General features: G+C 44.8%; 1 protein-coding gene across 2 annotated transcripts; it reads left to right on the top strand.

Annotated features, from left to right (window-relative positions):
• The first annotated feature begins 6,472 nt into the window (after positions 1-6,472).
• Positions 6,473-53,714, top strand: FANCC (FA complementation group C). Of its 2 annotated transcripts, XM_068108234.2 has the most exons (14): positions 6,473-6,843; positions 14,278-14,362; positions 15,968-16,062; positions 18,672-18,776; positions 19,142-19,185; positions 19,475-19,621; positions 20,079-20,238; positions 35,790-35,845; positions 39,571-39,670; positions 41,664-41,739; positions 41,941-42,028; positions 43,164-43,320; positions 49,662-49,850; positions 53,322-53,714. In XM_068108234.2, exons 1-14 carry the CDS (start codon positions 6,700-6,702, stop codon positions 53,526-53,528), a joined length of 1,653 nt encoding a protein of 550 aa, XP_067964335.2. In that variant the 5' UTR covers positions 6,473-6,699; the 3' UTR covers positions 53,529-53,714. The 2 variants fall into 2 exon arrangements, with proteins under 2 accessions (XP_067964335.2, XP_067964336.2); XM_068108235.2 differs by lacking the exon at positions 14,278-14,362 and having other exon boundaries at positions 6,559-6,843.
• The last annotated feature ends 7,234 nt before the right edge of the window (positions 53,715-60,948 follow it).

Below are 60,948 nucleotides of genomic sequence, written 5' to 3' on the forward strand. Positions count from 1 at the left end.
ATCAGGTGCACCAGCTCAGGTGCAAATGATTAGAACATCGTTAGAGAGGATCTTGGAGGAACCTGTCTTATTTAAACCTCAGACATTTCGTTTGGTTTGCTCTTTGTTGTTGAAGTGTGCGTCATCACCATGCCTAGATCAAACGAGCTCTCTGGGGCCTTCAGAAAGAAGGTTATAGATGCCTATGAGTCTGGGAAGGGATTTAAAAAGATCTCCAAACAATTTGAAATCAATCATTCGACTGTCCGGAAGATCATCTACAAGTGGAGAAGATTCCAAACAACTGCGAACTTGTTCAGGCCAGGCCATCCCAGCAAGTTCAGCCCGAGAGCAGACCGCAAGATGCTGAAATAAGTCTGTAAGAACACCAGAATGTAATCACGGGACCTACAGGTAGTTCTTGCCACTGTTGATGTCAAAGTGCACGCGTCTACCATTAGAAAGAGGCTGCACAAATTTGATCTACATGGGATGTGTGCCAGAAGGAAACCTTTGCTGTCCAGAAAGATCATCAGGGCAAGACTAAAGTTTGCCAATGAACACCTAGGCAAAGACCAGCACTTCTGGAACAATGTGCTCTGGACAGATGAGTCAAAGGTAGAGCTATTTGGCCACAGTACCAGAAGACATGTTTGGCAAAAACCAAAGACAGCATTTGACCACAAGAACCTGATACCAACTGTAAAGCATGGTGGTGGAAATATTATGGTTTGGGGCATCAGGGCCTGGGCAGCTCACCATCATAGAATCCACTATGAATTCTTCATTGTAGCAGAGGGTGCTTGAGGATAATGTGAGGCCATCTGTCGGAAAGTTGAAGCTCAACCGAAGGTGGACCTTGCAACATGACAATGACCCTAAACATACCAGTAAATCCACCAAGGAATGGCTGAAAAGAAAGAAATGGAGGGTTCTGGAATGGCCAAGTCAAAGCCCGGATCTAAATCCCATCGAGATGTTGTGGGGGGATATGAAACGAGCTGTGCATGCAAGAAACCCCTCAAACATCACACAGCTGAAAGAATTTTGCATGGAGGAGTGGGCAAAAATTTCTCCCAGTCGATGTGAGAGACTGGTAGACAGTTATAAGAAACGCCTACTTGAGGTTGTTTCTGCCAAAGGGGGCAATACCACCTATTAGAGCCAAGGGTGTACTTACTTTTTCCACATGTGAAATTTGCATTTATGTTTTTTAAAATTATACAATAGACTACAAAATGTAAATGTTTCATGATATTTGTTATATTATATCACCTTTATCTCTCAATATTGTTGAAATGAAGATCAAATAGCTGTATGTTGAAATATGTTGAAAAAGTCAAAACTTTACATGGGGTGTCCTTACTTTTTCACGTGACTGTACATCAAAGCTGTCTAGCCTGGGTGCAAATCTCGGCCTAATTATAAACTGTTGTCTTGGTGTGTCACATCCAGAGAGAAGCATCGATGTGTGTGTCGTCCCTCAGATCGACGTTAAACTGGGTTTTCCATCTGCTAACATTATTAGTTGGTGGACCATAAAGATTCCACAGTGCCTTTTGTGAACAACCTGTGTGCTATCACCGACACCCTGGACAAATTCCTGCTGCTACTTAGTCAAACGTAAGGCCGGGCCACTCCGTTGGTGAAAGATTTGGCCAAAAACTTTCCCCAGCAAACCTCAGGAGTTGAGAATAATTGTGGCCTTTAAAGACATCATCATCATCGTCATTACAATTCTCTTATTGTAAAAAAGGAACGTGCACGTATTATTATATGCAGGACAAAGACATACACGCATCCGATATTGCATTCATGAGCGTTTGTTCTCCAGAAGCTTTACTTTGGGGCCTCCCTGTTCATTTGCAATGCTGTCTCTTCTTGCTATGACTTGTCCTTCTTGTTCCTGGTGCTTGAAGAGCCATCTATATATCAGGATTCCAGGCATTAAAAAAGTGCCCATCACTGATTCTCTATGCTAGTGCTGCAGGGACAACAAGGCTATAACAACTATTGGGGATGCCTCTTTGTGGTGGTTGTACCCCCCAATGCAAGTCGGGGGCCAAATCTTCCCCATTACTAACTGTTGTCCGGATTCATGGGGGGGGAGGAGTGCCAATCGGTCCCCATGGACTGGCCCTTTCCCTCTTGTCTCTCTCTTTCTCACTCTTTCTCTATCACTCTCTCTCTCGTACTCTCTCTCTAACTCTGTCGTGGCCCTGACTTTGTGAAGGTGGAGGTACACCATCCTGGATGTGGGGGTACTCTGGGTCGCTCCCGCGAGATCGATTGGCTGTCTCCATGCCACAGGCTTGTTTGAGAGAACTGTCTTGGGCTATACAACAACAACAACAACAACAACAACAACAACAACAACAACAAGGCTATACATTTCATTGTGGAAAAGTCAGTGTTTCCTTATCCCCAACTTGCAAATGTGTTTTCGCCATTTGGGCCATGATGCTATGTAGTATGTGGTGCAAAACCAGCAGCTAGCTGGGTATGGTCCAAACCTTGCAATTACTTCAAAGTTAAAGTAGGACAAGGAGTCACAGAAGCTTATGCATCCATCTGGTCCATCCCTTGCATTCTCCCCTGAGCTTCATCGTTACCTGGATCCCTAGTCTGTCCGTCCCCGTCTACCTTATCCCTCTGTCCTGCTCTTGGCGTTTTCCATCTCCTGATGTTCCCTTTGCCATTTTGTGTCCTGATCTGTTCTGTGTCCTCACTCTTCCATGAGCCTCGACCTCTGTATAAAAAAGAAGCCCAAGTTATACACGCTATACACAGCCAAGCAATGAATGGCTGGCTCTCTATATCTGCTCTCTTCCTCTGCTGTACCATTTATATTTACTATAAGAGCAAGATCAAACATCCATGAACTACCAGTATTTATGAGATGGTTGAATATAAGCAGAGACCTCGATAAATTGCTCGATAACGAGATAGTTCAATATCCAAAAGTTACCAGAAAATTCCCGAACTTTCGTGATCTTTTCACAGTTTCAAGTGCAACTACTACATCATAACTTGTTGCCTTTTTACTCCACTGGACTTTACAGATAACATCATGCCTCAACAAACACACACAGCCATATATATAACGTTTCAGAACATCATTTTGAACACACGTGATGGGGCGGAAAAATTTTTCCGCGTGCCAAGCCTCCATATGGATTATTACATTTACTTTATTTGAAGGAGCAGGGCTCATGGAAGAGCAAGGAAGATCTGACAGTGGGACAAACATTAAAGGAATACACGACCGGGATAAGAGGAAAGGGAGGAGGTTAGAAACACTGAAATTAGCAAGTAAGATGGTTGTGTTAGGAGAGGTTAATGGGGGTAATAAGGATCATGGGTCGGAATTGGGGATGACAAGAGATGGTGGTAAATAGTTTGCTTGAAGCCCTGGAGGAAAGAGTGGGACAGAACAACCTCTGAACGCTAATTCCATAGATGGGAGAAGTGAGGTATAAAATAGTTGAGGTGTGCAGTCAGCCTAGATTTTGGAAGTTTAACCAGGAGGGGGTTACTGGAAGGAAGAATGTGTGCATTCTATTTCTGGAGTATACAGGTAAACTCGAGGGACAGGGAGAGCAGAAGTGGCAATGATGGAGACAAGGTAGTAAAAAGAGACGGATTTGGACGAACATAGCAAGCAAATCCGTCCACAAAAACTTGTGGACGGATTTGGACGAAGCTTGGTGGACAGGTTGGGTGTGCGACAAGAAAGAATCGATTCAATTTTGGTGAAGATCCGAATCCGGCTACTAGAACTTTGAAGTGATTCTTCACCATTGGAGATAGGGCCAAAAACGATATATAGCAGGATATCTCAAAAGGTTGCAGGCGGATTTGGACGAAGCTTGGTGGACAGGTTGGGTATGCGACAAGGAAGAATCGATTCAATTTTGGTGAAGATCCGGATCCAGCTGGTCGATTTTTTCAGTGATTCTTCACCATTGGAGATAGGGCCAAAAACGATATATAGCAGGATATCTCAAAAGGTTGCGGACGGATTTGGACGAAGCTTGGTGGACAGATTGGGTGTGCGACAAGGAAGAATCGATTCAATTTTGGTGAAGATCCGGATCCAGCTGGTCGATTGTTTTCAGTGATTCTTCACCAATGGAGATAGGGCCAAAAACGATATATAGCAGGATATCTCAAAAGGTTGCAGACGGATTTGGACGAAGCTTGGTGGACAGGTTGGGTATGCGACATGGACTAATCGATTCAATTTTGGTGAAGATCCGGATCCAGCTGGTCGATTTTTTCAGTGATTCTTCACCATTGGAGATAGGGCCAAAAACGATATATAGCAGGATATCTCAAAAGGTTGCGGACGGATTTGGACGAAGCTTGGTGGACAGGTTGGGTATGCGACAAGGGAGAATCGATTCAATTTTGGTGAAGATCCGGATCCAGCTGGTCGATTGTTTTCAGTGATTCTTCACCAATGGAGATAGGGCCAAAAACGATATATAGCAGGGTATCTCAAAAGGTTGCAGACGGATTTGGACGAAGCTTGGTGGACAGGTTGGGTATGCGACAAGGACTAGTCGATTCAATTTTGGTGAAGATCCGGATCCAGCTGGTCGATTTTTTTCAGTGATTCTTCACCATTGGAGATAGGGCCAAAAACGATATATAGCAGGGTATCTCAAAAGGTTGCAGACGGATTTGGACGAAGCTTGGTGGACAGGTTGGGTATGCGACAAGGAAGAATCGATTCAATTTTGGTGAAGATCCGGATCCAGCTGGTCGATTTTTTTCAGTGATTCTTCACCATTGGAGATAGGGCCAAAAACGATATATAGCAGGATATCTCAAAAGGTTGCGGACGGATTTGGACGAAGCTTGGTGGACAGGTTGGGTGTGCGACAAGGACTAGTCGATTCAATTTTGGTGAAGATCCGGATCCAGCTGTCGATTTTTTTCAGTGATTCTTCACCATTGGAGATAGGGCCAAAAACGATATATAGCAGGATATCTCAAAAGGTTGCGGACGGATTTGGACGAAGCTTGGTGGACAGGTTGGGTGTGCGACAAGGACTAGTCGATTCAATTTTGGTGAAGATCCGGATCCAGCTGTCGATTTTTTTCAGTGATTCTTCACCATTGGAGACAGGGCCAAAAACGATATATAGCAGGATATCTCAAAAGGTTGCGGACGGATTTGGACGAAGCTTGGTGGACAGGTAGGGTGTGCGACAAGGAAGAATCGATTCAATTTTGGTGAAGATCCGGATCCGGCTAGTCGATTTTTTTCAGTGATTCTTCACCATTGGAGACAGGGCCAAAAACGATATATAGCAGGATATCTCAAAAGGTTGCGGACGGATTTGGACGAAGCTTGGTGGACAGGTAGGGTGTGCGACAAGGAAGAATCGATTCAATTTTGGTGAAGATCCGGATCCGGCTAGTCGATTTTTTTCAGTGATTCTTCACCATTGGAGACAGGGCCAAAAACGATATATAGCAGGATATCTCAAAAGGTTGCGGACGGATTTGGACGAAGCTTGGTGGACAGGTTGGGTGTGCGACAAGGACTAGTCGATTCAATTTTGGTGAAGATCCGGATCCGGCTAGTCGATTTTTTTCAGTGATTCTTCACCATTGGAGACAGGGCCAAAAACGATATATAGCAGGATATCTCAAAAGGTTGCGGACGGATTTGGACGAAGCTTGGTGGACAGGTAGGGTGTGCGACAAGGAAGAATCGATTCAATTTTGGTGAAGATCCGGATCCGGCTAGTCGATTTTTTTCAGTGATTCTTCACCATTGGAGACAGGGCCAAAAACGATATATAGCAGGATATCTCAAAAGGTTGCGGACGGATTTGGACGAAGCTTGGTGGACAGGTAGGGTGTGCGACAAGGAAGAATCGATTCAATTTTGGTGAAGATCCAGATCCGGCTAGTCGATTTTTTTACGAGGTATGCTCTCTACTGAGTGCCGTGAGTACTTTTATAATTCCACAATAACATCTGTCGGCCTCCGGAGTGCTATCCGATTCCCAATGAAGTCGTCATTCAGCGCTCATTTTTTGTGGACCCTCATTCCCTATAAGGAAACCTTTCTCGCCCAATCGCATACAATTTCACCTCATAACGATGTTTATCATCTTTACTAAGACTTTCCAGATAATTGAACCGCATTTTCTCGGACTACGCAACAAAAACTACGAGCAGTATCATCGCCAGCAACGGCGTTCAAGTCGTTGCTAGGGAGTTGTTTTCACCGCGCAAAAAAAAAATGGCGACGGCCGTCGCTACCCGGAAGGAACCCAAAGCATAACATGACCTGCGGAATGCGGATGAGGCAGCTGGATTCACATCACTATCCGGACGACAACGAGTTCCCAGGAAGTGACCTCGATTAAAATAAAAATTCCAAACATGAAAGTGTGGAGAGAAAAATATATAGGGATTCCAAAATGCCACCCGTGTCGCGAATCTGCTTATTGGAATCGGCGAATGGGCGGTCCGAGTGCACGCGCGTGTTCATTGGCGCCGGAATACGAACTTGACGAGGCGTTCGCTGAACGAACACGAAGCATTTTCACGTGAAAATCTTCCAAATAAAAACAACCCGGTTTGCGGGACAAGAGAGGCCATAAGAAGAGACCGAAGATAAGGACCGGTTCAATGATTCACGCACAGCTGGTGCGTCCGTGAGCACCGAGGCCTACCGACTCCGTGGAGGCATGAAGTATGTCGAAGACCTTGAATCTGGGAGAGGGTGTGCTGTCTCATTGGCTCGAGAAGATCACTGCTTGGCAAGCCGAGTCCTGGCACTCCGATTTACCTGCCCTGCGGACGTTGCTCCACCAACTGGAACGTGCCACAGCCGGGCAGGTGAGGGCAGCGTAATAATATTAAACCCTGACATTTGTCATCAAATAGTAATGGTTGTTGTGTTTGCGGATGAAGCTGATTATGTGTAGCCCCGATGATTTGTTTGTTTACCTCCAAGGATGCACTTACTCTTACTGTCAAAGGAAGTAAAAAAGCCAAAACAGCAAAACTAGAACGGTACTTGGTAGAGCACACACCTCCACCTGGCTAAACGGTTTATGTTTTCTATCCACTGATAGACCGGATCTGGAGCCGGACCTGAAACAAAATCGAATCGGCTTCTCCTTGTCACCGAACCAACTCATCCACCAAGTTTTGTTATAGCTCGTCCACAAATTTTAAAATATCATGTATATAGTTTATGGCCCAATAACTCAATGGTGAAGAATCTATCTCAATGGTGAAGAATCAATCTCAATGGTGAAGAATCTATCTCTCGATGGTGAAGAATCAATCTCTCGATGGTGAAGAATCAATCTCTCGATGGTGAAGAATCAATCTCTCGATGGTGAAGAATCAATCTCTCGATGGTGAAGAATCAATCTCTCGATGGTGAAGAATCAATCTCTCGATGGTGAAGAATCAATCTCTCGATGGTGAAGAATCAATCTCTCGATGGTGAAGAATCAATCTCTCGATGGTGAAGAATCAATCTCTCGATGGTGAAGAATCAATCTCTCGATGGTGAAGAATCAATCTCTCGATGGTGAAGAATCAATCTCTCGATGGTGAAGAATCTATCTCTCGATGGTGAAGAATCTATCTCTCGATGGTGAAGAATCAATCTCTCGATGGTGAAGAATCAATCTCTCGATGGTGAAGAATCAATCTCTCGATGGTGAAGAATCAATCTCTCGATGGTGAAGAATCGACCTCAATGGTGAAGAATCGACCTCAATGGTGAAGAATCGACCTCAATGGTGAAGAATCGACCTCAATGGTGAAGAATCGACCTCAATGGTGAAGAATCGACCTCAATGGTGAAGAATCATTCTGTCAATGGTGAAGAATCATTCTGTCAATGGTGAAGAATCAATCTCTCAATGGTGAAGAATCGACCTCAATGGTGAAGAATCAATCTCTCAATGGTGAAGAATCAATCTCTCGCTGGTGAAGAATCAATCTCTCAATGGTGAAGAATCGGTCTCTCAATGGTGAAGAATCGGTCTCTCAATGGTGAAGAATCGGTCTCTCAATGGTGAAGAATCGGTCTCTCAATGGTGAAGAATCGGTCTCTCAATGGTGAAGAATCGGTCTCTCAATGGTGAAGAATCGGTCTCTCAATGGTGAAAAATCTATCTCTCGATGGTGAAGAAGAATCAATCTCTCAATGGTGAAGAATCATTCTGTCAATGGTGAAGAATCAATCTCAATGGTGAAGAATCGACCTCAATGGTGAAGAATCGACCTCAATGGTGAAGAATCATTCTGTCAATGGTGAAAAATCATTCTGTCAATGGTGAAGAATCATTCTGTCAATGGTGAAGAATCATTCTGTCAATGGTGAAGAATCATTCTGTCAATGGTGAAGAATCATTCTGTCAATGGTGAAGAATCAATCTCTCAATGGTGAAGAATCAATCTCAATGGTGAAGAATCAATCTCTCGATGGTGAAGAATAAATCTCTCGATGGTGAAGAATCAATCTCTCAATGGTGAAGAATCAATCTCTCGATGGTGAAGAAGAATCAATCTCTCAATGGTGAAGAATCAATCTCTCGATGGTGAACAATCAATCTCTCGATGGTGAAGAAGAATCAATCTCTCAATGGTGAAGAATCGACGTCTATGGTGAAGAATCGACATCAATGGTGAAGAATCGACCTCAATGGTGAAGAATCGGTCTCAATGGTGAAGAATCAATCTCTCGATGGTGAAGAATCGGTCTCAATGGTGAAGAATCAATCTCTCGATGGTGAAGAAGAACCAATCTCTCAATGGTGAAGAATCGATCTCTCGATGGTGAAGAAGAATCAATCTCAATGGTGAAGAATCGATCTCTCGATGGTGAAGAAGAATCAATCTCTCAATGGTGAAGAATTGATGTCTCGATGGTGAAGAAGAATCAATCTCTCAATGGTGAAGAATCGATCTCTCGATGGTGAAGAAGAATCGATCTCTCGATGGTGAAGAAGAATCAATCTCTCGATGGTGAAGAATCGATCTCTCGATGGTGAAGAAGAATCGATCTCTCGATGGTGAAGAATAATCGATCTCTCGATGGTGAAGAAGAATCGATCTCTCGATGGTGAAGAATCGATCTCTCAATGGTGAAGAATCGATCTCTCAATGGTGAAGAATCGATCTCTCGATGGTGAAGAATCAATCTCTCAATGGTGAAGAATCGATCTCAATCGTGAAGAAGAATCAATCTCTCAATCGTGAATAATCGACCTCAATGGTGAAGAATCGATCTCTCAATGGTGAAGAATCGATCTCTCAATGGTGAAGAAGCAATCTCTCGATGGTGAAGAAGAATCAATCTCAATGGTGAAGAATCGATCTCTCGATGGTGAAGAAGAATCGATCTCTCGATGGTGAAGAAGAATCAATCTCTCGATGGTGAAGAAGAATCAATCTCTCAATGGTGAAGAAGAATCAATCTCTCAATGGTGAAGAATCAATCTCTCGATGGTGAAGAATCAATCTCTCAATGGTGAAGAATCAATCTCTCAATCGTGAAGAAGAATCAATCTCTCAATGGTGAAGATTCAGTCTCTCAGTGGTGAAGAATCAATCTCTCAATGGTGAAGAATCGATCTCTCAATGGTGAAGAATCGATCTCTCGATGGTGAAGAATTGACATCTCGATGGTGAAGAATCGATCTCAATGGTGAAGAATCAATCTCTCGATGGTGAAGAATCGATCTCTCAATGGTGAAGAATCGATCTCTCAATGGTGAAGAATCGATCTCTCAATGGTGAAGAATCGATCTCTCGATGGTGAAGAATCAATCTCTCAATGGTGAAGAATCGATCTCAATCGTGAAGAAGAATCAATCTCTCAATGGTGAATAATCGACCTCAATGGTGAAGAATCGATCTCTCAATGGTGAAGAATCGATCTCTCAATGGTGAAGAAGCAATCTCTCGATGGTGAAGAAGAATCAATCTCTCAATGGTGAAGAATCGATCTCTCGATGGTGAAGAAGAATCAATCTCAATGGTGAAGAATCGATCTCTTGATGGTGAAGAAGAATCGATCTCTCGATGGTGAAGAAGAATCAATCTCTCGATGGTGAAGAAGAATCAATCTCTCAATGGTGAAGAATCAATCTCTCGATGGTGAAGAAGAATCGATCTCTCGATGGTGAAGAATCAATCTCTCAATGGTGAAGAAGAATCAATCTCTCAATGGTGAAGAATCAATCTCTCGATGGTGAAGAATCAATCTCTCAATGGTGAAGAATCAATCTCTCAATCGTGAAGAAGAATCAATCTCTCAATGGTGAAGATTCAGTCTCTCAGTGGTGAAGAATCAATCTCTCAATGGTGAAGAATCGATCTCTCAATGGTGAAGAATCGATCTCTCGATGGTGAAGAATTGACCTCTCGATGGTGAAGAATCGATCTCAATGGTGAAGAATCAATCTCTCGATGGTGAAGAATCGATCTCTCAATGGTGAAGAATCGATCTCTCAATGGTGAAGAATCGATCTCTCAATGGTGAAGAATCGATCTCTCAATGGTGAAGAATTGCCCTCTCGATGGTGAAGAATCGATCTCTCGATGGTGAAGAATCAATCTCTCAATGGTGAAGAATCAATCTCAATGGTGAAGAATCAATCTCTCAATGGTGAAGAATCGACCTCTCAATGGTGAAGAATCTATCTCTCAATGGTGAAGAATCAATCTCTCGATGGTGAAGAATTGACCTCTCGATGGTGAAGAATCAATCTCTCGATGGTGAAGAATCAATCTCTGGATGGTGAAGAATCAGTCTCTCAATGGTGAAGAATCAATCTCTCAATGGTGAAGAATTGACCTCAATGGTGAAGAATCGATCTCTCGATGGTGAAGAATCGATCTCTCGATGGTGAAGAATCGATCTCTCGATGGTGAAGAATTGACCTCTCAATGGTGAAGAATTGACCTCTCGATGGTGAAGAATCAATCTCTCGATGGTGAAGAATCAATCTCTCAATGGTGAAGAATCAATCTCTCAATCGTGAAGAAGAATCAATCTCTCAATGGTGAAGATTCAGTCTCTCAGTGGTGAAGAATCAATCTCTCAATGGTGAAGAATCGATCTCTCAATGGTGAAGAATCGATCTCTCGATGGTGAAGAATTGACCTCTCGATGGTGAAGAATCGATCTCAATGGTGAAGAATCAATCTCTCGATGGTGAAGAATCGATCTCTCAATGGTGAAGAATCGATCTCTCAATGGTGAAGAATCGATCTCTCAATGGTGAAGAATCGATCTCTCGATGGTGAAGAATTGACCTCTCGATGGTGAAGAATCAATCTCTCAATGGTGAAGAATCAATCTCAATGGTGAAGAATCAATCTCTCAATGGTGAAGAATCGACCTCTCAATGGTGAAGAATCGATCTCTCAATAGTGAAGAATCAATCTCTCGATGGTGAAGAATTGACCTCTCGATGGTGAAGAATCAATCTCTCGATGGTGAAGAATCAATCTCTCGATGGTGAAGAATCAGTCTCTCAATGGTGAAGAATCAATCTCTCAATGGTGAAGAATTGACCTCAATGGTGAAGAATCGATCTCGATGGTGAAGAATCGATCTCTCGATGGTGAAGAATCGATCTCTCGATGGTGAAGAATTGACCTCTCAATGGTGAAGAATCAATCTCAATGGAGAAGAATCAATCTCTCAATGGTGAAGAATCAATCTCTCAATGGTGAAGAATCGATCTCTCGATGGTGAAGAATCAATCTCTCAATGGTTAAGAATCGACCTCTCAATGGTGAAGAATCGATCTCGATGGTGAAGAATCAATCTCTCGATGGTGAAGAATCGATCTCTCGATGGTGAAGAATTGACCTCTCGATGGTGAAGAATCGATCTCTCAATGGTGAAGAATCGATCTCTAAATGGTGAAGAATCAATCTCTCAATGGTGAAGAATCGATCTCTCAATGGTGAAGAAGAATCAATCTCTCAATGGTGAAGAATCGATCTCTAAATGGTGAAGAATCAATCTCAATGGTGAATAATCGATCTCTCAATCGTGAAGAAGAATCAATCTCTCAATGGTGAAGAATCGGTCTCAATGGTGAAGAATCAATCTCTCAATGGTGAAGAATCAATCTCTCAATGGTGAAGAATCAATGTCTCGATGGTGAAGAATCAATCTCAATGGTGAAGAATCAATCTCAATGGTGAAGAATCAATGTTTCGATGGTGAAGAATCAATGTCTCGATGGTGAAGAATCAATCTCTCAATGGTGAAGAACCAATCTCTCAATGGTGAAGAATCAATCTCTCAATGGTGAAGAATCAATCTCTCAATGGTGAAGAATCAATCTTTCAATCGTGAAGAAGAATCAATCTCTCAATGGTGAAGAATCGATCTCTCGATGGTGAAGAATCAATCTCTCAATGGTGAAGAATCAATCTCTCAATGGTGAAGAATCAATCTCTCAATGGTGAAGAATCGATCTCTCAATGGTGAAGAATCGATCTCTCAATGGTGAAGAATCAATCTCTCAATGGTGAAGAAGAATGGATCTCAATCGTGAAGAATTGCTTAAATGATCGGATCCTGATCCGGATTTATATCTTCACCCAAATTGAATCAAATCTTCCATGTCACTCACCCAACCTGTCCACCAAGGTTTGTCCAAATCTGAGCGCAACCTTTCCAGATTTGCTATACATCGATTTTGGCCCCGATCTCTCAATGGTGAAGAATCACTTTTTAAAATCTCTGATCTGGATCTTCACCAAAACGTCGTCATTTAGTCCTTGTTACATATTCAACCTCCACATTTCCTCTGAATCAGTCCACAACCTTTATAAATGTCCTGTTCACAGATAGACAAACAGACAGACACATGGGTGAAAACATAACGTCCGCCCACCTTTGGTGGCGTAACTAGAACGGTACTCGGTAGAGCGCACACCTCCGCCAGGATGAACAGTTTACGTTTTGTATCCACTGATGGGCCGGATCTGGATTCGGACCTGAAACGAAATCTAATCGGCTTGTTCTCGTCACCGAGTCAACTCGTCCACCGAGTTTTCTCATAACTCGTCCATAACTTTTTGACATATTGTGATATACAGTATATCGTTTTTGGCCGCATCTCTCAATGGTGAAGAATCACTTAAAAAATTATTGGATCTGGATCTTCACCGAAATCCAATCAATTTGTCCTTGTCACACACTCAACCTGTCCGCCACATTTCCTCTGAATCTGTCCACAATGTTTTGCGATATCCTGCTCCTGGGATTTTTCCCAAGAACATCAGTGGCCTACAAAATGTAAACTTTGCCGTTCTACAGGGTGTCCACAAATTCGCGCATCATCGGGAATTATTTAATTTATCTAGTGTATTAATTTTTTTTGGATGTATAGTATATATACATATATATTTATTTATTCATCAATTAGCCCGGATATGTTGAACATTCAGAGAAACCTGCTTTTCCGTTTACAGACATGTTTTGAGATTGGTGGGACACATTTTGAACAACTGATGTAGCAAACCTTACAAATAAATGTTTTGCTATGATGCGTGACTTTGTGGACACCCTTTAGTATCTTTGTTTTTATTCCCTTGTGCCACCCATGTACACGACCAGTTTTGTGCCGGAATTACCAATTTCTAAAGACATAAAAAGGACGTTTGACACATCATGCTTCTTTGTTGTATCCTCATTACAGTTACGTTTGACGTATCCTTTAACTTTTGTCTGGACCTGGTGTCAATCATTAATTGTTATGGAAATTCAGGTGATAATTTTGCTTTAGAACAGGGATCTGGTGTTGGTGTCGTACAGGCATGATGGGCGGAATGGGCTCCTGCACCAAAGTTCCTTGTAAATCCTTGTAAATGTTAATTGCACTTGTCCACGTCTCACCTATGTTGCTCCATAACACTCTTGGGTGCATCCTGTCGGCCACGAGCTGTCCTGAATGTATCCTAGCTGAAAATCTAGCCTGGAGAGGTCGTTTCACCATCACAGCTTGCTGTCGGAGCTCCTCAACCAGAAGAGGAATTTAGTATTTTGTCAGGTTTTTGACATGGCCTATGCTTTTTGACGAGTACCGTTTAACATCCACCAGTGAGTCCTAGCAGATGCGACACTCGGCTTCATTTGACGACTGTAAAATAGGAAAAAAAGGTGTTACTCATTTACTCATTTAAAAGGTATTATTTTCATTTTATTGTATGTAAGTTGGTGTAAGTTGTATTTTGATCTGATGGAATGGTGTGTGCGTGTTTGCTTGCGTTCTCCCGTAGCCAGTGGAGAAGTCTCTACGACAGTTTCCTTTGCTTGGGCACCTTTTGGGAAGGCTGTGCTGTAATCCCACCGTTACTGCAGATGGTACATAAGCGACTCCCTTTATAACATCACATTTCCATTGTCATGCTTCGCACACACACGCACACACATACACACCAGTGCGAGTGAAGCAAATTTCGATGGTCAAAATACGCATTAATAACAAAAATGTAACTTTAGCCAAAGCAATTTTGTCAACCAAACTTTCATCATTGCCACTAACTAGTGCGTGCCCGTACGTGCGGAGAGGTAAGTACGTGGACATACGTACCAAAAATAAGGCCTCACTGTCCAGAAGTTCGCATATCGCAGTTACGATTAATCGCAAATTAGTTTTAATGGCCAATTCTTCAATTAGCGCCAACATATTTTGCCATTTTGCAATTTCATCGCAAGGTAAAGCACAAAGAGAGGAGAACAACAAACACACACGCGGTTCCTTCGCTGTAGCTTGACCGTACGTGCAAAAAAAAATTAAAACTTTCATTGTTCCTTCGATCTTCGCTCTCGTCCTTCGCCATTCCTTCGCTCTTGTCCTTCGCTGTTCCTTCGTTCACGTACAAAACGTATGTGTTTGCTAAATAAATGGCCATAACTTGGTAACCACTTGTCCGATTAATAGCAAACCTTGAAAAGGCACATCCACAGGTCCCCAGCAATATACCTGGCAAGTTTCACTTAGATCGGACCAGTGGTTGTCGAGAAACAGCGGTCACAGACATACACACAGACATACACACAGACATACACACAGACACACAGAGATTGCTTGCATTATAGAGAGACTAGGGCATGCCCGTACTATATATATATCTAAAATTATATCCCCCCCCTCTATTTACATGAAATGGTTTGGTCCATTCGCAAAGCCAAAGCGAACGGCTTGCGAGTACGGTGACAATCCCCCCCCCTCTATTTACATGAAATGGTTTGGTCCATTCGCAAAGCCAAAGCGAACGGCTTGCGAGTACGGTGACAACCCCCCCCCCCCCCCCCTCTATTTACATGAAATGGTTTGGTCCATTCGCAAAGCCAAAGCGAACGGCTTGCGAGTACGGTGACAATCCCCCCCCCCCTCTATTTACATGAAATGGTTTGGTCCAAAGCGAACGGCTTGCGGAGTTTGGTAAAGAAATCGCCATAGCTCGGTAACTACTTCTCCGATTAATATGAAACCTTGAAAAGGCACATCCTCGGGTCCCCAGCAATATACCTGGCAAGTTTCAAGTATATCGGACCCGTGGTTGTCGAGAAACAGCGGTCACAGACACACACACATACACACACACACATACACACAGAGATTACTGGAATTATAGATAGATGATGAATAACTCCTAATCAAGTCCAATTTTTGATTTAATGATATTTACTTGAGGTAGTAGTGCAGATAATTCATTATTTAATTCAGTTTTGTACCTTGCCAGCAAGCAAACGAATCAAATATTCACAGGAGCACAATGGCTACGGATAGCAAGCAATGGACCATGCAGGCTTTCATCCTGTGGTGTAGAAGACTGGAATAGACGAGTCAACTCGTTTCTATAATCCAAAGCTGATGTGAATTTAAGGTATTGTATAAAACTGTTGTATAATACAAGTAAATAGCTCATGTATGCATCACCTCTTCCATGGCGTGTTCTGCAGAGGAGTGTGTGCGGGTGCTTCTGCGATGCTGTTTTATATTGCACACCCCTGCACCCCTTACTGCGCTGCACAATACAGCCAACCACTGGTTGCAGGTACTGTGGTGTTTGTTCCCAATACTGGGAATACTGGGAATACTGGGAATACTGGGTTACATACTGATGAAAAACTATTTTTGTGATTCAAGCTTTGGCAAATCAATCAATTGTCATATACAGAAAACCCTTAAATATCGCGGGGGTTACATTCCTAGAAAATGCTGCGACATTCGAAACCGCGATAGTTCAAAAACCAATTCCTTATGGGAATAAGAGGGTTGGATTCCTGGGCTTTGACAAATGATGGAGTAAATTGGGCGGCAGCCAAAAATACACACCTGAGAATCACTTTGCAATAGATGTCCCCTACCGATGTGGTATTTCCTAAGTCCAGAAAGGGCATAAAACTGTGACAAATTGATGAAATGCCCTGAAACTTGTACTTATTCTGCAACTTGTCTTCATAAATACATGTTCCCAAGTTTCAGTTGAATATGTTAAATGGCATGGGGAAAGTCTAAAAAAACCACAGGTGGGACAGACAGAGAGGGAACCTGTAGTCCCTTCCCATGAAATAAGCGTGTACAAGAAATACAAATCGACTTAGTGATGAAGTCTCCTGCTGCAATGAAGCAGATTAAATGTTCAAAATCAGATGAAACACAGCCCTTCCCTTCTGTAATTTATCCACCTCTTTTTCCCTCTCTGGTGTACCATACTCTTCACAGAGCTTCGGTGCCGCCAAAGCAGCTGCCTGAGCAAGAGTTATACAAGGTGTTTTGTCGTTACCTTCCCAGCAGCAGTTAGGGCAGGAATATGGAGTTTGTTCACGGTGCCAGCGATAGCTCGCCTACTCTTCACGAAGGACACTGTGTAATCTTTAATGTCCAACAACTAATACCTGCGGGCAAGACGCCCAGCTTAACACTCCTTACAAATGGAAGAGGAGGAGGAAAGCAACAAAGTAATCTGTCGAATGTACTGTAGGAAAGAGTTTGGTCCACCGTGACTCCTGGTTTTATAACCATAGAAGCAGTGGTCAGATTGCGATCCCCAAATATCACGATTTGGAGTTGGATCTTTTATGAACGGACGGAGTACCAAAGAACAGCATGTCAGTTTTATCAGCATTGAGTTTGAGAAAGTTCATGGATATCCATCGTTGAGTTTTGGAGAGACGTGAATTCTGAATCGCGGAAGATAATTAAATTGTCTTCCCGGTAATTCCTGCAGTACAATCCTCCAGAGAAGTAGGGGATTGCAGCTCTGCTAAGCTCATCTATAATAATAAGAGAGTGTATGTCAGTCAGTCTGTCTGTGTCTTCTCCATAACTCCAAAACCATGAAACCTAGCTGACCGAAACTTTGCATGCATACTAAGGGAACTCGAAAGGAGTGCATAAATGAAAAGTGGGTGTTTGGGTAAATGAAAACACCCATTTTTAAGATAATTAACCGGATTATTAAATTATAAGAAAAGCTGGCTTTATCCTTGGTCATCCCACTATCCCTCGCAGGGGTCTTCAATTTCGGCCTGCTCAAAAACTCCTTGCTTTGGACCACACTGCAATGGTTTCTGCTCGATTACACACTCCAAATTTATTTTTTCCTCTTTCCTCACTCAAAACATCGAATGTCTGATCTTCGTACCTATAAATCGCTGTACACATCGCTTTTATAGGTGCTGTAGTTTTCAAATTAGGAGCCAAGAGCGATTTTATGCATTATATCATGATTTTCCACGATGGCCTGTCATGGATTAAAGTATATAACCCAAGTTCTGAGACTTTTTTTCAAGATAACGGAAATCCATATATTATTATGGATTGCATAAAGGCCCCTTCATTCGCTCCCACCACCCACCTCGCACCCCTCCCTCCCAGAGTGTATAATATAGTGACGTGTTGTGAGGCGTGATTCTCTCACCCTTCCCTGCTCGGCCCCTTCCACTCTCTCTCTCTCTCTCTTTCCCTCTCCCTCCCTCTTTCTTTCTCTGTCTCCCAGTCTTCCCTCCTCCCTCCTGTCTCCCCTCCAGACCCCAACTGAATCCTCCACTCTCCTCTCTCTCTCTCTCTCTCTCTCTCTCTCTCTCTCTCTGTCCCCCCCCCCCCTCCTCCCTCCTGTCTGCCCTCCAGACCCAAACTGAATCCACCACTCTCTCTCTCTCTCTCTCTCTGTCCCCCCCCCCCCCCTCCTCCCTCCTGTCTGCCCCTCCAGACCCCAACTGAATCCTCCACTCTCTCTCTCTCTCTCTCTGCCCCCCCCCCCCCCCCACCCCTCCCAGAGGAAGGGATAGAGGTTGGAAGAAGGAGTGGAGTGGGAGTAGGCAGGGCCTGGTGATGTGGGAGGGGAAGGGGTGGAAGGAGGAGGAAAGGGTGGAAGGAAGGAGCCTGCGTTGCCCAGCAGCACCGGGTGACTTTGGTCGTGCCTAATAATAGGTGGAGCCTATGGAACTGTTGAGCCAGAAGAGCCTTTTTTAAATGTATACCGTATATAATTAGCTTTAATGTGGGCATTGAACATGTTTGCCATTACATGTTTTTTCTGAGCTGAAAAAGCAATTACTGTACTGTATATTTCTTGTCATCCTCGTTCAACTTTCACTCTGTTGTACCTTTCACCATTACTCCATCTAAGTGTACTTGAATTGTTTTTGTGCTTCACAGCAAGTGCTTTGCTATTTCCTGCTTGGGCCTGACATCACGGATGCGTTTATAGGGTGCCTGCTCGACTTCTCTCACATGCTTTTTCGTCAGCAGCACCTGGAACAGGTGATTGTGGATTGAGGGTGAAAATGAAAGGAAAAACATGAACTGTAATCTGTTCAATAATCTGACTTTTATCCTATGATTTATTCAGTTTGAGAAAGTTAGGTAAATAGTGGGGAAATTGTAGGCTGTGGGGAGTATGGGGCTGCAGGGGAAAAGATGAACAATGAACCAATGTATTTTAAAAGTTTATCGGTGTGCGGATATGGCACAGGCATGATGGGCCAAATGGCATCCTCTGACCAAGGTTATTTGTATGTGGCAAAGTATTCAGAATGAGATTTTACTATCATGTAAAGACCTTAATAGGATACCTTGGTAATCGATTTAACCACGTGGTTCTTCTATAATTATTTTTCCCACTGCAGCTCGTGATCGTGCTTGCTAACGAGCTTACCTCCACGACACAACGGTACGGCTCTTGGACTGGGTGTTTAGGTACAGGGTATGTTGATTTAATGGAAGTAAATTGGACTACTGAATTGCTTTGAGGTCTGGTGGGTCTACTTCCTCAAGGCCTCGTTTGCATTGTCAACTGATATGGACTTGGTGAGACTGATGTGTAATAGCCTGTCCAAAGGTGCAATGTTCCATTAACCTTTAAACTGATGTATGAGTAATGTCCTTTTTTTTCCATTTGCTTTTCCTCTGCTTTGTTTTTTTTTCAACTTTTTGTACTTTTTTTTTTTCTCCTGGTGCAGAATCTCTACCCAACACCTCTCCCTCATCTCCCTGCCTATCCTGTCCCTTCCTGCTGCTGTCCCTCTTGTTGAGGCTCTCCTCCTCAATGGCCGGGCTGATGGACTGAACACTGCCTTCCTGGAGGCAACAACTTGTGCTATCAGCAAGTGAGTTATTATTTTATGCCTAGATACTTAGGACCACAGGGGTTAAAATGTGGAAAAATATTTTTAACTAAAAAATTGATATTGGGTCAATCCTGGTGGAACCTTTTGCCATCTTTCAACTTTGCTTTAGGTGAGAAGCATGGGGATTTCCCATATGGCGCACCATCGACTTCGCTGTAGTTTTTAATTTGTAATTACATCCATTTGTTCACATCATTAACACATTTTTATTTTTAAAAGTTCCTATGAAAATGGTTAAGCCTCATCCATTTTGTGTAAATCCAAACCATGGTGCAAATATGAGCTCATTTTTATGCACGCACTTGTGATGACTTTTGTCACTGAGCGTCCACTATGTATAAGGTCTTCAGTAGTCCTCCATCAAAAGTGTTATGGAGATTCCAAACACTAACATTGTTAATTGGAAGAAACTGTTGTTGTGTGCACTTGTGTGTAGGGGACAGCTGGCCGTACGTCCTCCTGCGCTCCATTCTCTCTGGCTGTCACATCTTCCGGCATTGGAAGGAACTCTTCTATGTTGCTTGGAGGGAACGTTGATCGGCCCAAACGGTCCACAGCTATCAACGATGCAACAGAAGATTTGCGAAACTGGTCTGGTAGGGCTGAGATTAAAATGTATTTTTCTCAAAATGACTCGAGATGTTTCCCCAATCTATGTATGCACCTTTGCATCATTTTAAGTAAAAGTGCTTTCAACCTGTGTGCAGTTACAAATTACTGTGGATTCTTCTTGAAGCAAAGTCTTTGAGATTAATTTGAATGAAATGATGGCAATAGTTCAACATTATTATTTATTCTTTGTTTATTACCCCCGCCACTGAAGGTGGATGGAGGTTATGTTTTCACTCCTGTCTGTCTGTTTGTGAGCAAGATATCTCAAAAAGTTGTGGACGAATTTGGATGAAACCTGGTGGACAGGTTGGGTGTGTGACGAGGACAAATCGATTCAATTTTGGTGAAGATTCGATCCGGATACGGGACTTTTCTTTAATATTATCAAGTGATATTTCACCACAGAGAAAGGGCTAAAAAAAAGATGTATATCATGATAATTCAAAAAGTTGTGGACGGATTATGACAAAACTAGGTGTATGAGTTGGGTAGGTGATGATAACAAGCCGATTACATTTTGGTTCAGGTTCGGATCCAGATCTGGCCTATCAGTGGGATACAAACCGTAAACTGTTCAGCCTAGTGGAGGTATTATCTCTACCGAGTGCCATTCTAGTTGCTCTTGTTTTATCAAAATTCTTTAAAATTTCAATTCGTCTAATGCCAAATGTATAATGTATACATGGCAAGTTTGAGGTGATGAAAAACTGGTTGGTGGGAATTGAAAGCGATTTATTCATTTATTAGACTCCCGTATTTTCTTGTGTATTAACCGCGCTTTTTTATCACCAAAAAGTTAAAAGTTGGGGGTGTGATTGATACACAGATATAGAAAAAAAAATTAGTCTTAAAAACAATCATTGCTGAATTTCAATTATATTCCAATTGCCTTAGATATACCAGTAGATCTATATTCTACACATCGGTGAACATTTAGAGCTTTCCTAATTATATAAAACTATAAGTACAAACGATCTCGGTTCCACGTTTTTGCCCATTGAGTCATGCACGGTAACCCCGACATGTCATCATGTTCCCAACATTTACCGCTTTACACAAAAAAGGTGCAAAAACAGATCCTTGCAACTACAGACCAATCAGCCTGCTCCCAATTATCAGCAAAGTCATGGAATCCATCATTGCTTCGGATATCAAATCCTTCCTCTTCTCCAATATCTTGATCTCTCATCATCAATTTGGATTCAGACCAGGTCACTCTACTCTGGACATGCTGCTTCTGCTGTCTCAACAATGGATGGAGGTCCTCAATGTCAAACAGGAAATCAGAGCTGTTTACCTTGACATGTTACGTGCCTTCGATACGGTCTGGCACCCAGCTCTGCTCACCAAACTCTCCTCCGATGGTATCCATGGAAATCTCCACACATGGCTTGCGGACTTCCTCTCTGGTAGTAGTCAACGTGTGGCCCTGAATGGATTTCTCTCATCTCCCCTTCCTGTTCAGGCTGGAGTTCCCCAAGGCAGTGTTCTGGGCCCTGTGCTTTTTCTGGTCTTCATCAATGATCTCTTAATCTTTTCTAACCCCGTTAATTCACCCCAGATCTACTTTTCTGAAATACCGATTTCTTTCCTGGAAGTCCTAGCTGTCTGTGTCCATATGTTTTTTTTTTTTACCTCTCCCACTTGGCTCAATAGCGCAGTGGGCGGTCACCGTGAAAGTGATGGAGGCCCTTGGTTCGAGTCCCGTGTTGAGTCAAAGTTTTTCACACTTAGCCCCATGCAGGAATTGAATTCATGTTTATAAAATATATATATACGAGCAGAAGTACCCGGCATTGCCGGGAGGGGGGAGGGGAGGGGAACGGGGGGGAGGGGAGAAGAGGGGAACGGGGGGGAGGGGAGAAGAGGGGGAGGGGAGAAGAGGGGGAGGAGGGGAGGGGGAGAGGAGAGGGGGAGAGGGGAGAAGAGGGGGAGGGGGAGAGGGGAGAAGAGGGGGAGGGGGAGAGGGGAGAAGAGGGGTGGATGGGGAGGGTGAGGGGAAGGGGGGGAGGGGTAAGAGGGGGAGGGGGAGAGGAAGGGGGAGGGGGAGAGGAAGGGGGAGGGGAGGGGGTGGAGGGATGGGAGGGGGAGGGGAGAGGGTGAGGGATGGGAGGGGAAGGGGGAGGGATAGGGGGGGGAGGGGGGGAGTGGGAGGGTTAGAGGGTGAGGGATGGGAGGCGGTGGGGTAGTAGGGGAGGCGGTGGGGTAGTAGGGGAGGCGGTGGGGTAGTAGGGGTGGGGAGGAGGAGGGGGGAGGAGGAGGGGGGAGGGGGGAGGGGGGAGGTTACATTACACCGATTTACATTGAAAACTGCTGAAATATGTACGCAACTTCAACTTAGCACAGTTTAGTAAATACTCGAGATAAATCCATGCGGTAAAAGATTGGTGAGAGTTGCTAAGACCTACGACTTAGAAATTCCACCTGGACACACTTCAGGGGGCACTTTCAAAGGGGAGATGTGCTTATTCTTTCTAAAAAATATTTTAGGTGTGGTATAGACACGATATTTGCATGCATCGGTTTCAAAAATCGAGCAAATATGGTAAATATTACTCACGTGAAACCAGGATCCGTCTCGGTGGTAGCCATGTGTGTAGATGTCACATGATCAGTCATGAAGAGTGGTTAAGTCCAAAATATGACATACCATGGCATAAAAACGATTTGCCTGCAAAGCATTGCACCGCAACGGTGGTCACAGAGTGCCATGCACAGCATGACGTAAGTAGTGCGCGCAGCGCCCCTGGCGGAATTACCGGTCCCTATCAGACATTTAATTCATATCGCACAAAATCGACACAAAACGCAATCGCTTTTCGCTCTGAATTACGTGCAAACGTGTGACGGAAATCACCATCGCCCAGCATCGAATGCCAACCAAGATGGCGCCCGGTAACTGCATCTCCACCTATGTGGAGTGAATGGCAATGGTCACATCACGTGATCGCTCTGAGCGAATCAGTCTAGCGGCGGGGATGGAACATCACGTGATCGCTCTGAGCGAATCAGCGAGCTGCTCGGACTGGCTGAGATTCGCGGGTACTTCGCTGAAATGCGCTGAGGTAAATATGAATAAAAAATATGGATCGTCAAATATTTTGAGTTCGGCCATGTTCGTCCCAGGCTCAATGGGCATGTCTATGCCAAATATCAAGCACGTAAGCCTCTCCGTTTCGGAGTCTATCGGTAACATTACACACACACACACACACACACACACACACACACACACACACACACACACACACACACACACACACACACAGTGTTTTATATTATATATATATATATATATATATATATATATATGTATATATATATATATATATATATATATACATATATATATATATATATATATACATATATATATATACATATATATATATACATATATATATATATATATATACATATATATATATACATATATATATATACATATATATATATATATATATATACATATATATATATATATATACATATATATATATATATATACATATATATATATTGTTACGGATACGGAGGACGGCTCTCCCGTTAGCAAGGGGTGATTAGCCCCTTGTCCTGTTAAGCTGGCCGTCTCCCCGGTCCTGGTACTTGTAACGCTATCCCGCGGGATGGAACGGATCAGGGTTATGGGCCCAGGGTTTATCCCGAATACCTTTATCCGTCCCTCTGCAGACTAGGGAGACAAGTACCGCTCGAACCCCGGTTTGGATGGTCTAGTTAGTTGCCGAGCGGTTTTTAGCAACCCAAAGTTCGAGTCATTAGCCTTCACTAAACCCGATCCTGAACGTTGGCCGAATCGCGCCACGTACACTCAATATGGAAACCTCTAAAGCGACCGAAAGAGCATGAAGAAGTAAAGACAAAGTAGGGAATAACAAGATTTATTACTATTTATACACACTAAGCAGAAAGGAAAAGAAAGATGATTTATAAGGCAATTGAAGGAGCAGGAGACATAGTGCAATGATTAGCTTATATATATGGCAGTCTTAATTAATACCCCAAGACAACATGAAAGACGGACAAACGGGCACACTTACACGGGGGAAATGATGGCAGGAATCACTGGAGAGAGGAGAAGGTCCAAGCCGATGGCAGGGCAGGAAGGTCCGGGCAATTCCACACCGTCAAGGTCCACGTTTCGTGCTCGAAGCGAACAGCAGCTGGCAGCTCCGCGTCTCCACAGCCGGCAATAGGGCCTAGAGGGTCTCGGCGTATTGCTCAGTATCAGCACCCCCTCACGGCTCGTTCTCTCTTGGCTGCTTTAGCTGGATCGCGCATCTGCCGCACCTCTCTCTCAATCTTCTTCGGACCTCAATCTTCTCCAAAAAGCTCATCTCCGTGGGGAGCGTCGCGCTGCGGGTTATATAGGCCCCGACCTTCAACCTTTGCGAACCTCCCCCAAGTGTTCTCTCTCCGCCCTCTCAAGCCAAACCCCTCGTTCTGGGTTGGATGAGCGGGGCCGACTTACTCCTCCCCTCTATGACGAGGTGGAGACCCGCCTTTCTTCTTCGTCATTACCTCGTGCGTAATGGAGTCAAATGCAGCAAAGTGGACGGGAGATGAAAATGCAGCAAAGTGGCTAAAGAGTCAATTGTAGCAAACCTGGCAAACCTGGCACTTGGAAGCTGCCATGGGGCGTCGGAGGGGCCTACTCTTATTTAATTCGGTGCAATGAAGAGTCAAACTATTGGGAAACACATCCTTAACCTACAGAGAATAAGGGACTAACTATTTAAAAGGATATATGGTGTCCTGTGTGTAGGTTTATGGAATTAACTAAGAGGATGAGCTTCGACCTTTCTTTACATTACGGAGGGTGACAGTTACACACAACAAAACCATACTTCTCACATTCGTTACACTTTCTCAAATTCGTTACACTTCTCAAATTCGTTACTATATATATATATTGTAACGATTTTGAGAAGTGTGTAACGATTTTGAGAAGTGTGTAACGAATTTGAGAAGTGTAACGGTTTTTGAGAAGTGTAACAATTTTGGAGGAAGTGTAACGAATGTGAAAACGTTACAATGTGAACGTTACAAACGTACGGTACCACCCTGTAATGTAAATAATGGTCGCAGTCAGCGTCCTAGTTAAATTGCATGAAAAGTACACGCAGGTCACGATATATCTTTTAAATAGTGTATTTCCGTATTCCATGTAGGCTAAGTATGTGTTTTCCCACTAGATTGACTTTGCATTGTATCAAACAAAATAAGCGTAGGCCCTTCCAATTTCCCCAAAACCTCCCTTCCAATTGCCTTCCGCATTTTGGCCGGTTTTCTTCAAACCACCATTGGCCACGAGGTAAGGTTGGGGAAGAAAGGCGTGTCTCCACCTCGTCATAAGAGGGAAGGAGTGAACCAGCCCTAACAGCCAATCAACACCGCGGTGAGTGACCCGGTAGGCGTGCCCTCGGAGTCGGCGGCTTGATTTCGCTCGAGGTGATAAAAGCGACTGCAAGGGACTGCTTTGAGAGATGAGCTGGAGATGACCCTGGGAGAGGAGCAAAGAGGCTGCACCAAAGAGAGGCGGTGAGATGCGAAACGCTCCAAGCCAAAGAGGAGAGGTACTCGGCAAGGAGACCAGCTTTGGAGAGACGCGCTGAAAGGAGGGAGACGGCCCCACCCCAGAAGAGGAGCAGGTGTGCCGAACCAGCGCGTGCCGTCGACCACAGCGGATACACGACGAGGGTTTCCCGCCAAAACCGCGAGGAATTGCGAACGGCGGCCTCCCGACCTTGCCTCCATCTCAAGCCTTACCTGCCTGCATTATCCCCTGTGTAAGTGTGAACGTCCTGTCCTGCTCGTTTGTCTTGGGGCTAAGTAAAAATGAATAGTGTAAGTTAAGGATTCGCTGTGTTACTGCTTCTTCCATCCATTGCTTGTGTGTGTATAATAAAACCTGTTCTTCCTCCGTATTCTTCTTCTTCTTCTTTTTCATTCTCTTTCGGTCGCTTTAGAGATTTCCCGATTGAATATCTGTGGGGCGATCTGGTCAATGTCGGGTGGAATCGGGTTTTAATCGGGGAGGAACTGTTCGGACGCGGTTAAATACACCACCGCTCGGTCAATATAACATCTAAAAGCCGCGTCTGTAACATTTGGTTGTCAGGAGTTGGATTCGGACCTGGGCCTAAATTTGTTAGGCCCAAATTTTGGAACACCAATTGTGTTATAGCAGTAACATTTGGTGTCGAGGAGGGATATCGGACCCGAAGCACGCTTAACGCGCTCAAAATTACAAGCTGCCGAAATTTATTTTGTTTTATAAAGCAAAACCCGAATTTTGAGATCGCGCCATGGACAATCAAGGCGATCGGATGTCGGTGGGAGAAATAGACAGGGTGGAATCGACCCAGGACCTCGGGGAAATGTATATGGAGGATAGGGAGGAGGAGAAAAATAGCAATGTGGTTGCGGAAGTATCAGACGCGCAAAGTGGCGTCCTCACGCACGTGGGTGAAGCGGCACCAAATTTTGCCGCGACCGTAGTAGCGCCGCTGGTAGATTTGGACCTTTTTTTCATACAAATGAAGGCCCTTATGGCCCAGAATAGCGAGGAAATGAGGGAGGAAATGAGGGCTCAGAGTGAGCAAATGAGGGCTCAGAGTGAGCAAATGAGGGCTCAGAGAGAGCGAATGGGGAACCGGATGGATGCTCAGAGTGAGCGATTGGAGGGCCAATTGGGGGTAATGGGAAACCAGATGGGGGTAATGGGAAACCAGATGGGGGTAATGAGGGACGAAGCGAGGGGTACCGGTGAGAAGGTAGACAAAAATTTTGAGGGGTTAGACAACGGGATAAAAGAGGTAAAGAATGGGTTAACGGGGGTGGAAAACAGAATGGCTGCCCAGGAGAATCAGTTAGAGGGGGTGAAAAATGGGTTAATGGGGTTAGAAAATAGAATGGAGGACAAATTGCGGGAAATAGGGGAACAATCTGCCAGGGAAATCAAACAAATGGGAGAGCAGATAGAGGAGGTGAAAATCGGGGTAGAAACCAAACTGGATGCTCAGAGGGATGAATTGGGACAGATGAGGGTGGCATCTACAAAAGAGATGGAGGAAATACGACGAGGGGTAAGTGAGGAGGTTTCGGGGCTGCGCGAGGAGGTAAAGCGAGGGGAGAAGCGTATGGAGAAAGAGGTGAGAAATAATACGGCTAAGTTACAAGGGGGCATAGAGGGTCTGACGGAGGAGGTGGAACAGCTGACAGAGGGACAAACGAAGTTAGTGGAGCAGGTTCAAAAGAACACTGCGGTACTAGGAGGGTTAAAGGCGACACAAAAAGAAATTAAAAACGAATTAATAGCGACGCAGAGGCAATGTCAGATGGTACGGGAGGAACTGACAATGAGGGTGGAGGAGGTGACAGAGATAATGGAGACAAAGGACCGGCAGGTGAGGATGCACATAGAGACGGTCACGGTAGCCCTAGGGGACGCACCGAGAAATAAAAGAGGTTAAACAAAAACTAGAGGAAGTGGAAGAAGAGGTGAGTGAAATTAAGAAGAGACGGACAGAAACTAAGAGAGAAATCCAGGAGGAGGTAATGGAATATGTACAAGGTCTGTGTTCAAATCATGATGTGATGCTCACTAACCAAATAAAGAGTTTGCAGGTGGCAAAGGAGGTGCGGAGACGAAGTACGGAGGTGAGTGGCAATGTATATGATGTGAGGAAAGCTTCAGTCGGCTTGGGGATTGGTTTGGATCCGGGTGTTCGTGAAAGGCCGTTGGTGAAGTGTGTGACAGGTCAGGTGTGCGAAAAAAGGTGTGCGAGAATGTCCGACCATGGGGTGTGTGAGGAAAAAGTGCACGCCGAGGAGTGAGTGTGCCGTCAAGAGTGAGTTGGTCGAAGCGCGTGTGCGAGGGGGTACATGGAAGCGCGGTGTGGTGAGTGTTACGGAGGAAGTAACGAGAGAGTGTACACCTGTGGTGAGTGTTACAGAGGATGTAACGAGGAAGTGTACGGCTGTGGTGAGTGTTACAGAGGATGTAACGGGAGGGTGTGCGCGAGAAAAGTGTGTAACGGACGGGTGCATGAGGAAAGAGTGTGCCGTCGAGAGTAAGGGTGAGTGCGCTGTCAAGAGTGGAGGTGAGAGTAGTGAGAGTGAAACGGAGCGTGAGTTGGTTGTGACAGGGGAGCGAGGATGTACACCTGGAATGGAAGGATGCACACCTGGAATGGTAGAGCGTGTGTGGGAAGGCACATTTGAGTTGGTAGTGAGGCACGTGGTTGGGTGTGCGAATGAGAGCACACCTGTGATTGTCACAGAGGAAGTGACCGAGGAGGGGGCGCGAAGAGGTGTGTTGGTGAGGTGTGCGACCAACGAATGTGTGCCAAAGTGTTCGGTGGTCAGGTGTGTGACCAAGTCGGCGAACGGAATGAGTGTACCGAGGTGTGTAAGGAAAGGTACGAGGAGAATGGGAACAGCTGCATGTATGAGCAAGAAAGGGGTAGCGTATGCATGTCAGCGTCCAGGTGAAGCGTCGACGGTAACCGGTTTCGCGGTTAGGGCGACTTATAGCCGAATCGGGCCCTCGGTGCGTGCCGGGCTTCGCGTGCCGCGAGAACCAGCGGGGATCCGAGCCACGGCGGGTTCGAAAGGACCGCCGTGCGCGATCCACGCTGGGCCTCGCGTGGAACGGCCGCGGCCGGGCTCCACTAGGCGGAGCGGGCGGCTGGATAGGAAGGGTCGCTATGGCGACCACGTTTTGTTGAGACGTGCCGGCAGGTCGAGATCGGGACATTGGATGGCTCCACGCCGAGGTGATGCGTGGGATCTCGGCCCGGGTAAGCCCCCGCCCCTGCCCCGAATGCGGGACGCATCCAGCCGCCAGCACAAAAGAATCCGCGTTCATGGCTCGGCTGTACGAAGCCGGGCTGTAGAGGTGAATTGGCGCACCGAGAGGATGTAATAAGTAGACGGATGATGATGGTAGTGATTTGAAACGAAATTTAGAAAAGTGAATAGAATTGGCAGTAAATGGAAAATTTTTGAATTGGTTGGAAATCTGGACGAACAAAATTGATAGTGAGAGACCCCCGATGTGGTGGGATGGCAAATCCACCATCCCTCACAGGTGGGGCAAAGGAGCAATAGCTTATGGGGTGTATGGCAGTGAAAACTAGCCCGGGTGGGTTAGGTTATATTGATAGGGCCCTAGCGAAGATGACATTAGGTAACGTTAAGTTTAGTTAGTGACTGATACCTGTAGTGGGGACGCAGGTAGATTAGTGTGGATTATAATGACGTGGGAGCGCAATAGTTTAAAGGGACGACTGGGAAGCGCAAGTTTCAGAGGGGAGTAGTTAGCTGAGATGATGCCGTGTGTGTGAGGATTGAACAGGTGAGAATGGAACAGGTGTGATTGCACAGGTGTGCAACTGAACAGGTGTGTGGAGCAGTGTATGAGGGAGTAGTGGTGATTACGTGTTGTGTTGACCAAATGGTCCAGGAAGAAAGGAGGGTGCAGGTGGCACCAGGTATGATTGCACAGGTGTGCAACGACAGGTGAATGAAGAACAGGTGTATGTGGCTGTGTGGAATAAATGGTAGTGTGGAATATCTGGAGTATTGGACTGGATGGTCGTGGAGTGAGAATGGTGGAAATTGTGGAGTGGAGTGGATGGTGCGAAGGTGTGAATGGGGGAAGAGTGGACCCCCATCACGGATACCCGGGGCGGGTAGTGTAAGTGTTAGGTAGAGGGTACAGGTAAATTGTGGTTGGATATTGGCATCTGTGGTGCGGGTGACAGAATGGTATGTGAATGGGTGCATTGGTGTTGTGGAAATGGCTGGGCGTGTAGCCTGTTAGTGTGTGTAGTTGGTTTGGGCACTCCACCACTGTAAGGATGTCGGCCAGGTGAGGCCGCAGGTGGGCTCTGGGAGCCGGTAGTAGTTGTTGTGGATGGTGGATGGAGCCCGAGGATCCGGAGGACGGACCCGGGTAGCCCAGTGCCAGAGGGCACCATGGGGTGACAGAGCCAGGAGAGGGGCTGTCCCCAGGTAGTTAGGTTAGGGTGAGGAGCTAGGTAAGCTCGGGTGGCAACTACAGTGGTGGAGGTGTGCAGGTGGGTAGACCTGTTGGGAGAGGTACACGTCGCAGCCCAGAAATTGTGCTAGAGCACCGGGAGATGAATCGGGGGAGTGAGACCCCAAATTGAGAAGCACCACAGTTTGGGCAATGGGAATTGGTTATTAGAACCCATAGTGTAAGTTGGCCAATGGATTGGCAGGGAAAGACCCCGGGTAGTGTAAAGTGTGTTAAAGTCATTTAGAGGATAGTTAGGATGAAGGATCTCCTCGCACCATCTGCATCCACTCACCTGAGGTGACAGGTACTCCACACCATGCCATGTTTTGATTATTTTTTATGATGCAAATGTTTGGATTGTGAGACGCATCATGACGTGGGTGTGACATTGTACGTAATTCCATCTCTCCCTCCTTATGAGGATTGATGATGAATTGGTGATGGCAAATTTTGAAGTAAAGGGATTGTGGAGACGAATTTGGTATAGGGGAAATATGGGGAAGACGTGACAGTAGTGACGAATTTGTAAATGTGTAGATTTTTGTACATATGGGGTGAGAACAAGGGTAGGGTAGGTGACAGGGGGGTGACGTACGGTAGGGACGAGCTTTCTCACTTCGGCCTCCGTACGCATTTCACCTTGCATTGCCTTATTGACGTGTACCCTTGTGACCTTACCCCTCGCTCAATTGTCTTTCTTTTGTCTCCCACATGACCTGTGCGCCATTGGGTGCCGATGGGAGCGTGCGTGAGGTGGCCATTGTGCGCCCGAGATTCCCAGAACCAGCATGCATTGCGTTGATGTACCACTTTATGGACCGCTGTTCTGCGGCCAAGTACCACTTGATGGACCCCAGGTTCTGGGGCAGGGCACCTCTGTTGGAAACCGGCCATAGTGGCCAGGGAATCTTGCTTGCGGACCTCGGTAAGGTATCACCTATGCCAAACAGGTGGACCACCCTTAGTTGGCCCCTGAGGCCCTAAATAAAAATGGACACAAGTTGTGCTTTTTATTATGTCCAAATAGGCCGCATGAAGCCAGAAGACGTCGGGAAGAACATCGGCCCAGCAGAGAAAGAGAAGACCACCACCAGTTGTTTTGTTGTGTTTATTATGAGCCATGGTGACTGCGCACTGGATGGTGCTTTTGGGTGCTTTGTGGTGTTTGGTGCTTTTGGGTGCTTTGATGGTATTGGTACTGGTGCATCGATGCAATGCGTGCTGTCTCCTCCCTCCCAACAGGAATTTCTTTCTCTTGTTCCCTAAAAAGAAAAAAAAAAAAAAAAAACACAGGTCCTGGGTTGCGTTGTAAATAAGAAATCACGTCATTGTAAATAATGCTCCCCACCGTAAATGTATAGTTTGAGAATAATTCCGTAATTCGGTTAGCTGTGGGCTTGAGTCTGTTAGACAGGATGCAATGCAATAGGGGGACATACTTATTTGTGTTTTAAAATTGTCACACTCAGGGTCAGGTTAATTGTAGAGGGAATTACACCTACGTGTCACACTAAGTTAAAGTTTAATAGGCCCGAGAACGGACCTGAAGAAAGGGGGGTGCAGTGTAACGATTTTGAGAAGTGTGTAACGATTTTGAGAAGTGTGTAACGAATTTGAGAAGTGTAACGGTTTTTGAGAAGTGTAACAATTTTGGAGGAAGTGTAACGAATGTGAAAACGTTACAATGTGAACGTTACAAACGTACGGTACCACCCTGTAATGTAAATAATGGTCGCAGTCAGCGTCCTAGTTAAATTGCATGAAAAGTACACGCAGGTCACGATATATCTTTTAAATAGTGTATTTCCGTATTCCATGTAGGCTAAGTATGTGTTTTCCCACTAGATTGACTTTGCATTGTATCAAACAAAATAAGCGTAGGCCCTTCCAATTTCCCCAAAACCTCCCTTCCAATTGCCTTCCGCATTTTGGCCGGTTTTCTTCAAACCACCATTGGCCACGAGGTAGGGTTGGGGAAGAAAGGCGTGTCTCCACCTCGTCATAAGAGGGAAGGAGTGAACCAGCCCTAACAGCCAATCAACACCGCGGTGAGTGACCCGGTAGGCGTGCCCTCGGAGTCGGCGGCTTGATTTCGCTCGAGGTGATAAAAGCGACTGCAAGGGACTGCTTTGAGAGATGCGCTGGAGATGACCCTGGGAGAGGAGCAAAGAGGCTGCACCAAAGAGAGGCGGTGAGATGCGAAACGCTCCAAGCCAAAGAGGAGAGGTACTCGGCAAGGAGACCAGCTTTGGAGAGACGCGCTGAAAGGAGGGAGACGGCCCCACCCCAGAAGAGGAGCAGGTGTGCCGAACCAGCGCGTGCCGTCGACCACAGCGGATACACGACGAGGGTTTCCCGCCAAAACCGCGAGGAATTGCGAACGGCGGCCTCCCGACCTTGCCTCCATCTCAAGCCTTACCTGCCTGCATTATCCCCTGTGTAAGTGTGAACGTCCTGTCCTGCTCGTTTGTCTTGGGGCTAAGTAAAAATGAATAGTGTAAGTTAAGGATTCGCTGTGTTACTGCTTCTTCCATCCATTGCTTGTGTGTGTATAATAAAACCTGTTCTTCCTCCGTATTCTTCTTCTTCTTCTTTTTCATTCTCTTTCGGTCGCTTTAGAGATTTCCCGATTGAATATCTGTGGGGCGATCTGGTCAACGTCGGGTGGAATCGGGTTTTAATCGGGGAGGAACTGTTCGGACGCGGTTAAATACACCACCGCTCGGTCAATATAACATCTAAAAGCCGCGTCTGTAACATATATATATATATATATATATATATATATATATATATATATATATATATATATATACGTATATTGTTATGTCTGGCGGGGTAGAGCAATATGTAGAGCAGCTAGATCTGAATAGGTAACATGCTTCGTGTGTTGCGGTAAGGAAAACTACCTGTAATAAGTTCTTCATGTGTAGGCGTTTGTCGGGTTAAGATGTATACTTGTGAATCTACCAGGAGGTTCGTGTGTTAAGTAGAGTTAGGGATTAAAGAGTAGAGCCCCTGTGTGTCCACACCTGGTTAGCCAAACCTTTGTCCCTTTTGGCACTGCAGACCAACATAGACATTCCGACAAGTCCTTAGCGCAACACTAAATAACGCCCTTCCCTGACATGACTGTGAAAGAGAACCGGCGAAAGGAAACCAGCCAGGACACCGCCGCATGGGCGCCGCCATTTGCACCCCCGACGGGCCTAACCAGATTGAGTGCCACGTGCTATGACGACACCACAGGCCTGTGATTCGGTGGAGGCCACTGATTGGGTGGCGCGCCAAAGCTGACGTCACAGCCGCGGAGTGATACGAGGGGCGGCGGAACTTTCGTGGAGTGAGTTGGTTGAGAGGAGTGGCGCGTTGTTGATTCGAGTGGGAGAGCACGAGAGTTGGTTGAGTTGGGAAAAAGAGATCAGCGAGCGCCGAACGCCAGTCTGAGTTGGTTCAGAGCAGTTGCGCGGTAGTTGGTTGAGTGAGTTGCGCGGGAGTTGGTCGAGTTGGGTAAAAGAGATCAGCGAGCGCCGAACGCCAGTCTGAGTTGGTCGCCGGGTCGAGGCCCGCAAGCTGGCCGAGCGGTTTTTGGAAGCTTGAACCTTTGGCCAAAACGGCTTAAACGGCCAACCTGGCAGCTCAGGGGAGCTTGCAACCCGATCCGAAAAACATCAATCAAACAAAATGAAATACAATCAATTTACTTCAAATAATGCCAAACTATACAATAATCAAATCATATAAGGATAAGTATGACAGACTTAATGTATTAATAATGACATGAAACAATTAACACAGTTCCTATACAACCGATATGAAAGGCCGACACAACATCGCACACACAACATCGCACACACAACACGCTATCTAACCCAGGGTAAGGAAAGGGAGGCAAATTAATAACATAATATTTGCGGGGAATTGAAATAAAACGGGATATGAGTATGGGAATGGAATGGGGTTCAGTCCTGTTTGAAGAGCAGCTTCATCAACGTTTGTCAGAGCGGGGCTTGGCGGGAACCAAGGTTCATCAACGTTCTGCAATCCCTTTATCCCTTTATCCTTTGATCCCTTTCCTTTCATCAACCTCCTTCATACAACACAGAAAATCCCTCAGGAAGTTCATCGAGGTCGACTCCTTGATATAGCACATGCCGAGCCCATTCACAGCATGAAGCATGGATCGCTTTTTCACCACCCCAAACAAGCACCTTTTTCCACACAATAAGCTCTTTTCCTTTTTGTCCACATCCTTCATGCACAATGAATCCTTCAGAAAGTTTCATAGAGGTCGAGTCTCTCACACCAACAAGCTCACCGAAGCCGTTCACACCACGAGCAAGGTTCGCTTTTTCACCACCCCGCCAAGAGCCGTTTCTTCTCTCTTGTTTATTCTCTTCTTCTCTCTCGTTTTACCCTTTTCCCACACTTTCTTGCTTGAAAAAAAAGGGTTGAATAGTTTCCAAAGCTGTTTTGTGCACCAGCACTAACAGTTAAAATCACGTGGTGTAAAGGGAGTGGATATGGGGTAAACTTTAAGAAAATGGAAAAATAAATACGAAAAGGTCCTATTTGGGGATCCACAGCAGAATTGGCACTTCTATACAATACACCCTAAACAACACTACTCCTAAATGATTGACATTCCCACAAACATAACAATATATATATATTTGAGGGTGAAGAACAGGCGTGTGGCTATTACACAGTCTCGGTTAATACAACGGAAAATACGGTAATTGGAAGTGAGACTGCACGCAAATCCTGGAGGGTGGTGACGTGACCTTAGGTGAGAGATATCTCATGACTTCACACAGCCAATTGACTCGAGGGATGCATTGCATATTGGCTGCAGGTTACTCCAGGTGTGTATGTGTTCCATTACCAATCAGCTTGGAGGGCACTTGCCAAGTGGCTTAAGCACTCGAGCAAGCACTCCAACAAAATGGTTGATAAGGAACGGCTGGCTTAGCAAGCGATAGCAAGCTGATTGGTAATGGAACACGCCCCCGGCCACACATCAGTCTGTGTGTCAATCCTTGCGAGTAGAATATAAGGGAAACATTGCCTTATTAAAATTGATCATAGTTTCCTTCAGCTCTTCCACGAGCCTCGATTCAGTTTACAAAAAAATATATATATATGGATTTTGACGATATTAAAATGGGTCTGAGTTTTCAGAAACAAAATGGACAAACCCATGAAAGATGCGTCATTTGGCATCTATGCCAATGCTGTATGCATTTCAGGCAGATGAGAGATGAATAAAATCATGAGTGGTTGCCCATAATGCATTTTGTGAGGAATCTTGTAACTTGAACCACTGAAGGAATGTCTCGACCATTATTTAATCCCTCTTGAATTTTTTGTTTTTGCTCTTTTGATCAGTCGTTTTCTTGTTAGTTCTTTCTCCTGTGATGGCCATACCATCCATTGCTGATAATTTTGTTTTGTTTCAAATCACAGGCTGAAGCTTGTGCCCTTCACTCAGAAATTTTTGAAGCAGTCATGTTATTCCTGAGGTAAGTGCCCCAAGAAAAGTCCCCTTTAAGAAGTATAATTTATTACTGATTTTGCAGTGGAATTTTAAAGTAAATAGTTTGTTCATCCTTCATTGCTGATGCTGTTCTAAGTGCATAATGCCTTAAATCAGATGTATAAAGAATTTTTTTTTATTTTTATTTTTTCCAGAAGCAAGCTGATTCTTGATCGATATGTCTAGAGTGTGAGCAAAGCTGAATATTATGGAAAATCTATCTTCTTTAATGTGCACAATTTCTACCATGTTCTTGTGGGGTTGGCTGGGGGAATTGTTTGGCCCAAGTCATTTACGAGGTTCGACTAGGTATTTGGTGTTAGTCAGGGCCCTTAGGGATATTTTGGGGCCGTTTGGTTGAAATTCTTCCAAAAGCACCAGATGTTGCCCATGCCATACTCTTTTGATTTTTTACGGGTGCCAAGACGGGCGCCCCCCCCCCCCCCCGGGGGCCCCATATTGGCGAAATACTAAATGGCCGCCACCCGGATTAGAGGGAAATCAGTTAAATAACCAAAAGGGTTGGAATCATGTATGATACCACCTATCAGGGGTTTTCGAGGTCGAGGAATCCAATTATGATGTTATTTTGATGATTCGAGTTCAAGGTCAACCCTCAAGGTCATCTTAAAGGTCATTTTTGAGTCAAACATGTCGGTTTTTGAGTTTTTTGTCAAGATTTACGCGAGGTTCACCATTTTATGTTTCTGAGTTGGGTAATCGAACTCTGACCTTATTTTTGACAATTAGAGGAAATATTTACATGTCTATTTCCTAATTTTCAGGCATATGCAGTTCATCCGTCTAATTACAAAGGTACGGATTTTGATGTTTTATGAACTGTATGCCATATCCTTGTGTTTAATTTTTGTGCGATCATGATCCGGGTTCATGTATACATGATTGTATACATGTCATAAATATGACGTCATAGGTCATGTGACTTGGCGGCCATATTGGATTTTATGAAAACCTTAAAAATGGATCCCTGCCTTCATTTTTCGATCGATTCATTTTGAACTTTGACCACTTATAGTACGCCATGTGATTGGATGCATATCCTAATTATGACGTCATAGGTCAGGTGACATGGCGGGATGGACCGGTATGGTCCCTGGATCATACCGCCCTTGGCGCCCTTCAAAAATCGAAAGAGTATGGCATGGGCAACATCTGCACCAAATTTGATGCTTTTCGAAGAATTTGAACCAAAATATCCCTGAGGGCCCTGACTATGTAGGAATTTGGAATTTGTTAATGGTGCCGGCGATAGCTCACCCACTCTTCGCAAACGACTCCATGGGAGGACGAGTTAACATCCACCATCTAATACCGGCAGACGGGACTCCAGTTTGACCTCCATCCGAGGGGACGGCACGCAGATCGAGAAATCACCCCGCCTGTGAAACGCTGGGATTTCCAACTCCAGTCGGGCATAGTCAAAATCGATTTTATTTCCAAGATAGGATACGAGCGATACATGAACACACTGACATACAATGCACAAAGCGAAGCAAATGCTGACTGGCTTTTCCTTCCCACACCTTCCACTCTCCCCTGCTCCCCTGAGCTCTGCGCTTGCCACCTACATACACAGCTCACAAACATTCCCGCCCCTCTATAAAACGCTCATAAATACGAGACCGTTCAATAACCGGACGAAGGCAGAAACTGCTCATTACTGCGTAATCGTACTATATCCTGAAGCAGCCATAACTTTTCCCCAAATACTCACAATCTTTCCACAAGCTGTATATAATCTAACTACGACATCGACACGTCACCTTTTTACTCCACTTTACATTTGCAATTAACATTCAGCCTCGATTTTTTTTATTTTTTTTGTATACAAGATCGAGGCTCGTGAAAGAGCTAACATTAATCACACAAAAAGTCAAACCGACACACAAAACACAAAAAACAAGGGGAGCGGCATGACAGGATGGGGAGAGAGGGGGAAGGACACAAACACAACATTTGAGAGCAGGGACATCGGGAGGACTTGGGGGGAGGTGGGAGAGGAATAAAACATATGAACACTGCAAGGACTCTGGGGTGAATTAGCGGGGGTAGAAAACATCAAGGTTTTGGATGGGGGAAGATAAGAGATGGTGGTGAACAGCTGTTTTAAAGAAATGAAGGGAGGAGTGGGATTGAAGGGAGTGGGGGAGTTTGTTCCAGAGGCGGGAGAAAAGGGGAATGAAAGAGTGAAGGTGAGCAGAGAGTCTTGATTTTGGCAGTTTAACCATAAGAGGTTTGCAGGCAGATCTTGTGCGACCTGTAGGAGTATTGGGGGGGACAGAGCACAGAGAGAGCTGGGGGAGCAAGGCCGGAGACGTTATATGTTTCATATTGAATATGTTTCATAATGAATATGTTTCATATTAAATCCTAGGTAACCAAGTGTAAGCCATGCACTGAACGCAATGCACTGCCTACCAGACACTCATAAAGGGTTTGTGACAATTGTACTTCATATGGAAGTGTTTGAATAGCAAGAGTGCGTGAGTCTTGGAGAAGTGTTTAAATTGCAAGCAGGTATACCCATAAAAAACACCTGGTCTGCAGTGAGTGTGGACTCGCAATCATTGACCCCTTCATGTCTGAACCCCCTTTGTCCACCCGGGCAAACCCTTCGTCCACCTGCTGAAAATCCTTTGTCCACCCTCCCCATGCCTGAACCCTCCCACATCCTCAATTCCTATTCCTCTCCCCTCCGAGCCCTCTGGATTAGCTCTGGTTGTCTTTATCAATCCGAAACCACTTAATGTTTGTCTATGTCGTCTAGTGTCCATCCAATGATGATGATGCTAATTTTTGTAAATGGGGATGAACTCGTAACCATCCATCCAAACTTTCTTTCTCATGTGTGCCAATTTAAAGTGTCATCACCAGCCATAATATTGCAGCTATGGCCTTTTGTGTCTCTGTGGATCTCACCCAATCTGTACATTTTTCAACCCGGACTTCTGCAACTGTTACGTCCTCTCTCTTGGATCTGGTAATTACTAACTTTCCATACAATCTCTCCTGATCCTCCTCTGCCCTTCTGATCATTTTCTTGACAAAGCTCACATCTCTGCTGTTGTTGGAGGGCAGCCTCAATGTTGCCTCCGGTTTAAATCTCTCTCTCTCTCTCTCTCTCTCTCTCTCTCTCTCTCTCTCTCTGTCTCTCTGTCTCTCTGTCTCTCTGTCTCTCTGTCTCTCTCCCCTTCAAACCTGCCCAGTTCCTCCAGGATGCATGCGTTCTTCCAGTAAACCCATCCTTGTTAAACTCCAAAGTCTAGGATTTGTGCCCACCCAAATTCTTTTGTTCCTTTTTTTTCTCCAATTTGTGGAAATGTCTTCTGGAGACTGTTCAATTGCTCTCTCCCCTCTATGTGTCTCGGGCTTCGAGCAAGTGGTACGCTACCATCTCATGTCCTTCGCTATTGCTCCCTGAGATATTTTTCTATCCCCATTAATCCTACCTTATCCAACCCTCTTACCTGTAAGTTAGTGCATTTCATCCTCAATGTTCTCTATATCTGTTCGTTATTCCCCTTACTTATTGTGTCCAACTGTGCCCCACTTTTAGTACATTGCCATTTTACCCTCTTTTTTCCTCGCTCTTTCATTAGCCTTTACAAACAATTAGAAACTCAACGATTTCATAATCCCTGCTCCCCAACCCCTCCCTCTCTGCCCCCCCCCCCACCCCATTTCCTTTAGGTCTCTGATGGGGGATTCTCTAAACAGTCCGCTGGTTTCTTATTTCATACGAATTTTCACCAGGGACTTTGTAAAGGCTGCAGGGAGACTTGAAGTTTCGGTAGGCAACCCCTGCAGTTACTTTACTTTTATACTGGAAAGTATGGTGTCCAATTCTATTGTTTTGTCTTGCTAAAGGCAGACAAATAAATTACACATTGGAGGCTGTTTGTCTGGTCACTCCTGTATATTTGTAACGTTTTTACTTTATCAATTTGAATGCTTACACAAACGTTGTTACACCTACCAAAACGATCCCATACAGTGTATGTGTATATACAGTGTGTGTATGTATATGTATATATATAAATAATTATCTTTTTTTTCTTTTGTTTTTTTCCCCTTCACTCATCAGTCGTGGTACTGTCCAATTAGGTGTGACCGTTCTTCCAGCACCATTATTCACTCGATTAGTTTTTCCCAGCATTATTTGTGTATATGGTTATCGAGTCTTAGCCTGGCGTTGGCTTAGCGGTTAGGGTGCCAGCTTGGGATCCTAGGATCCTGGGTTCGAATCCCGGTCGATCGCTGAATTAACGCCAGGGGGGTTGACTCAGCCTGTCATCCTTCCGAGGTCGGCAAATTGAGTACCAGCTTGCTGGGATGAATGATCCCGGTGTGTACCCCGGTTTAGAATAGGTACACCGTATCCCTGCGCATCGTAAGAGCGTGACCAAGGGTTGGCGTCAGGAAGGGCATCCGGCCATAAAAACATTGCCTCAAACAGGGAACCATGATTGTCATGGGGCCCACAAGGCTAACCCCCGCTCTAGCGGGGAAAATGGCCTTAAAACGATCATTCATTCATTCATGGTTATCGAGTCTATCTGCGTCAGCAAACAACAGTCCATCTAAGTCGTGTGGCAAATCACATGCTTTCCTCACCTCTCACAGTGGTGATTACTATATTGATCGCGGTGCTATCCTTGACAGTTTTACATTTCTTTAACTCCCCAGACGTTAGGCAGGCCAACACGGTTACTTGCGGCCGGAGGGCAGGGTTGCCTGCTCGTAAAATAAATTAGGAAATTGAAAATTTGTATTTTTGCATGACGTATATTGGCATGTGTTAGGAATGAATATCCACTTACTACAAAAGATATGCACAATATAAAAATATATATTATACAGGAAACAGTTCCACCTGTAAGACATCTGTACATTATGATGCCAAAATGTTGCAAGGTATGCTTTCGCAAAACCAGTATCGGGGAGCAGTTTTTCAACCTGAAATTCAAATTCCCTAGTTCCATTTTTTTGGTTTTGTTTTATAATACTAGAAACACTCCCTTTGGGAGCATTGATAGGTCGTCATCCACCTGCAAGGGAGAGGATTTTATTTTTTATGTTTTTGCACCCATGACCTACCCTGGGCACTACCAACACATACACAAAATTTGGTGGAGATCGGGGTAGCCCTGTTTTTTTCTTTTTTCTTTGATTTTTCAGATGTATATGCATCTATCTATATGAATGAATGAATGGATGATCGTTTTAAGGCCATTTTCCCCGCTAGAGCAGGGGTTAGCCTTGCGGGCCCCATGACAATCATGGTTGCCTGTTTGAGGCAATGTTTTTATGGCCGGATGCCCTTCCTGACGCCAACCCTTAGTCACGCTCTTACGATGCGCAGGGATACGGTGTACCTATTCTAAATCGGGGTACACACCGGGATCATTCATCCCAGCAAGCTGGTACTCAATTTGCCGACCTCGGAGGGATGACAGGCTGAGTCAACCCCCCTGGTGTTAATTCAGCGATCGACCAGGATTCGAACCCAGGACCCTAGGATCCCAAGCCGGCACCCTAACCGCTAAGCCAACACCACATCTATACATACATAGAATTGCTTTATTTAATATAGTACGATAGCCTGTGCTATATGAAATTACAGAAAAAAATTCCGTAAACCCCGCTCAATGAAGGGTGATCGAAATATCTCTGAAGGGTGCACGACCCAACAGCAAAATATGTTGTTTTTGTTTGTGGAAGTACACTTGCACCATATGTTGTGTCGAATTAAAATGTATTCCTCTGTCTACATCCTTTTCAAGGCGACTTCTCCTTGGCGGTCTTTGCTTCCTACGTGTCTGCATCCTCTGCTTCCTCTCTGTCTCACACGTATTGAAGGTAAAACCTACCCAAACTTTCAATTGCTAGTACAAGCTGTGTAAAGCCTTTACCACTCGACTGAATAAGGTTTATCAAATTCGAGTAAGGCTGGCAGGAGTGCTCCTGGAGATGCAATTAATGTTTGGAAGTGATGGACCGTTTTTCAGTGGTGTGTCAGTGTGCAGTGATATTTCCATGTTGTCATCGTGTCTTTCCCAGATGTTCAAGCCGGTTCCTGGAGCCACCACTGTGTGGCACTTGCTGCTATTTTTCAGCAGGCTTCTGAAAGTGTTGCCAACTCACCGCAGTGCGTCCTTTCACTTGCATCATTGGACAGTGTTCTTTGAATTTAACTTGCATGTCATCGTCATTTGTATGCAGCACCCGGTTGCAGGTTAGCAGCTGTTCTTGCAGTGGTGTGGTAGTGCCACAGATGCAGTGCTCACTGTTGGTTAGAGCAGGAGTTTGTTATTTGTTCAGGGTTCAGGGTGACGATGGCTTGCCTACTCTTTGAGAAGGACACCATGAGATCTTTAACGTCCTCTAACTAATGCTACCAGATAGTACGCCCAGTCTAACGTTCACCTGAGATGGCACACACGTTGATACCTTGCCCTGCCTGTAAACACAGGGTGACAGTTTATAGCTGGGCTGAGGTTCAAACCCAGGCTAGACAGCTGAGGCGACTGTACATACCCAGGGCCACAGAGCCAGAATGGTCCCTGGGTCAATACTATGTCTCGGGCCTCCTTCATCCAGGCCCCTTTCGAAAAAATTTTTTGCCAACCTATAACTACGGAGGTTTCCGCATTTTTGTCACAACAAACACATGCCATGTTTAAGGGAAAATGGGGTGTTATTAATTTATTCCTGTACTAGCAGGAGTACCCGGCGTTGCCTAGTGATGTTCTACCTGTTGGCATTTTGATGAAATCAATGTTTTTTTTCTATTTTATTTTGTATGTGCCTAAAACACTCCCCTACTTGCACCCAATAAGCAAAATTTATATTTAATATGATATCACACACACACACACACACACACACACACACAGACACAGACACACAGACACACAGAGACACACACACAGATACACACACAGATACACACACAGACACACACACAGACACACACACACACAGACACACACACACTCACACACAGTAACCTGCAAGTAAGAGGGTTGGTTTATGAAAGGTCAATGGAGGTAGAAAAGATCGCATATGGGGAATGAGGGAGGGGATGCACTGCCTGCTTGATTTAATCCCTGGGAGGAAGAATGGGATAGCACAACCCCTCGAAGGCGTTTTCATTGGGGGAGAGGTGTGGAATAAAAGAGTTAAGGTGTGCATTGAGCCGAATTTGTTACTTGGTTTAATACTTTATGCTTTTACTTGCGTTTTATTGATGATGGGTAGTATTGGCTTGCTATTTATTTCAGAGTGCACAGCAACCTCCCCTTGATGATGGCAGCTATAGGTGATTGGCTCGACATGTCCCTTTGGCTCTGTGTGCTCCCACCTGCTTCTTCACTCCCAAGCACATTTGCTGATCTTGCCTCCCTCTCGAGCTCCACAGCAGATAAGATCATGGTCAAGGTGAGTGGGTTAGGGTTATTGAGCGATTGTGCAATGTTGAAAAAGAAAATGTTAAAGTTCATATCTTTTTGTGGATTATGTAATAAGTAGACTTTGAGAGATTGAGATCATGCTAGTAATCCTCCTGGTGCTGTTACAATCCACACAGTTATTGTACTTTCAAATAAATCTTTCATTTTTAGTCACAGGTCTACAAGAACTTAGTGTTGCTGCTGTTTTTGTTTTTGTTGTTGGGGTCGATTTTTGAAATGTGCACCCATTGGTCAGACAGCTGCCGGATCACCATACCCACATCTGTTGCTAGACTCCACTCACCATAGCACTGAGATGAAATGATATGGCTGCCATATTGGTTTCCTGGAAGGCCTCTGCTGATTATAAACTGCCTGGGTTTGTTGCATCAGATTTCAATTGGCCTTGTTTGGGTCTAGCGTTATTGACGCTGAGGGACCCCAAAAAAGCTAATCAGATGTCGAATAAGAGTTAGGTTTAATCAAGCCCGTCAGAACACACAGTAATCAAGCGTTGCGTTATGAAGTGTTATGTTACGCAAGTTACTAAAAAAATAAATAAAGTGTTACATGATTTTTGAACGCCTCTATATTGGTGTTGAGCAATCTGTGGCAGTGTGGCGAATCAGCTTGCTCTGATATAACCGTGGTGGAGGCTGACATGGATGAGGGGTGTCACGTTAATCTTTGCATATGCCCTGCTCATTAAATGAATTAAATGAAATGTTTCCACGAACAGCTCATTAAATGCGTTTCCCAGTCAGCCCGTTACCGGATTTTCTTGCAGGTTGTGACTACAGTGCGGTCATTCTTGGTATACTGTATCTCCTTTCAATCCTTCCACCCTCATTTGATGTTATCCCTTCTTCGTGTTCTTTAACTTCTTTAACTGGCCTACAGCATTACAATTTGTGATTTCGTTTCTGTTCTTGTTTGCCTATGATAAATTATTTGCTTTTAATAAAGGTGATGGACTCCTTTGCTTCCATGGTGTAAATATAATCTAATTGTGGGACTCCAAACGAAGATGAGTTTGTGTAACGGATATGATCGGAGGTACAGGCCCCCTCCCTCTTAAAGATATGAAGCTCATGTAAGAGCTTGTACATGTATCACATGCAGGGTAAAAACCTTAAGACATTGGTATTGTAAAAAGTCAAATCCACAACATTGTCCTCAAGGTAGGTTTCATTCAAATTCGATCTCTGGCAACACCTGGAAGATATAATCAAGCCATATATCAGGATTACATAATCATGGAGGAGTCCAGCAATTATCAATCAATGCAAGCAAGCCTGGAACATCTAGACATACGCACCATTCGAGTATACTTGTCACACAGAATATATGTCACAGGAATGAATCGGAGCGGTGGTCGTCCGAGTTCTTATAGACGCCTCTCAGTGGTTGGAGAGAGCATAACACCTGGGTTCAACTTAGATACAATTTCATTACATTCTCCCCGCCGTTAAAACTACACTTCCGCTAAGGCAGGTGTCAAGCTAGCAGCAGATAGCAGCAGAATAATAGCAGTGAGCAGCAGTTGTCCGTCCATGTCAGTCGGTCCAACCATAGTGGTCGGGGCGGCGAACTCCCTACCGGCACGGGTCCGGAAACTACCGGGTACTACATCCCCAAGACCGGAATCCCCTGCGTCGGAGTAGCCGCCTAAGTCACGTGATGGAGGTGGCACCACAGGGCCTACAGATTGGGGAGCATTTAGCGGTGAGGAGACCGGCAGATACTCCAAGGGTGGATCAACGGGAGAGTCCATGGACTTCTAAACTGGTTCGTCAATTTCCCCGCAAGGGGCCAGGTGGCGTACGGAAACTGTTGACTCGCGTCCATCAGACATCAACACACGAGCATGCTCGGGATTAGCTTGGAGTACTTGCACCTTATCGACTACTGGGTGATACTTACTCATGCGAACTGCATGTTTGAGGAAAGCCAGTCCCGGCTCAGCAAGCCAACTAGGTAAAGATCGGGTACTACCCGAACTCCTCGGGTGATGAAACATCCGTTCGTGGGGAGTTTGATTGGTAGCCGTACACAATCAAGTCCTGATCGAGTTCAGTGCCACGGGTAGCGACCAAGCCCATTTGTCTAGGCCTTGGCCGAGGGACTTAAGACTCAGCGTAACGGCTCTCCATATAATACCATTGAAGCGTTCGACCTGTCCATTCGCCTGCGGTCTATACGGAGTGGTATAGCTAGAAGCAACATTATGCTGGAGTAAGAAGTTCCTCACTTCCTGGGACAGGAACACCGTGCCTCGATCGTATGCACATAGGCCGGATTCCCAAACATAGAAAACAAGTTCTGCAGGCACCGGAAAACCGTCGCAGCTGTCATATCTACGCACGGGAAAGCAAAAGGGAATCTCGAGAACTCATCAACGATTGTGAGTAGATAACGAGAGTTACTCGAAGCCGGTGACGCCGGCAGTGGTCCTTTGAAATCCATCGCCAATCTCTCCCACGGCCTAGTGGCTCGGACCAGCGTTCCCATAGGAGGGTTGTAGAAACGCGGTTTGAGTTCAGCACATACAGAGCAAGTGCGACAGATCTGATGAATATCCTCAACTGAGTAGGGCAAGTTACGACTGCCCACAAAATGAGCGAAACGCGTCACCCCGGATGGCACAAGGTATCGTGCAAAATGCGCAGGTCCTCAAAAGATGTGAGGCTCGCACACGTCGCCGGCCGCGATAAAGCGTCTGCAACCAGGTTATCCCTCCCAGGGCGATATTTGATTGTGTAGCAGAAATCGGCGAGCTCAATCCGCCAGCGAGTGATTTTCTCATTCTTAATGCATTGAACATGCTGGGTGTCGTACATAAAAGCAACGCTCTGTTGGTCCGTGATAATTTGGAAGCATCGTCCGAGAAAATAGGGACGCCAACGCCTGATCGACTCGACGATGGCATACGCCTCCTTTTCAACAGACGAATGTCTCCGCTCAGCGGAGGAGAGAGTCCGTGAAAAGAAGGCCACAGGGTGCCCCCCTTGAGAGAGAGTTGCAGCTATCGCATGATCCGACGCATCACTTTCCAAAACAAAGGATTTATTTTCGCCAATCGTCGCCACAGCAGCGCCAGCGATGTCGGACTTAAGGCTATGAAAAGTGGCCTTGGCAGCAAGGCTCATGGGGAACGCTTCGCAGTCCACAAGTGGGCGGAGCTTCACGGAGAAATTTTGTACCCACTTGGAATAATGAGCGAACAGCCCGAGAGCATGCTTAAACGAAGCACGATCGCAGGGTGGGGCCATATCGAGCAGGGGTCGCAGACGCTTCTTATCCGGAGTGACAGAGCCGTGGGTCACGGTGTACCCCAGGAGATCTATCGTGCGAGCAGATTAGCGACATTTAGCCTCATTCATAGTCAAGCGATACCTCTGCGTGACCTCGAGGAAGCGCTTCAGATTTGCATCATGATGTTCCTGGTCATACCCGCAAACCATGAGATTATCAAGATAAATGAAGACTGGTCAAGTTCTCCTTAGCGATGAGGTCGTCCATAGCCCTCTGAAAACATGACCCCGTTCGTGACCCCGAAAGGTAGCCGGGTGACCTGGTATAACCTCTGACCTGATTCAAACGCAGTATAGATGCGATCTGCCTCGGAGATGGGGATCTGATGATACGCACTACGTAGATCGAGAGTTCTGTCGACCGAATACTGTGCCACCTGTCGAACCAGGGGGTCCATTCCTGGGAGTGGGTAGGCGTCCAGCTGGGTAAACCGATTAATCGTCTGCGAATAGTCGATTACCATGCGTTTGCGATGCGATTCGCTTCGTACTACCAGAACTTGGGCCCGCCAGGGCGACCGACTAGGTTCTATGATACCTTCCTTTAGTAGCTGAGCCGTTTCCTCCGCAATGAATTGCGCGTCAGCTCGTGAGTAGCGTCGCGATTTAACCGCGACAGGTGTACAGTCCGTGGTCATATTGGGGAACGGCGACAATGGCTCAATTTCCATCCCTGCAAGAGCACACACAGCAAGAGTATCAGTACCACCAAATTCCATTTCCAAACGTCCATGTCGCTTGAGAAAATCATGTCCTAGCAAAACTTCTGCACATAATGCTGGTAAGACCATTAAATGCACATCTGGAAACATTCGACCCTTAATCACAAGCTTCAGTCGACTTTCCCCTTTTGTGCTAAGCCATAGCCCCTGAGAGGCCATAAAGATTCGGCGTCTTGTCCCAAGAATCGACCATCCATGTTTCTGCACTAGTCGAAAATCAACATAACTATCAGTGGATCCCGTGTCGATTAAAGCATTAGCAAAAATTCCCTCAATCATGAGTGGGATTATAGCACGAGCCAGGCCAGGTGGACCTGCAGTTATCGAGTCGTCGAGGGGAGGCGCTCAGGCCTCGCGTGTGGATCCAACGCCCGCTAAAGTCTTTCGTGCCGTTGAAGTCGTTTGTAGGCCAGTCGTGCCGCCTCCAGAGGGCGCTCGAGCCACGCATGAAGTTCCCAGCTTTCGTGCCATTAAAGTAGCTTGTAGATCGTTCGTGCCTCCTCCGGAGGGCACTCATGCCACGCGCGGAGTTTCGAAGCCAGCATTCACCGATCGGGTGGCCGATCCCGGAAGTTGGCAGGGTGTCGGAAGAATGCCCGTCAAGGACGGTCGCGCCGCGTACTGAAGTGTTTGCGCCACTTGTTTAGTCGGCGCGGCGAGTCTTATCAAGGTCGAGCTCTCAGCTCGGGGCCCACGGAGAAGGGCGATCCCCATCAAAGTCGGGCGAGGCGCGCCGTGCGCCGTTCGTACCGCGGGCTCGGAGATAAGCACATTCATCGTCGAGCGAGCTCGCTTGCCTCGCGACGCTCGGCAAACTTTTGCAAAATGTCCCGTCTTTGTGCACAAATGACACTTCGCATCTTTAGCAGGGCAAACAGACCTGGGATGATTCCGATTCCCACAGAAATAGCATGTAGCGTTACTTCCTGACTTGCGTCCTGCTGCAGCAGCCACCGTCGAGCCCGGATAGGGATCCTCGGGAGTATCCGTGGTCTCCGATTCCAGTGGAGGTGCCGAGGCGGCATCCACGACCTCGGCGGTAGCTCTCTCCGGCCGGGTCTGTCGAGATGTCTCCGCTGTGACGTATGGGCGTTCATACGCGTCGGATTGTTCCCGTGCTTCGGTATACACGTGAGATAACTGAAGGGCTTCTTCTAGTGTCAAATCGGATTCTTCAAGTAGTCTTTGTCTAACGACTGGTGACCTAAGACCTGAGACGAAAGAATCGCGGACAAGGTAATCGCAGACTTCTTCATGGGTGCGTACCACAGGGGTACTTTCCTTCAGTAGGCGTCGGAGGTCTTGAGCAAATTGATCTAAGGTCTCCGTGGGCTGTTGTCGAGTCGCAAGCAAATGTCGTGAATAGACCATGCTTCGTTTTTTTATGTAGATGCGCTTCAGCTCAGCCACAGCAGCATCGAACGTCTCACATTGTTCAATGGCCATGTACACGGCATGGTGCACTTTAGATTGCAGCATAGCGAGTTTTGTTTCATTGGTGACGGCCTCCTGAGCATTGAACTGATTATTCAAGATTTTCAGCCAATGTGTCAGCTGGGCGGCCACGTCCATCGCCTGAGGGTCTGCTCCAAAGACAGGCACTTGGATCATCTTATGAGCCATGTCGTACTCGTTCGTGTCTCGTACTCGTTCAAGACGAAGAGACGAATTTGAATTAAGTGTTGTAAAAAGTCAAATCCACAACATTGTCCTCAAGGTAGGTTTAATTCAAATTCGATCTCTGGCAACACCTGTAAGATATAATTAAGCCATCTATCAGGATTACATAATCATGGAGGAGTCCAGCAATTATCAATCAATGCAAGCAAGCCTGGAACATCTAGATATACGCACCATTCAAGTATACGCTGTCACACAGAATATATGTCACAGGAATGAATCGGAGCGGTGGTCGTCCGAATTCTTATAGGCGCCTCTCAGTGGTTGGAGAGAGCATAACACCTGGGTTCAACTTAGATACAATTTCATTACAGGTATACTTTTACTTGAATCACAAAGACATTGAACAATTGTAGACAAATCAACACAGTAAGTATGTGGCATTTGAACCTGAGTCATAGCTTCATGAACACGATTTGTAAAATGACTTTTTAATTCTGTAAGATGATGAAATGGTGGTGGAAAACATCATGTTCGATGCTAGGAATTATTTGGCGGAATGATTGTTGATATTTAAAATGTTATATTTGAACCTTTTCAATATTGCCTGATATTTCAATATTGCCTGAACTGATTGGAATACTTCTTGAAGCTCCCACCCTTAATCTTTCCAGACTATGCTCGTACAAGCAAGTCAGAAACTCAGGGGTTTTCTCTACACAGACCAGGCTGCATCCATGAAGCTTATCGAAGCATTGTGCCCATTGAGGGTTTTCTGTCCCGACTTGGCTGCGAGACTCGTAACCCTCAGCCTTCTCTCCACATCGGGAGGACTTGACTTTGCCACATCACTCTGGAAAGGGGTAAGTTCAAATCCAGGTTGAGCCTGTGTTTATCTCAAAAAACTTTCAAAAGTTTATAAAACTGCAGTTGGCTGTTATAAAAACATTTTGTTATGCAGTATTTGCATTTGTCATCTTTATTACCTCTGCCACCAAAGGTGGATGGAGGTTATGTTTTCACCCCTTTCTGTCTGTTTGTCTGTCTCCGTTTGTGAACAAAATATATCAAAAAGTTGTGGACGTATTCGGACGAAATTTGGCAGAGATGTAGCATATGTCACAAGGACGAAATTATTATATTTTGGTGAAGATCAGGATTCGGATCCGGCTACTAGAATTTTTAAAGTGAATCTTCACCATTGGGAGATACGGCCAAAAAGGATACATAGCAGGATATCTCAAAAGGTTGTGGACGGATTTGGACGAAACATGGTGGACCGGTTGGGTGCCTGACAAGAACTATTTGATTCGATTTTGGTGAAGATCTGAATATGGATTCGGATATGAGAATTATTTAATTTTTCTTAAGTGCTTCTTCACCATTGAGATTGGGCCAAAAACGATACATAGCGGGATATCTCAAAAGGTTATGGATGGACTTGGACAAAACTTGTTGGACAGGTTGTGTGTGTGACGAGGAAGGATCGATTCAATTTTGGTGAAGATCCGAGAGCTAGTAGAATTTTTAAAATGATTCTTCACCATTGAGTGATATGGCCAACCAGGCGGAGGTGTGCTCTCTACTGAATGCCATTCTAGTTTGCGTCGTTTTTCTTTTGGTAACCTCACAAATCGTACATGTCGAAACATTTTCACCTTCTTGTTTGACTGTTCCTGAGTTTTTGTTTTTGACATTTCGTATCGCAAGTGGAATTTTGTAAGTTTGGTTGTGCAAAAAAAATTAAACTTGGGTCCGAAAAAATGTAGTAATTATTTAGCGATTTTATTTATAATTAATATTATTTATATCTAAGTTAAAGTCCTCGATCGCATTGAAGGTTATACTGGCCCAGCCCTGTTTCCATCTCTACCACACATGCCTTTACTGGATGTTGAGAGGGCAAAAGATTACAGTTACCTTGGAAACAGTATTATAGCAGTGACCTCTTCATCCTCACACATTGACCATGCTCCCCCTATCATTGTGTGTTGTCATGGCTGGCATAGTTGCATTTCTTTCTTCAGTTCAGTTGGAAAATGGATAGGTTTTTCATTTGTGCTCCAAGGAAAGCAAAGTTCAGGTTAATAAAGGGAAGAAAACGTTGGTGATGGGCCATCAAAAGCCAAAACATCCCGATGGAATTTCATCGAGTCTAACCGAGGAAAAGTGGATTGTGAAACCTAGTTGGGAGCATGCGTTTCCTGTTATTGTAAGATATGGAATGCCATTTTGCCTCCTGTGCAGGACAATGTTCTTTTGCAAGTTGAATGTTGTGAAGAATCACTACGAATCGGTACAAAGGTCAGTCAGAGTGGAAAGCCCAACTTTCGACAGAAAGTTCCTCCTGGATCTGAATTGCGGAAATTGGAAATTGCCCGACTGAAAATGTGTCTTCAAAAGGGGAGTTCAGGACTGAAGCCATATGGGCCAGCAATACAATCTGCTAGCTTCTGGCTGGAAATGAAATCTTTTTCTGAAGGAAAATTAACATTGCTTTGATGCTTTGAAATGATTAGCATTGCTTTGTTGTTGGAATTGACTCTCCCCCAGAATTGCTCCTCTATGGGCCAAGATTTTGTATAATAACGAAAAAACCCATCATTGCTTCGGATATCAAATCTTTCCTCCTCTCCAATGGCTTGATCTCTGATCATCAATTTGGTTTCAGACCAGGTCACTCGACTCTGGACATGCTGCTTCTGCTGTCTCAACGATGGATGGAGGTCCTCAATGTCAAACAGGAAATTAGAGCCGTCTCCCTTGACATATTATGTCCCTTCGATACGGTCTGGCACCCCGTTCTGCTCACCAAACTCTCCTCCACTGGTATCCATGGAAATCTCCATGCATGGCTTGCGGACTTCCTCTCTGGTCGTAGTCAATGTGTGGCCCTGAATGGGTTTCTCTCATCTCCCCTTCCTGTTAAGGCTGGAGTTCCCCAAGGCAGTGTTCTGGGCCCTGTGCTTTTTCTGGTCTTCATCAATGATCTCTCCGACTCTCTGGAAAATCCTCTCTATCTCTCTGCTGATGACTCCACTCTCTGCCGCTCCATTCCTCATCCCTCAGATCGGCAGTCTGCAGCCTCCTCACTCTCTGCAGACCTGGACAAAATCACAGACTGGTCAAACAAGTAGAACATGTCTTTCAATCCTGACAAATCTCAATCTTACTATGTCTCTCAGAAAAGGCCGACTGGACAACCCTCCCATCTACTTTCTGAACAATCCTCTCCAAGAATTTCTGTCACTCAAGCTTTTGGGTCTCACTATCTGCCATGATCTTTCCTGGGAAAACCACATTTCCAAGCTGGCCTCCAAAGCCAGTTGCCGACTGGGCATCCTCCGTCGTGGGAAGTCCTTCCTTGGCACACCTGAACTCCTCGCCACATACAAGGCGTTCATCCGCAGCTCAATGGAATACTGTTCTCCCGTCTGGGCTGGTGCTCCTGCCTCACACCTAGCTCGTCTTCACGCTGTTGAAACCAAAGCTTTCAGAATCTTTGGAATCTCCCGCGATGAAGCTAACTCCGAGGGCCTTTCACTCACTCACCGCAGGCAGGTTGGTGGTCTTTCTGTCTTCTACCGACTCCTATCTGGCCTAGCTCCCCCAGCTCTATCTGTGTTCTGTCCCCCAAATATTCCTACAGATCACACAAGATCTGCCAGCAACTCTCTTCTGGTGAAATTGCCAAATCAAGACTCTCTGCTCACCTTCACTCCTTCATTCCCCTTTTCTCCCGCCTCTGGAACAAACTCCCTCACACTCTTCAATCCCACTCCTCCCTCCAGGTCTTTAAAACAGCTGTTCACCACCATCTCTTATCTTTCCCCATCCAAAACCTTGATCTTTTCTACCCCCGTTAATTCACCCCAGGTACACTTTTTTTGAAATACCGACTTCTTTCCTGGAAGTCCACCCCCCCTCCCCCCCATTCACATGCCTCCTCCCCCCAAGCCCTCTCCCTCCCACAGATCTCCCGATGTCCCTGTTCTCTGCTTTTGTACTTGTGGTCTGTATTTGTTTGGTTTTTTAGTTCAGGTCTGAATCCAGATCCAGCCTATCAGTGGGATACAAAACATAAACTGGTGACCCTGCAGGAGGTATGCTCTCTACCGAGTGCTGTTCTAGTTCCTCTGTAATATACTTTGATTATGACCTCATCACTTTTAAAGATTATGACATTATTTTGCGTATGCGGAAGAAAAACATTTTTTGGTTCTAAGCTATAATTTTATGGCGAGTTAAAGTTGAAAAAATAAATAAATAATTCTTTCATGTAACAAAAGTTTTGCTTTTTTCACTCCTTTTAATCATTCCAATTTCTCCACCAGCTTGAGCCCTCTCCTGCGATGGCGGACCATGCAGCCAGCATTCTGGATTTTGCTGAGCGTGTGCTCTCTACGTCATTCTGCAATGATATTTACCCATCTTGGTTACCCACCCAGAGTTCAACTTCGAAAGACTCTTCCGTTATTATTCCAAAACATCTCTACCACATCCTGGGCTTTTCAAGTGATTCATCATCCTTGTCATGCTGACTGTATGCATTTTCTCCGTCTGCCGAACACTTCCATTTTTGTTGCACATAATGTATTTACAATTATAAACGTTGATACATCTTGTACAGCATATCATTTGCTATTGAGCATGTACTGCATCGACTGTAACATGAAAAGTCCTCATCATTGAACTGGTTCATTAACATAAAAGAGCATATACTATCATAGCAGAAGTCATGGGACATCTTTGTTTTTCCAGTTGAGAATGTTTTTGTTTTTTTTATACAAGGTTACGGCTTGTGGAAGTGAGAAAACTGAATGGATTTATTTTTGGTGAAGAAGGGGAAAAAGGGGAGAAACACCAACAGCAGGATTGAAGGATAACACACACAGAGACTTGGACAAATAAGGGAAATGGGGAGGAAAGTGGGGTAAGGGAGGATGCATGGAGTGGACAAGAAGGATACAGAAGCAAACCCTCAGGAAGGAAAAACTGGAAATTTGGAAGGAGATAGGTTTGTGGGTGTGCAAGTTATCGGGGGTTTAAAATATCATGGTTTCGGATGGGAGATTATCTGAGATGGTGGTGAACAGCTGTCTCGAAGACATGAAGGAAAGAATGAGATTGAAGAGGATTTGCAAATTAGTTCTGCAGGTGGGGGGAAGGGGAAAGAGGAATCAAATGAGTGGGTGGTGAGCAGTGATTCTGTATTTTTGTAGTTTCACCAGAAGGGGCTTGATGGTGTTTCCTGTGCTCCCAGCAGAAACATGGGGGCGGATAAAGCATCGAAAGAGCAGAGGGTGCAAGACTAGAAAGGATGTGGAAGAAGACAGAGCCCAACGACCTGTATGTGATGGGAAAGTGATGGGCCCATCGACTTGGTTTCAATGTGGGTGATTCCAATGATGTTTAAGGCCTTGGTTTCCATGGTTTCAAGCCGAGCAAGGTGGGAGGCAGGGGAGCCAGCCCAGAGGAGAGAGAGATAGTACTCCAAGTTGCAGATGCAGGCCTTGTAGTGAGGTACTTTAGTGAAAATATCGTTACACGGTGGACAAAAGTACCATTTTTTTCACCAAAGCATCTCCATGGCATACCTTTAAAAAAAAAGTAAGCTTCAAAAAATTGGATAATGGGAAGGGTAATATATGACGTCATTATGATGTCATCAGATAATTATCACACAATTATATATTTTTAAAATCGTTTAATTAGTTAGGAGTAAGCCGTGGAGCGTATTTTGACCTTAAAATATATGTTTCTGAGGTGAAGGAATTCAATGCAGTTGCCAATATTGTTCTTAGACTATCTTTAAAAGATTTATGATGTCATTATGACATCATCAACTAAAAATAAGCTCATATTAAACACACAAATTGGATTGGTTAGTCAACACCGACATATGGAGAGTCTTTAGTTCATAAGGCTATGCTTGTTGGGTCACAGAATTGAATGCAGCCGCACTTTTTTATTTCGACTGAGCTATTACGTTTTATGATGTCATCATTATGTCATCTGCTCGTTGAATAAAGGATAGATGGTTCAAAATGAAACATATTGAATTAAATATGTATATACATCATAGTCGCGCTCCTCTCCCCTGTTGTGATCAATGATTCCATTAAGATGTAAAAAAAAAAAAACGATGTCTTCTGTCATTATTACATCACAAAAACACAGCGACAGCCTTTTCCCTCCCCTTCTGATTTATGGGAGCGAGACATGGGTCATGAATGTAGAGCAGCAACGAAGGCTGGAAAGGGTGGAAATGCGAATGGTTCGGTGGATGTGCTGAGTATCGTTGAGAGAGAGGAAGACAAATGATGAATTGCGAAAGATGATTGGAATAGAGCCTGTGATTTATGCTGTGAAGAGGAACAGGTTGAGATGGTTCGGTCATGTGTTGAGGAAGGATGAAAGTGACTGGTTGAGAAGAGTGATGGAAATGAATGTAGAAGGAAGTAGAGGACAGGGAAGACCGAGAAAGACTTGGCTAAAGATGGTGGAAGAAGAAATGCGGGCAAGGGGGTTAACAAGGAGAGATGCAGAAAATAGGGCAAAATGGAGAAGATTGTCATGGGGACCGCAAGGCTAACCCCTGCTCTAGCAGGGAAAATGGCCTTAAAATGCCTGTTGTTGTTCTTGTATTCAACACCCTAATTATACTCAAGGCAAGTAATTAATTGTTCCAAGTTGACATGACAGATGTGGAATAAGATGGACAGCATAGTATCAGTCGTGAGCTGTAGCTGCAAGCAAATTATTTCTGACAGTTGCAACTGCAAAGTTCTGTGCAGGGTAGACCTCTTCCATGAAAAGATCCCTTGGTTGTAGTGGACGAGGGATTATGGTCAATATTATCCACTGCACCGACAGTGAAGAGTCCATTCCTGAGAATAGATGGGCACACAATTTGATCAGCAGTGAACTGGTCACACATTGCAGATGCCAATTTATTCTCCAGTTGCAGGACCCGGCAGTAGGAGATGCTCAACCCCAGTTGAGCGAGTTGGTCAACAAGTGTTCTGTTCCTCGTCAGTGTGTGAATATTCAATCCAATGTAGACAGGAAGTGGAGGCTCTCGCTCTGGAGACTTTTTTGGGAGTAGCCCCTTTCTTGCATCTTTTCTTCGAATTGTGGAGGTATAACTGAGCCATTGTTTGACTGGCCTGAGTGTCATCAACATCTCGGCATATTTTTGCTACTTTTGCAAAAAGGAGAGCTTCTGACTCATAGTTGTGTTTGAGCAAAGCATCTCTGAGAATTTGTTGCATTCCCTCTGGCAACACAAAAATGATGTTCTTGCCATCTGCTCTTGCACACCTGTCAGCAAAGTATTCAAGAAGTCTCCTTTTCAAACGACTCTTGTTGATTGAGACATCCTGCCCAATATTTTGAAGACGATGTTCATACAGATCCTGAAGGCCAGATAACTTGAAGAGGTATGTCCCATCCCCAATGGCAAACAACGTAAGACACTAACTCCACAAATGCTCTGGCGTCTGCTCCTTCTCTTTCCGTGTTTGAGGAAACACCTTTACGGCGATGAGCCTGATGTCTGTTTCTATATTCGTCAAATAGTTAAGGTGGTTCTAGGGGTAAACCGTTAAGGTGGTTCTAGGGGTAAACAGTTAAGGTGGTTCTAGGGGTAAACCATTAAGGTGGTTCTAGGGGTAAACAGTTAAGGTGGTTCTAGGGGTAAACAGTTAAGGTGGTTCTAGGGGTAAACAGTTAAGGTGGTTCTAGGGGTAAGCAGTTAAGGTGGTTCTAGGGGTAAACAGTTAAGGTGGTTCTAGGGGTAAACCATTAAGGTGGTTCTAGGGGTAAACAGTTAAGGTGGTTCTATTGGTAAACAGTTAAGGTGGTTCTAGGGGTAAACAGTTAAGGTGGTTCTAGGGGTAAACAGTTAAGGTGGTTCTAGGGGTAAACAGTTAAGGTGGTTCTAGGGGTAAACAGTTAAGGTGGTTCTCGGGGTAAACAGTTTCGGGTGGTATTTGGCTTCTAGGGCAATGAAATCACCCCCTGCTATTTTGGATAAGAGTTGGTCATCCTGCATATCAGTTGCCATCTTTCTGAAGGACTGATCAGCGCCAAATGTTTCGAAGTTGTGTAATTTTTGGGCACTCATTGTTTCACAGAAGATGCACACACACATTTAGCGTCAAACACCAACTGCCTCTTTGACCGTCGCATCTCGGGAGCCTCAGCTTCATGTTTTGTTTTTTTTTCTTCATTTCTTGCCTTTTGAGTTGCGAGTTGTTGAACTTTTGATGACGAGAATGAAGTCACGAGGATTATTTTCCACAAAAGTTTCTACTGTGTCTTCAGCTCCATATTCTACATCAACTGGCAATGCATTTCTTTTCCTGAACTCTTCAACATTTGCCAGGAATGCAGCATATACTTCTCTGGCGTTACACTTACATCCTTTCTGTGGACAACATAGTCTTTCTGGTGTAGTTTTCATGCAGATAATGCAAGCTGTCCAATCCATGATGACCTGAAATTAGATTGTAACAGTCCACATAAGCATGAAAAAGTAGAATATTCAAACCAATTACATGTTCCAATGTTGTAAATTAATACGTTTTCTAGAATTTTGTAAACTTGAAAAGGTATATTTTACGTGAGATGAAGAAAAAAAAAAAAAAACCTTTAGAGGCCATTTTTCCCCGCAAAGCAGGGGTTGGCCTTTTTCGGGAACCGTGGTTGTTGTTGTTTTTCGGTCCCCTTTTTGAAGCAATGTTTTACGGCCGGATGCCCTTCCTGACGCCAACCCTTTTTGCCGCCTTTAACGACAAACAGGGAATTACCAGTGAACTGGTACTCAATTAGCCGACCTCTGAAGGATGAACAGGCTGAGTCAACCCCCCTGGCGTTAATTCAGCGATCGACCGGGATTACGAACCCAGGTATCCATTGGATCCTAAGCCGGCACCCTAGCCGCTAGCCCAACACCATGTAGAATGATATTTAAAAATTTCTAAGAGGAATTCTGTTCATTTTACTGAAACCTCTGATAATTAATTAATGAGCAAGTCTATAGATGAAGCTTTTTACAGATTATTTACTTAGAAACGTCCCTTCTGCTTAAGATACCCAATTTCCTTTATTTTCAGAGTATTAAATTCACACATTTAATGTGCTGGTAATGGGTAATGAACGTAGAGCAACAACGAAGGCTGGAAAGGGTGGAAATGCGAATGGTTCGGTGGATGTGCGGAGTATTGTTGACAGAGAGGAAGACGAATGATGAATTGCGAAAGATGATGGGAATAGAGCCTGTGATTGATGCTGTGAAGAGGAACAGGTTGAGATGGTTTGGTCATGTGTTGAGGAAGGATGAAAGTGACTGGTTGAGAAGAGTGATGGAAATGAATGTAGAAGGAAGGGAAAAACCGAGAAAGACTTGGCTAAAGATGGTGGAAGAAGAAATGCGGGCAAGGGGGTTGACAAGGAGATGTGCAGAAAATAGGGCAAAATGGAGAAGATTGCCATGGGGACCACAAGGCTAACTTTATAGTTATAACACTTGTAACTAACTTTATAGTTATAGCTAACTTTATAGTCCCTGCTCTTGCAGGGAAAATGGCCTTAAAATGCATGTTGTTGTTGTTGTGTTAAATTCACACATTGCAGTATGCCGAAAAGGATTCAAAATTATCATCCTCTGTGCAGTGACCGTTCAAGAAATGATGGGATAGTCAATGAAATAGTCTGTGTTATAACTATATAGTTAGTTTCATACACATACAATATTAGAAGAAAAAAAATTTTGCACACACACAACTGTATATTTTCCCTGTGTTAAAATTATGTGTAAACATGAACTCAACAAAGAAAGACATGTAGGCCTAAATTTGATCGGTTGCAAGAGTTTAAAGATCACAATCTAGTTATATGGAAAAGAACAAGAAGTCATGTCGACAAATACTTTAATTGTAGCACTTATGTCAATAATCGAAGATTATTTGTTTTTGTCAACAAAATTAGAATATAGTGACGTCACTGCAACAGCAAATCAGCTTATGGTTGCTTAAATGTCATTGCTTACATCACTTTTTAATTCCCTGATCCTCAAAATGTCAAATTAATGACTTGGAATCTCATCACAATGCTTCACAACCTTATTTTCTACATTTACTTGCTCTACGAGCTCGGTAGTAGATTGTGACGTCATTATGATGTCATAAAATACAGTTCCTGTCATCCTATTTTTTGCAGCTTACCCTCTTTTTGATTGTAACACATGGGCAAAGCTTTGGTTGAAAAATGGTGCTTTTGTCCACCGTGTAACAATCCTTGGCATTTTTGTTACTAAGGTACCTCACAATTGTATTGTAGGTGGATAGGAGTTCAGGTGCGCTAAGGAAGGACTTTGTATGACAGAGGATGCCCCATCAGCAATCGCTTTGGAGGCAAACTTTAAAATGTGGTTTGCCCATGTTTGTGCATGGCTGATGGTGAGACCCAGGAGTTTGAGTAACTGAACTTCCTCAAGAGGATTGTTAAGTAGATGGGATGGTTTGCCAGACTGTCCTTTTGGAGAGTGTGAGATTTGTCAATTGAAATCATCACATATGAGACGTTAAAAGTTGGTCCATGTGTGAGAGAGAGAGAGAGAGATATATATATATATAGACAGTCGTTACTGTTTGGAGGGTGGTGCATCACAAAGACAAACATGAGGTGTGAGTGGAGGGGAAGTGGCAGCTAAAAGTATTCCTGGGGGTTGGGAGGTGTAAGATCAGTACAAGGGCAGTGAGAAATTCAATTCTTGATTTAAAATGCAACTCCACTGCCAGGGTGGAGTTCAGTCCGATCAAGTCGGAGGAGACAATAGCCAGGAAAGAAACTAAGGTGCCAGGGATGTCCTGTGAGAGGAAGGATTCTTTTAGATCATGGCTGGATCATGTCCGCAGCAGCCGAGATTGAGAATATGTTAGGTTGGAGCGGCGGCCTTGGATGTTTGAGGTCCACACAGCGGAGGAGGCATTGTGAGTGTGCAGGACAAGGGGGAAGCTGAGAGGGTTGGAACGGGGGGAAGGTGAAGCTGAGAGGGGGCATTATTGGGAGGGGGGTGGAGGGGAGGTGAAGCCGAGAGGGGGCAGGACCAATTTGCCATAATTTTCCAGTGGATGTCATCGTCCGAGTGTGTAAATGATTAGGGAACAGTCTCATTGCTCAGTGTCAGACGATCATGTTCCAAAGAAAGTAGTTCGAGTTCCTTTTGAGAAATAGTCGTAGGTTAGCAGAAGGTATGCATCTCCATTAGAAGCCTATCGGCGGAGACTATTAGTGGAACATCAACCCTGACCGTCAATTAAAAAGTCATCCACACAGGGAAGATTAACCCTTCAAGAGATTGTTATATGGAACATACTTTTGTCACATTCAACCTTCATGCTGTGATAAAAGGATTTGTGATGTCGGGCAGCACCATGACGCACATCATTACATTTGATGGAATACTAAAAAAGTGCGGCTGCACAAACTTTTCATGAATGTGTGGTGAAACAGGGGTGGAGCAGGGAGAAGGGGACGCCATCAATATGGAAACGGGTTTTGTTGAGTAATGAGTCAAGGTTGACATTATTGAAACCTGGTCTATGAAATGTATTGGAACAACAATGGTTTGTTGACTCTATTTCAATTTATTGTCCACTTTTAAAAACAAACAATGGAAAATTTAATGTCAAAAAAGAAAAGGCTCCATAGAATTGCAAGATTTAACCAAATAACATTCTACTTAAAAATGCACGAGACATCAAAACGAAATGTAAACGATGCACACAAACCTCATCTCAAAACAAATGCAAACAAGTACAGATACACTACATGACCAAAACTATGCGGACACCCCTTCTAATTAGTGGATTCAGCTATTTCAGCCACACCCATTGCTGACGGTTACATATAATCAAGCACACAGCCATGCAATCTCCATAGACAAATATTGGC

Source organism: Myxine glutinosa, chromosome 2, assembly GCF_964187855.1.
Source record: "Myxine glutinosa chromosome 2, kmMyxGlut1.1, whole genome shotgun sequence".
Lineage (NCBI taxonomy): Eukaryota > Metazoa > Chordata > Myxini > Myxiniformes > Myxinidae > Myxine > Myxine glutinosa.

Bases quoted from the DNA above. Each gene is read 5' to 3' on its own strand.
- FANCC (XM_068108234.2), top strand. From the start codon at position 6,700: ATGTCGAAGACCTTGAATCTGGGAGAGGGTGTGCTGTCTCATTGGCTC. The intron at 18,777-19,141 runs GTGATTGTGGAT...TTCCCACTGCAG, and splicing joins GTCAGCAGCACCTGGAACAG to CTCGTGATCGTGCTTGCTAA. The intron at 20,239-35,789 runs GTAGGGCTGAGA...TTCAAATCACAG, and splicing joins AGATTTGCGAAACTGGTCTG to GCTGAAGCTTGTGCCCTTCA.